The sequence below is a fragment of the Talpa europaea genome (assembly GCF_964194135.1).
Source record: "Talpa europaea genome assembly, chromosome: 2".
Lineage (NCBI taxonomy): Eukaryota > Metazoa > Chordata > Mammalia > Eulipotyphla > Talpidae > Talpa > Talpa europaea.
Genome location: NC_140068.1, coordinates 12,141,700 through 12,213,788, shown reverse-complemented (window position 1 = coordinate 12,213,788; position 72,089 = coordinate 12,141,700). Strand labels below are relative to the sequence as shown.

The following is a 72,089-nucleotide window of genomic DNA, read 5'->3' as shown; positions in this document are numbered from 1 at the left end:
TTTTACATTTATTTGTTGATGTGCTTGTTTTCCTCCACTGAAATATAAATTTCTTTGCATTTGAATGTAGATAGCTGATTTTATTAATTTTAATGTTTTTAGCCCTCAACAGTATAGAATAGGTAGAAGACTCTCAAATGTTTATTAAGCGAACTATACATAGCACATGTAAGAATACATTTAAAATAATACTTTAGAAAATAAATATCATTCTATGTATCAAAGTACTAAGTAGATGATCATCTTCATATATTTTTGCAATTTAGATTTCACATTTCATTAGAAAAATCTTTCTAGACTTATAAATAGGTATTGCAGAATGAGATTTCTGGTTCATTACTGAATTATACTATTAAAATATGTAGATTTTCTCTAAGGGTATCTAATTGTGCAGTTGTTAAATAGATTGATATATATATAATAAATTTGCTAAAATAGAAGTTTCTATATAGTTCTCAGATTATTCATGACCATCTAAAATAAAATTCATTTACCATGACTACATCAAAACTAACAGTCAACTACAGAGCAGTTTTACAGTATTAAGGTTTGAAAGATAGGCGCATGCTTAGCAACATATTTTCCTATAGAGTGGTAATGTTGTTTTGCCAATTTTCACAATGCTCATTTTGAATTTAATTGTAAGATTCAGAATACTATTATAGTAATAAATCTTGGTTTAAATATTTCCCTTGCATATAGGTTTTTATATATTTTCTTTGTTATGCTTATCCATATCTTGATTTACCACCATTGCCACATCACCAATCAAATGTATGTGTATAATTTTTTAATTGCCGTTTTAACTTTTTGTTAGTAATTAAAAACTTTAAGAGCATTTACAGTGTCTAACTTAATTGTCAGATTCTCAGTGTCATAACACACATACCTAGCAATTGGCCAGCAGTCTACCTGGGGAAAAGATAGTGGCACTGGAAGAAAATAAACATTTAAAGGACATTAGAAAGAAAGAAGATAGACAAAATTATATGAGATGAATAGGAAAAACAGGTGATATATTGAAACTGCTTAGAGATCAGTTGGTTATACTTCTCATAACTTTCTCTGAATCTTCATATTAAGATGCCATTTAAATTTTTTTTTACTTTACCACAGGCTTTTATTCATTTTGATTTTGTTTTGTTTGTTTGGGTTTTCACTGGGTTTTTCCCCTTATTATCATCCCTTATACTGCTTTGGCCTTTTCTCTCTTCCCCCAATCAAAAAAATTTCAATTAATGTTTTAACGAAATTACTTTAATTTTCACATTCCGTTAAGTTTATTGGTTTGTTCCAAATGTTCATGGTTTGATATAAGATGAAAACTAGTAAAGTGTTTTTATTTTATTTTCTCCTTTTTACCCCTTTGCCAATAAATAGGAACTTATTATCATACTTAGCTCCTGTTTTCTTTTAAATATGATATTTATGCACAGGGTGCATTTTCCAAAAATTACAGTACAAAGAGGCACTGAAAGGTAGTTCTGTTTCCGTCTTACAGCCCTACTGTATTGGAAAATAATGAGATATGAATTGGAAAATATACACAAGGTAGTTATATAATATGTTTTGATGAATTATAACAATTCAGTCTCAGATTTATTGCACTTTTCTTGATCCTTAGAAAATGGTAGTACTCACCACAAACCACAACACATAAATTGCCAAGTGCGACTGACTTGCACATTCCTTTTAGAAGAACTTGTAAGATTTTTAACCATAAGAAATGGTCAGCATTCATGGACTTGAGGCAATGAATTAAAAAGAAAAACTGGGGAGTTTTCTTTTTAAGAAGAGGTAGTGTAGATTATTATGTTACTTAGTATGAATATTTTTCTTCAGATAGGAAATTCTTATAGGCTTGTAAAATTGAAATATCCATTTTCTGATAACATAGTCCTTTACTCCCTTCAGGCTTTTAAATAACAACAGATCTGGACGAGATAGCTAACTTTAAAGTAAGTAGCATGTAGATAATTGATTTTAAAATGTTTGTTATTTATACAAGTAACTATGTGTAAAATGATTGAATATTACAGCTAAAGCTACATGCTAACATTTAGGCTAATAACAGATCAGAGTTACCTTGTTTTTCTCTTAAATGATGATAGTGTTTAAATTTTAGATTTTTTAATTACATAGCTGTGATTCTTAAATTAGTTCTTTCAAAAATAACTTGACCTCATAGTTTGGGGTGGGACAGTTGCTTGCCTTAATAGTTGTAACATGCTTCAAGAAATATAATTTCAATAATATGCTATTAAGAAATAATTTTGAAGTGTTTCGTGTTAAATAAATGACATTTGTAAGTTATTTTAAAATTAATCTCTACATCTTTGAAGGTTTGAAAGAACTCACTAGTGAAACTGCATAGTCTTGGGGTTTTGTTTGTTCATTTATTTGTTTTAAGAGACTTTTGTTTACTGTTTCAATACCCTGACTTGTAATTGGTCTGTTAAGGTTTTCTATTCTTCAGTATTGGAAGGTTGTATATTTAAGAATTTCTCCATTTCTTCTCAGTTACTCAATTTAATGACTTTAGATGTTTTTAGTAATCATTTATAAACCGTTGTATTTCTGAGATGTCATAACTTCTCTTTCATTTCTGATTGTACTTGTTAGACTTCTCTTCCTTTTTTTTCTTTCTGAACCTAGATAGAGGTTTGTCTATTTTGTTTATTTTTTCAAAGAACCAGCTTTTAGTTTCATTGCTCTTTTGGACTCTGTTTTTGATTTCTATTTTATTTCTAGTCTAATTTTTATTAATTCCTTCATTTTTTATTATTTCCAACCCTTCAAAGATATTCTAACACCTGTCCTTCTCAAGCTTTTCCAAAAAATTAAGAAAGAGGGAATGGGCCTCCCTGGTGGCACAGGCAGTTGAGTGTCGCACTGTGAAGCTGTTCACAGCCTCTGCAGCACGGGTTCAATCTTGGCTGGCCAGCAGGAATCCCACATGGCTCAGCAGACCTCTCCTGTCTCGCCTGCTGCTCCCCTCAGCAGTGTATTTCAGTCAGTCTGCCTGTTCTGTTCCCTGCTCTGTCTCTGGTGAATCCTCTCACCCTCCCGCAAATCTGGCCTGTGCCCCGGTTCTTGCATAAATAAAGCAATCTTTTAAAAAAAGAAAGAAAGAAAGAGGGAATGCTTCCAAACACATTTGATAAGATCAATATTACTCTGATACCAAAAGTAAACAAGAACATCACCAAAAAAAGAAAAAAGAAAGAAAGAAAATTACAGACCAAAGTCCCTAGTAAATATAGATGCAAAAATCTCAACAAAATCTTGGAAAATCATATTTTGAGATTTTTACATCTTGAGCAATTGGGATTTATTCCAGCAGCAAAAGAATGGCTCAGCATCCATAAATAAATAAATGTAATTCACCACACCAGCAAAAGGAAAGAAAAAATTCATGTGGCCATACCAATAGATGCAGAGAAAGCATTTGATTGGCTAACCTACCCATTGTACAGATTCAGTGCACTCCCTATTAAAGTTTCAATGAGATTCTTAAAAGAAGTAGAACAAATATTACTGAAATTTGTATGCAATCACAAAAGACCCTGAATAGGCTTCACATTGTACTACAAAGCTATAGTAATCAAAACAGTAGGATATCACATTAAAAAGAGACCAATGGAATAGAATTTAGAGCCCAGAAATAAACATATATGTACACACACACACACATACAGTTAATCTGTAACAGGTGCCAAGAGTATACATTGGAGAATGAAAAGACTCTTCAATTAATGGTAATGGGGAAACTGGACAGCCAAGTGCAACAAAAGAAAAACTAGACCACTATCTCATACCATATACAAAAGTTAACACAAAATGAATTAAAGACTTGAGTGTAACACCAGAAACCATAAAATACCTAGAATAAAATATGGGACTTGAGTCCAGTAGCAAGGGAAGCAAAAGCAAAAATAAACAGATTGGACTGCAAACCAAAAAGCAAAGCAGAGAAACTCTCAGTAAAACAAAAAGATACCCCACTGAAAGTGAAAAGTATTGAACGTCATACATCTAACAAGGACTAATATCCAAGATCTACAAAGAATTCATACAACTCAACAACAAAACCCCAGCCAAACAATGGGCAGAAGAGTTAAATAAAATCTTCTCCACAGAAGACACACAGATGACCAGTCGGCACATGAGAAAAATACTCATCATCACCTGTTGTCAGGGAAATGCAAATCAAAGCCACAATGAAAAACTATTTCACATCCGAGTATGGCCCATATCAGAAAGACCAGAAACAACTAGTGTTGCCAAGGTGTGGCAAAAAAGAAACCCTCATACACTTGTTGGGAATGTAGACTGGTCTAGCCCTTATGGAAAACAATTTAATATTCTCAAAATAATAAAAGTAGACTACCGTGTGATACAGCAATACCATCGCTAGGCATCAAAGAATGCAAAAACACTAATTCAAAGTGATATATGTACTCATAGGTTCATGCAGCACTGTTTACAATAGCCATGTTATGGGAACAACCTAAGTGGCCAGTGACAGATGAATTGATTAAGGTAATATGGTGTATGTATATACACGATGAAATATTACTCAACTATATAAAAAAATCGACTTGCCATTTGCAACAACATAGATGGAACTGGAGGGATAATGCTAAATGAAGTAAGTTAGAAGAACGAAAAATACCGATAGCTTCACTTATGGGTGGAATAGAGAAAACAGAATCAAAGAAAACCAAACAAAAAACAAACCCTAGAAATCTGACTGTAATATTGAGGCTACCGAAGGGGAAGGAAGTGTGGAAAAAGCAAAGTTGGGGGGGTGGGGGTGGGCAGACTATGGTTGCCTTGGTGGTGGGCTGGGTGTGGTAATAGACATCTGAAGAAGTATGATTCTATACCCTGCAGTAATCCACAGTGTTATAAATGAATGTTACTTCAATTAAAAAAAATACAAGCTCAAAAATAGTGACCACGTGAGCTACATCAACTACTACCTCAGCTGAGATACATAATTCATCTATAATGTAAAAGAAACTTAAAGTTTCAGATGGTATTATCAGAGCTCTCTAATTACACCTTTGTCTCAAATACATGGAAAAGAAACACCTACCTCAAAGGTTCAACCAGCTCCTTCAGTATTTCTGCAGCTCGTAGAGCATGCAGAACCAAAATAAGGTTTTGTTTCTTTGTATTTTGTGGAAAGCATGATATTCAAAAACAAATAGCTATGACTATCATTGAAATTATAGAAATTATAGTATTAATGGATACCATTTGTTTACACAAGCTGTTTTACTTACGTTTTTACTATATGCTCTTTTTTTTTTTTTTTTTTTGCTATCTTATGTCTAGTTCTCATTTAATTCTCATAATGAAAAGGAGAAAATCCAAGGAAAAGGGGATGACCTTGTTGGTGGGTCCTCACCCTCACACTTAAGAATGCCGAACACAGCTCAAAAGCAGACACTTAGAAGCAACAATGACAGGATTTATTACACAGCAACTGAGAAAAGAGATAGCTAAGAGAATTCATAGACCAACACATAGCCAGATGCTGTCTGTCCTACCCCAGACAGTGTGTGCTGAGCAGAGACTGAGATCCAAGCTGAAACCGCATGTGGCAAACTTGCTTCTCCACAGATACCCCTCCTTGTGAGCAGCTTAACTGCCAAAGCCACAGGGATTTTAATTGCCCAAACCCCAGCTTCAAGTGTCATGGGTAGACTCTGAAAAGCTCCACCTTCTACCATCAAGTTGACTAGGAGTGCCTTCTCCTGGGAAGCAGGTCCCCAGTGTTCCTCTTACAATAGCAATCACCAAGTGGCTAGTACTCAATTATTACCATTTTATAGGTGAAGAAGCTGAGGTACAGAAGTTAAAACTATTTGCCCAGGAAGAAGCTGCAAGTAAGCGGCAGATTACATTTCATAAATAAATGAGCACAAATTATAGTTCTAGGTTTTATACTTATGCAGACACTACCTTGTGTCAAATACTGCGTACTTTCTATACATTGTCTCATTAAATGGAACTATCTACTAATATTAGAAATGTTAGAATATTAGAAATCTTAGAATATAGAAAATTAGAAAAATAGAAATATAGAAAAAATAGAAATATAGAAAAAATAGAAATATTAGCAATGTTAGGTTATCTCTGTTTTTAACTAGTATTCTTTTACCAGAAAACTTTAGAAACACTTGGCTATTTAGAATACTATTTCTTTAAATTCTACTAGGGAAATTCTTTAAGAAAGTTTAGTGTAGCATTTAATTTATTTGTTGATTTTTTTAATAAGACTTTTTAAAGCCTGTATTTTGACTATAAACAATTTAAATTATGTATCTGTAAGTAGTTTACACAAGGTACATTACCAGTTATTTATTTTAAAAGTTGAATCTCTTTTCTCCATTTATTTATGGTACCTCCAAGGTAAGGAGCATTCAACCGCAGTCTTGGACAGACTTTACCGTATCTCTGTAGTTATTGTTTTGGGTCGTTGATTGTTTTTTTAATATCTCATCAAGGCAATTTTGCTAGAAAGTAATACTTCCATCTAAATCTTTAATTTCAGTGGTAGATAGTAGTGTCTCCCTCCCCTCCCTTCCCTTTTCTCCTCATTTCCCCTGGGGTTAGAGAGTTTTGTTGTTTTATTGGACTTGATGGGAAGCCAGCTTTTGGTCACTATGATTAATATCCTATAGTTTTGTTTTTTTTTTAATTAAGAACACAGAGTTTATGTCAGTTGCACCTCAGGTTTAAAAAAAAAAAAAAAATACAGTCTTCTTCCCAGAATGCTAATGTGGGAAAAGACCTTGGAGAAAGTACATCTCTCATACAAGATAAGTGGCTACACTAACAGTATTTACAGGGGAAAAAAAAAAACAAAACAGGAATACTGGATATGGATTTAAGTAAAAATTGTGAGGTGAGCATACAGACACAGGAGTGGGAAAGCATTATATATATAATGTTTATATAATTTATGTATGATAACTCAGGAACTGAGTTAAAAAGCTAAGTCTTCAATTTCCATAGTAGGAAATCTATAGATAATGTGTAAAATTGGAAAAATCAAGACTAACCTTACAATCACCTTGTATAGGAATGTGGAGAAACAGCCGTGTTGACAGAGGGTACCTCTAGAGAACAGCTAAAAGAATAGAGACTCGAGGCAGGGAAATTACTGGTTTCCCTAATAAACTCGGTAGTGCCATTTGGCTTTTTAAACTGTGTGTTTTCTTCAAAAATTTATTGTAAGTTTTCATTATAGAATATCAGGATTTTTCCTGAGCATATTTTAAGATCAATTTTTAGATATACTGTTTAGTTTGGGCAGCTGGAAGGAAGGTTGACCTTTAGGGACAAAATTAGTAATGACTGTATAATGTTTTCTATGTAATATAGCCAAGAATATATTTCTTGAAATGCTCTTAGGTTATATAGTAGGACTGTCTTATCTACACTCAGGTTATAATTAATGTCAGTACCAAAGATGTCTTCAAATGTTCATCTACAGCCCAGATCTCTCCTGAGCTCCAGACTCACACGTCCCCAACTCCCTCTATGGTATCTCTGTTTTGATGTTTTAAAGGTACTCAGATTAAGCATGGTCAAAACCAAACCTTTAATATACCCCTTTGTACCTGAGATCTCTTCCATTGTTCCATGTTCATAGATGAAATTGCCATCCAGTTGAGTAAAATCAACCTTGACGCCTCCTCCTTTACCCTAAAATCCATCACCAAATTATTTTACTTTTTTCTTTCTAAATATCCATGTTTTTCCTTCTATTCAGTCTCCATTGTTACCTCTGCAGTTGCAAGCTACAGTATTACCATTGCCTGGCTACACTAAGCAGTAATTTTCTAACTTGTCTTCTCATATGTTCTTTGCCTTTCCATACTGCAGCTGTTCTCATATATACATGATTCTTGATCTTGTCACTTTCCCCATCTGTGACCTTAAATACTTCAGTGGTCTATTACTCTGAAGCTTAAACCTCCAAATTTCAGTGTCCTGTGTGGTGCTTGAGCATGTGGGCTCTGCTTTTTTCTTCATCTCAGCTCTACAGTTTTTACTTATCTGCAATAGGTACCATGTTTCCTTCCAATCTGTTTTTGAGTAATGTGGAAGAGATGGAAAAAATGATGAGATGCCAGGTAGCAGATTTGGTAGCAGACAGAGGCAAACAAGTTAGAATAGTTATTTTAATTATGAATTCATATTGATGTGCCTTTTCTTTAAGTTGTGCTATTTTTAATGTAGTGACATTGGTTTACTTTAACACTCTGTGGTTTGGGTTCACACCTTTTTAGATGTGTGATGCCACACCCTCTTAATGTGCCTTTAATCCCAGAATTTCTGTGATTTGCATGACTGATACTTGTATCCCCAGTTTATTACCTGTTGCATACTAGGCATTCCATAAATGCTAGGGTGGTGGATAAATGAAGGTAGTCCAATTTTGAATACTCTTATCTAGTTGCCTCATAAATGCCCACATTTTGATCAAGTATATAAATCTGTTGCTTTTCTTTGTTGTTTTTAATCTGGAAACCATGGTCTTTTCTGTTAGTGCAGTTAAATAGTTGTGTTACATTCTCATGGTCCTGGGAAAAAAATTCACCATAATTAATGATGATGAATATGAAGACTTGCTAACTAGCATAGCTTAAAGTCTAAGTTGATACTTAGTATTCTGCCTTCTAATACTTACTGAGAGGTCAGAAATAATTGTTTGTATACTCTTTAAGAAAGGAAGAAGTGCGCCTCCCCAGTGGCACAACGGGTTGAGCCCGCGCTGTGAAGCTGTCTGCAGCGTCCACAGCACCGGTTCAAGTCCTGGCCAGCCAGGGAGAATCCCACATGGCGAGGCAGACCTCTCCTGTCTCACCCGCTGCTCCCCTCAGCAGTGTATTTCAGTCAGTCTGGCTGTTCTGTTTCCCCACTATGTCTCTGGTGAATCCTCTCACCCTCCCGCGACTCTGGCCTGTACCCCGGTTCTTGTATTATTTAAAAAAAAAAAAAGGAAGGAAGGAAGAAGTATAGCACATTTAGAAACCTCTCCAGTATATTTACTAATAGATTCTGTGGTATTACATGTACTCTATTTAGAAACCTTGAGGAATGAATGCTTCTACATTATTTAGCTGGTGACACCTAATGCTAGAACCATTTCTATAAGGTATGATTTCTTTATTATTCTTAGAAGAACAGTCATTTTTGCAGCTTACCATAGAAAATATGTTCACATATTTATTAGAAATAATTTTTAGATTGCTATAAAGTATTTTTGAAATTAAATGACTCCCTTTCAGTAATGTAATTAATTATAAAACTTACAACCAAAAAAAGGCATTTTAAAAGTTATTTTTCCTTGTCCTTAAAGTTTACTTTTGCTGGATATAGAATGATTTGGTTGTTTTCCCTTTTGAGCACTTAATGTCATTTCAGTATCTTCTGGCCATCATTGTTTGTGATGAGAAGTCAGCATTCATTCAAATTGTTGTTCTCTTCTATATAATGCTTTTGAGTTTTTTTTCTTTTTCTTTGGTTTTCAGCAGTTTTACTATTGCCTTCATAGGGTGGTTTGACTTTTCCTAGTTTAGCTTTGCTCATTTTTCCTGATCAAGATCTTGTCTTTGTTGTTTATAGAACAAACTTTACCCCATTTTCTTAAAGAAAAACGTATTGTTTACCTTTCAGTAGTCTGTTCTGACATGCTTCTAATGACATCAGAATCACCTGGACCGGTGACAGCATAGCGCCTTCTCTTCAGCACGCTCAACACACTGCGCCCAATTCACTGTGCTTGCCACGTAAAATGGACCCAGTTTTGGCCACGTGACATAGTACTCCATTTCAGATTTCCTCAACACCGGCCAGTTGTTGGATGACCAGTTTTGCTTGTCTGATCATTTTCAGCTCATACTTTCCACCTTTCATAAGGAGTTGGAGCTTATAGTTGATCAACTCCAGTGACTTTTTCATCTTCTTTGCATCTACATCTTCCTTTCCTGACTCAGCCAACCGCAGCTGCCAAGATGGCCAGGGAGCTGATCAAGATGGTCTTGATCTGTGGAAATTTTTAGCCATTATTTTTTTCATATATTTTTTTCTGTTCTACTCTTTTTCCCTTTTCCTTCTGGATATCCAGTTACAGTTATATTAGAGCATATTCTCCTACAGGTCCCGAGATTCTGTTCCTGTGCCCCAGTCTTTTATTCTCCATCCTTCAGATTAGAATTTATTGTCTTCAGTTTCACTGACTCATTCTATCATTTCCAATCTACAGTTAAGTCAATTCAGTAAATTTTGCTATTTGAGACATTTTGTTTTTCACTTCCTCATTTTGCATTTGGTTCTTTTTTATGTAGTTTCTTTTTTTTTCCTTTGATGAGAAATCCAAACATGCTTGTCTCAACATCCTTGAAAATGGTTAAACTCACTGCTTTTAAATCTTTAAAATCTTCCAGAAAACTTTTATATGCTAATTTAATAATATCTGGGTCATCTTGGACTTGGTCTCCCTTCATTGCCTTTTTCTCTGGCATGTAGGCCAGTTTATCCTGTTTCTTATGTATAATAATTTTGGATTGTATCTTAGACATTCTAAATGACATGTGACAGAGCCCAAATTCTGTTGTGTTCCTCCAGAAAGTACTGATGTTTGGTTGATTGGGTTTTTTTTGTTTTTTTTTTTTTTTTTTTTGCGAGTTTGCTTGTTTTTTTGTTGACTGAACTCAAAATGATAAACTCTGAAATGTCACTTCAGTTATTTTAGCCTTGACTAACTGCTTGGACTCTCACATATGTGTAGAAGCATGCACCGTATAAGAATGTTTTGGTCAGTGATTAACTACATGTGTAATGACAAGTAGAGCCTAGGTTTGTGTCCGTGTACTCGTGATACTTGCATAATGACAAAATAGCCTCACAATGTATTTCTTAGAATGTATCCCCATTGTGTGTACACTCAAACTACACTTGAGTGTAGTTTGGGAATCAGAGATGTGTGCAGATTTATTCATAGAATTTGAGGCGTTTCTCCTGTGAATTTGTCCCTTTGTTTTCAGCTGTTGTGGTTATGCCAAATCTGTCCTTTGTTTCATTAAACAAGTAAGGCTACAGGTTTTCTACCTGAGTTTTAGCTACACAAAACAGACTGGGGTCTGCTCTCTGGCTAAACACTTAAATGGAAATTTACCCAGCATTGTTCCCTTCTTCTGAGAGCTAGCTCCCTTCTCTTCCCCAACCCAGGCACACACACACCTGTTGCTGTTTCTGCCTTCAGATAGTTTTTTATATTTTGCCTTCTGTTGATAGTTGTTATTTTGAGGTCGTTTGTCCAAGAACTACTCAGCCATCTACAGGAAGTACCCCCCTAAAATACAATTGCTTGAACAATTTTCTTACTTGTGTACCTGATAGTCTTATTTTTCCACTTTAGCAGTTTTTAGTGAAAGTTGTATATTTAAACAAGATTATTTTATTCATGCATCATCTCTTTTTTTCTTATGTTTCCCCATTTCCTACTTGGTAAGATCTGGCATTGGGTTCAAGGACATTTTTGCAGTATTTGTCTAGTTCAGTCTGGCAGTAATTACCTTGCTTTCCACCACATGGAAAGCTGTGCCATTTGCCTTCTCCCATGGTGCTTAGTGGAGATATTTCTTCCTGTCAGCCTGACTACTTTGCTAATTTGCTGTTCTTTGTTAGTGTCCTTCCACGACCTCAACTTCAACACCCTTTCAGATGGGCATGGATTAGCCCTTGAGCCCCGGTTTTCAGCTGTTAGGAAAGAAAGGAAGACAGAATTTTCATGTGATGATAGGAGGGCCTGTAGAATTGCCCTGTACAGTTCTTGCGCCAATCAAAAGTCATAGAAAGGGAGTGAACTTCATTTTGCTGCTGGCACTTTAATGATAACCACAAAATGGACGCACACTTGACGGTCTTTACTAGAACAAGCTAGTGTGATGAGACTCTTTCAAAGAACTTTAGAAACTTCTGTATCTGTATGTGTTTTAATAATTAGTTGAAGATTATTTTCACAGTTCATTCTCTTTTATAATATAAAGATGGTCCTGAATTAGACTGAAAATCTTATTTGTCTCACCCTCAAATTGTGTATAGTTAATTTTTTTCCCAGCTCTCAATCATTTGAAATACGTTTTAGAAGCAAAGTAATCTGAAGGAACCGTACGGTAAAGCCTTCATTTTATTCAACAAATATTGCATCTTTGACCTAGATCCTGGTCAAAGGATACATTAGTGAACTTCAAAGTCCTTGATCCTATGGAGATAAAATAAATATGTCAGATATTAATAAAAGCAATGAAGAAAAAGCAGAGTATAAGGATGTGATGGGATTGGGGCAGGACAGAAGTGTGACATCATTTTAGCTAGAGAACTTGGTCAAGGGACGCTCTTTCTGAAGCAGTATATTTGACCAGAGGTCTTAACAAAAAAGTAAGAGAAAGGAGCCCCATATCTGGAGGGAAGGTGTTCTAGCAGACGCATCAGCCAATCTAAAACCCTAAGGGAGCAATGAGATGGGCTTCTTATAGCCAGAACTGAGGGAACAAGGAGATTGGTGTGATGGAAGTTAGAAGGATGGATGGTGGTTAACCAGCCAGGAGCCTTGTGTTGTAGGATTTTGAGCAGCGAATGATTGCTCTGACTGCAGAGAAAAGTCACTCTGCTTGTTGGAGTAGAAGCGGGGGGGGGGGGGGGGGGGCAGGGAGTGAAAGCAGTTGGGAGATTTTGGTAATACTAAGTAGTATGAGTACGTTATCACGGACTTGGATAAAAGCAGTAATGGGAGGGCAGGGACATAGTGATCAGATTCACAATTTTTATGCAGATTCAGCCAATAAGACTCTTATGAATTAGAAACAGATGGAAGAGAAGTTTCAGCTAATAATGGTACCAGTAAGATGGAAAGACTGGGTAGGGGTTGTTTTGGATAGACATACATAGTACTTCCATTGGATGGAGGTGAATTTTAGCTTCCAGAATGATGTCTTACAGACTGATGGCTATATTAATCTGGAACTCAAGGGATAGAGTTCCCTCAGGATTGGAAACATGAAGTTACAAGCCTCTGTTTAAGTGTGTTTCGGTGAGATTACCATGAAAAGGTATAAGCCCTCGATCTGAATTCCATAGCCCACCCAGCATTTAGATGTCCATAAAAGGAAGAGAAACTACAAGGAAAAATTGAGGAGGGGCCACCAGGGGAGAAAACCAAGAGTTCTGTCTCAGAAATCAAGTGAAGAAACAGTTTAAAGAATGAGAGAGTGGTTTACTGCTTATAAACTGCAGAGATACCTACCTGTTCAGGTCAGGGCTAACTAAGGGCTAACTGTAGGTTTAACTCATTGAAGGTCTGTCACAGCTTTGAGGCTCTGATAAGTATAGGCAGTGGAGAAAAATTATGACGGTCTGGATTGGTGTCAGTTTAAAAGAGATTAGGAAGGAGGAAATGAAGACACTTAAGTATAAATAGCCCTTTTAAGGAGTTTTTGCCCAAGAGAGGGAAGGGGGCTAGCACTAAGCCGATAGCTGGAATGAGGTCGCGTTTTTCTCAAAACAGGCAGTATTGTAGCGTGTTTATCCTCCCTTCAATAGCATTTTACTAATTTCCATTACTTTCCTCCCTAAATCTATTTATGAAAGGACTATTTTAAGTGCTAAAATTTTATATGTGTATGTGTTTTACGTAGAAAGAGATTTGGGAAATCTATAATGCAAATAACTTATCAGGTAGGTAAATAACTTGGTTTGGCAGTATTTTTTACCTGTGAGGTGTAACTAAGCTGAAGTCATGTTGACAAAAGAGTCAGGTAAAATTTAATGAAATGATAGTAAGCTGAAAGGTGTGATATATAAAGAAACTTATATTGAGGAATCAGTTCTGTCAAATATTTCAATATCTGCTATTAAGCTGAAAACTACAAATCACGGGGTACAGAATGAAAACAAGAGATCTAATTCTTTGTGGACTTTCAGAAACATTTTTTAAGCTTATGTTAGTGCAGTTAAAAGAAATAGTACAGATACTTGTTTCAAAGACATTTTCTTGTTTAGTTTATCATGAATGTATTTTAAGTATTAAGCAAATGGCAAGATTTTTTAATGTTTTAATGTTATTTAGGTTTGATATACTTATGTTGTTTATGTCACAAAGAGGCTTTTAAGATGAACATGATTTGTGTTAGAAATATTAGAAATAAAAATAAAGTGTAAGTAGTTCTCAACTTTGGCCACACATTGGATTTTAACAATCTAGGCTGCTCCTGACCAATTAAGTCAGAACTGTGAGGACTGGGACCAAGCATTAGTATTTTTAAATACTTTAATAGGAACAGCGGAAATAAGCCCCTGAGAATGAAGTGGTTCTCCATTTAAAGATTACATGTATCTGAGAAGTAAGGCAGAAATATCAGACTTCATGTGTATTGTATTGCTAGATCATTTTTAGACAAAGCATGCAATTTGTAGAGCTAAACTTTTTAGGATCCAAACCTTAAGAATTTTAAGTAGAATATAAACTGTTACTCACTTCACACTGTCATCTAATCATTAAGGAAAAAAAAATCAGTAATGTTACTCATTTTTACCTTTTAAAAAAATGAGGGAGGAGACCGTCACAAAAATTTAATTGAATGCTCTCTAGCATAGCTACTGTAAAGCATACAAACACATAGGAGTTAGACAAATCTAAAAGTTTACCATTGGGAGTTAGAAACTGAAAAGGCAGTATAACTATATGGAAAGCATTATAGGAGTAAATAATAGTTTATTTTAATAGTTTATTCTAAATGTTAGGTACTGATAGACACTCTTACCAACATTTTAAATACACAATAATAGTCATTCTATAATTCTCATTAAAACTTTTTTCTTTCTTTCACAGAAAATGCTTGGACAGAAGAGATGAGTACTATTTCTGCTAAGGCCTAGAATTGCCTGCTGTACAAATAGTCCTGTTCAGGCAATATACGAATGGCCCAAGGAAGCCACCAAATTGATTTTCAGGTTTTACATGACCTGCGACAAAAATTCCCCGAAGTACCTGAAGTTGTTGTATCCAGGTGCATGTTACAGGTCAGTGTTCGATGATTTCTGAATTTTATTAATACAAGCCTCTTTTTTAACATTAGAAGAAAACTCCTCTTGTTGGCATTAGTGTGCTGTGATGAAGAGAAATGAGTTTTGGTGTCGGGTAGTCTTGTGGCCTCTGACAAATTATTTAGGTACTGTACTCCATCTGTATGTGGTTAATACCTACTTTATAAAGTAGATGTGAGGATTAATGAGATCTCAATTGAAAGCACTGATACATGGTCCATACCTACAACTTCCTTCACTTTTCCACCTCTTACTTGGCTAGGAGAGCATATTTAAATTTCAGGTCTTCATATGAAAGTAAGAAAATCATTGTTAAGTGAGGAACATGGATTCTTACCTACATGGTCACCTCAAGCATAGGTGCAAGTTAAATACCTTCTTAGTACTTACTAATAGCTGTGCCTTCTTATTTGATTAAATTGAAAATCTTTATCAAAAACTATTTTTTAGCTTGCTAAAACATAAAATAATTTGGGCTAACACATTTCTTCTTAACAGATGATTTTTAAAGTTTGAAATTTCTAAGAGACTCACTATCTGTACTTTATCTGAAGTGAATACATTTTGTTCACACCCTTATCACATTTTATCTTGGTCTATCTGCCATTAGTCTAAGCCAGCTTTGGTCCCTCCAATCTGCCAAAGTGTCTTTCTAAATAAAAATTGTCTTTCTAAATACAATTTTTATTATATATTTATCTTCTTAAAAAACCTCATGATTGTTCCCCACGCCTTTCAGAATAAAGCTCATAAATAACTAGGGTCCCTTCTGCAGCCTGACCTATTGCTTGTCCTTCCCCTCATACCCCGTGCTGTTGTAGTCATCCTCACTCAACTGGAATTCCCTAAACATTTTCTTTCTGTAGTGTAGTGCTTAAGAGCATATGTTTTGAGTTAATAATTCTGTATTGTATACTGAAATATGCTGAAAGAGTAGATATTACGTGTTCTTACCACCAAAAAAAAAAGTTGACTTATGTGAGGTGGTGGATGTGTTAACTAACTTGAATTGCAGTAGTCATTTCATAATATATAAAAATATAAATCACCAACTTGTACACCTTAAAAAAATCACATTGTACATATTTTATGTACAATTCTTATTTGTCAGTTGTACCTCAGTAAAAAATGGGGCAGTAAATATAAAATTTTTATACAATGCATAAATAGCATATGTTTTAGTGATAGTCATGTGTTCAAGTTTTGAGAGCTACTAGGAGTAATTTAACTTCTCTCACCCTCATTTCTTAACCTTCCTTTTCCTCACCTAATACAATAGGAATAAAAATAACCTCACAGAGAATTAAATAGAATAATAGAGGTAAAGCAACTAGTAGAATAACTGATGCATAATCAGTACTCAATAAACATTATTAGGGCCTCCCTGGTGGCGCAGCGGTTGAGCGCTGGGTTGCGAAGCTGCCCGCAGCCTCTGCAGAGCCAGTTCGATTCCCAGCTGCTCCCGGCCACCAGAGGAGGGTCCCACATGGCGCGCAGACCTCTCCTGCTGCCCGCTGCTCCCCTCAGCAGTGTACTTCGGTCCTTCTGCCTGCTCTGCTCCCCGCTCTGGCTCTGGTGAATTCTCTCACCCTCCCGCGCTTCTGACTGTACCCAGTGCATGTATAAACAAAAACAAATGAACAAACAAACAAACAAATAAATAAATAAAACATGCCTCTATTTAAAAAAATAAATAAATAAAAATAAACATTATTAGTAGCCAGTACTAATAACAGTAATAATACTAGAAGACCCATAATAAATATTTGGTAAATGAATCTGTTGTGCACATTTGCCACTATAGAATGCGAAAGGAAAAAATGAAAAAAGAGTTAGAGGTTAAAGAAAGTGTGGGGAGGGTAAGGGTAGTGGAAGTGGGTGTCTTTTCCTATAACCAGGTACTTCCTAACTTCAAATGGAATCTTGTGATAAGATTATACCCAGAATGTTCAGTGAACCATTGAGAAATAGAAAAGTACTGCAGGTTCCTCAGTAAAATGCTATAGGACCAACTGATTAAAAAATCTGTCCAGAATACTTAGTATCAGTAGCACTGCTCCAGAGGTTTTGTTTTTTTTTTTTTTTTTTTTTTTTTTTTTTTTTTTTTTTTTTTTTTTTTTTTTTTTTTTTTTTTTTTTTTTTTTTTTATAGAGGCATGCTTTATTTATTTGTTTGCTGGTTTGTTTTGTTTTGTTTTTTTTTTTTTTGTTTATACATGCACTGGGTACAGTCAGAAGCGCGGGAGGGTGAGAGAATTCACCAGAGCCAGAGCGGGGAGCAGAGCAGGCAGAAGGACTGAAGTACACTGCTGAGGGGAGCAGCGGGCGGCAGGAGAAGTCTGCACGCCATGTGGGACCCTCCTCTGGTGGCCGGGGAGCAGCCGGGGATCGAACCGGCGCCGCAGAGGCCGCGCGCAGTCTCGCAACCCAGCGCTCAACCGCTGCGCCACCGGGGAGGCCCTGCTCCAGAGGTTTTGAAGTACCTTAATTAGGAGCAAATCATAGAATGTTTTGTAGAATTACTGAAAAAATTTTCAAAAAAAAATTAAGAACTTTACGTATTTTTATAGTATGATAACCAGATTGTATTAAGAAAACAAAATGCAGAGCAGTGCACATAGATGAGGGTGGGAAATAAATATGCACACATACGTGTGTTTGCCCTTATTTGCATAAAGGATCAAAAACAAAATTTATAAATAGTGGTTACCCCACAGTGGACAAGAGGGAACAGCCAGGTAGGGACTAAAATAAGTAAACTTCTTAGCCACTGTCTTTTTGTCTCATTTTGATTTGTGTAGATAAGTTACCAAATTTTTTAAAAAGTAAAATAATTAAGCATTTCAACATTACCAAAAAAAATAGAAGATAGGTGTTTTTTAATTTCCTTTAGGCATTTGTAATAGCATCCTCACTATGTTATTCTGGTTTTACAAAACCAAACTCCTACATGCTTCACAACACCTAGTGATAAGTAAAATAAAATCTGTTTTGCTGCAAATTACCTGTAAGGCAGACCATACTCTTTTAAACTGAATTAATAGTATTTCTGGGCATCCAGATAATATGCTTCTTAGCTCATATAATAAGGAATGTGACCAAAAAGGAATGGAGGGCCTCCCCGGTGGCGCAGCGGTTGAGCACTAGGTTGCGAAGCTGCCCGCAGCCTCTGAGGCGCTGGTCTGATCCCCGGCTGCTCCCTGGCCACCGGAGGAGGGTCCAACATGGCGCGCAGACCTCTCCTGCCGCCCGCTGCTCCCCTCAGCAGTGTACTTCAGTCCTTCTGCCTGCTCTGCTCCCCGCTCTGGCTCTGGTGAATTCTCTCAACCTCCCACGCTTCCGACTGTACCCAGTGCTTGTATAAATATAAATAAATAAACAAATAAATAAAAAATATTTAAAAAAAGAAAAAGAAAAAGAAAGGAATGGAATGGTGTGGGGAGGAGGGGGAGGCCAGGCTGGAGAGAGAGAGAAGAAAGGTAAAATGGGAAAAACAGTTCAAAATACTAACTTCCAACTATAAAATAAGTAAACCATGAGATGTAATATACATCCAGATGGGTAAAGTTAATAATACTGTAAGTTGCTAAGGCATTAGACCTTAAAAAGTTATCACAAGGAAAAAATATGTGACTATAAATGATATTAACTAGACTTAATGCAGTGATCATTTCATATAGTATACACAGATGCCAAATTATAACTGAAACTAGTGTTTCATGTCATTCATATCAAAATTTAAGAATCATAAAAATAAGAATGGAATAGAAAATAGAAAAAGGAAGCTCCTTTGGGGATACAGCTGGGATATAAGTCTTTCCAAACTTGGGGAAAGAGTTTTTAAGCTATAAAATAAGCTACCTCTAAATGTAATATAAACATCTGCTACTTGGTAATAGTCTATTTTTTGGGTGCGGGTCTTGCTCAATTCAGTAGATTTCTGCCCTTTCTCTAGAAAGAGCCTCCTATAATATACAGTTTCATAACTTCTCTAATTGAAAAGACAAGAGTATACAAAATATGAGAAGTCAGCATTTAAAGGTTCATGCCATGCTGTTGCTTTGTATACATGTCCTTCTTGAACATTTTGCTTCTTGGGAAAACAAAAGTATTGATCTTTCTCTAAGAAAGATTCATTCAGTCTTTGTTTTTGTTGTTGTTGTTGTTTTAGAAGAACTGGGGTATAGACCAGAGGTGCAGGGATGGGAGAGCAAAACAGGCAGATTTACTGAAATACACTGCTGAGGGGAGCACCAGGGGAGACAGGAGTAGTCTGCTGCACCACGTGGGTCAGCTCCCCTGCCAAGGATCAGACTCAGACCTTAGCAGTGATCACACTGAGACTTAACCCCTAGACCACCAGGGAGGCCCCTCATTCAGCCTTAGTATTTGAGTACCATCCCCTTAGTTGAATGAAGACTTCTCCCATGACCTTCACTCATAATCTTTATCCCTATTTCTACTAAGACACCTAGCATTCCGCCTAAGGTGCATTTGTGTACACATTCACTTTCTCCACTAGATTGTAAGATTCTTAAGACCAGCAGTGTATCCCTTTTCTCCCTGCCTATTGGATGCTCATTAAATATCTGTTGAAAAAAATCAGTGAATCAGTTTGATGCTGTCTATAATCTCTGTGCAGTAAAGTGGGGAAAATATGAAAGAGGAACTGAAAGTAAGCATTCAGACTCTTTTGTAGCTTTAAAGAAGGTAGATTTGAATATATACTCTTTTAAAAACTCGTCCCACCCCTTTTGACCCACTTAAAGGGAACCACTAGTTTCCCACTAGAAGCAATCAGCGCTTCTTTGAGAAATAATTGGTTCCAGGTCTGGATAGGAAATGATTTTAGACATCATACCACATCCAAAAACAAGGGAAAAAATTAAGAAGAACTATCAGATTCATGTCATATGTACACAGGAACCAACTTGACACTGTCCCCACCCAGCCTAAAGATAGGATATAATGATCACAATCAATTGATATATTAAAATGTTACAGTAACTTATAATCATACTGAAAATGAATCTTAGTCACCTTTGGAGGTTGCCAGGACAACAATTCATTATTCCAAAAATCAGTAAAGAGAAACTATTTATCCTGCCTTTTCTGTGCCAAGATTAACCAAATAGTTGAAGAGAGCAAGTTCTTTGAGGAAGAGTTCCAGCTAATACATGAACAAGGACTTTTATAATTGAGATATAACCAATATCACCATTCTGCAACCCTTAATGAAATAAAGATTCAATACAATATTCATTGGTAGTTGCTAAAAATCAGTAGCTACATCAAGTTGACAATATCAGAATCCACTAATCAGCTTTAAGATCACAAAAAGACAGACAGACTTTGTCCTTCTTATGTGATGCAGTAAGAAATATACCCTGTAAATGTTCTTACTAAGAATTCGTGCATGAAGCTGCCCATGCACAATATAGATATAACTTACTAGTTTACAGTACAACACAAGAGGATGGTAATACCAGAGTGTACTCTGCCAGCCAAGATGGGAAATTCTACAGGGAAATGATCAGGTGTTTCAATGGACAAATAACTTGAAAATTTTTTTAAAAAGAGGGTAGGATTAATTATTTTAAGAAACCTTAGAGTCATATCCACCAAATGAAATATGTAGATTTTGTTTAGATCCTGGTTTAAATTAACTAAAAAGATGTTTACGATATAATCAAGGGACTTTTAACACTATATTAGGTGATACTAAGGTATTGATTATTTTAAGGTATGATAGTGACATTTTTAAGTCCCTATTTATTTAAATTACATTATCTAAGTATTTATAGATAAAAACAAAATAATTTCTGCGATATGACCTAGTTTGGCTGAGATGTAGCTAGGACATGCTTCGGATGAAAAATGATTTGCCATATATTGATATTATTACAGGTGGGCAATGAATATAGGGGAGTTTATCATATTTACTCTCTATTTTTGTATGTTTAAAGTGTTCTAAAATAAACTTTACTAAAAAATAAATTTCCTTTTATCCTATTGTAGTCTTATAAGGCATAAGTTCTAGGGCCTCCCCGGTGGCGCAGCGGTTGAGCGCTGGGTTGCGAAGCTGCCCGCAGCCTCTGCGGCGCCGGTTCGATCCCCGGCTGCTCCCCGGCCACCGGCGGAGGATCCCACATGGCGCGCAGACCTCTCCTGCCGCCCGCTGCTCCCCTCAGCAGTGTACTTCGGTCCTTCTGCCTGCTCTGCTCCCCGCTCTGGCTCTGGTGAATTCTCTCACCCTCCCGCGCTTCTGACTGTACCCAGTGCATGTATAAACAAAACAAACAAACAAACAAAATAAATAAATAAAACATGCCTCTATAAAAAAAAAATTAATAAGGCATAAGTTCTTTTATGTTTTACTAATAAAAAGTGATGTCTGCAGAGGCTATATAATCTGAGGATGTGGATTATGGCAGAGGTGAGACTACAACATTAATCAGATTATGAAGGAATGGGGGGGTTTTGAGAGCTCTAGAAAATTAGGCAGGAATATTTGTAAATGTGACTACCACCTTTTAGAAAGGAAGATATGTGTTTGGATTTGGTAGGGAATAGATATTTTGAGAACATTCACAGAGAGAAGATGAGACAATGGGTTCTTTGTGAGCTTGACATAGAAAGGAAGAATTTAGCAGGGATAGCAATAGAGTTGGTTTGAAGCAAAGAGCATCAACTAGGTTTGACAAAAGATCTTAACTATAATACAGAATAATGAATTGATAGAGATTATGGTGAATTCCGAAATTTTAATTAGAAAACCAGTATTTTTTTCCCAGATGTATGAGAAGGATAAAAGGATGAGACATTTGAACTCTTGGCTTGGGGAGGCGAGAAATGTCAGGCTTTTGTGCATTAACCTTTTGTATTACCTGGACTGTCATTTCTTTTTCTTTTTTTTAAATCATTTTTATTGAGGTAGCTTTGGTATACAACAGTGGCTTAGGGTTATAGGTTCACATCTCTTCAGATGTATGTTACCACAGCAGGCTTACTGCCAAAGCCCCAGTAATCCTCCACCCTAGAGTCCATTGCTACCCTCACCCCAGTCCCCAACTCCCATCAATCTCCCTGAGCAGCATTTCTGCAGTCAGATTTCTAGGGTTTGGTTTCAGTTAGTTCCGTCTATTCCTTTATTTTGTTTCTTTAGAGTTCACATATAAGCGAAGTCATCAGTATTTGTCTTTCTCCTTCTGACTTCTCTTAGCATCATAATCCCCTTCAGTTCCTTTTGTGTATATGGTGTCACAAATGGCTATTATCTTTTAACCAGACTTCAAGATGCCTTTTCAGTTGTTTTCTCGGATAAGCTTTTATCTAATATCAAGTCACCTTTAGTTGATATTTTTACTTGGTTTTTCATCTTTTCTGTGTCTAAAATTGTCCCCTATCAGGCTACTAATATTCCAGTCCGCTTTTTAATTCTTGTTCTTTTTATGCAGCAAATTGTATTGACTAATGATTTGTAGACTTTCCTAATTTGTTTCCACTATCATGGAATCATTATTGCTTGTCTTCTAACTGGTCTTTTTTTTTTTTTTGATTTATTTTATTTCATTCATTCATTCATTCGTTTGTTTGTTTGTTTATACAAGCACTGGGTACAGTCAGAAGCGCGGGAGGGTAAGAGAATTCACCAGAGACAGAGCGGGGAGCAGAGCAGGCAGAAGGACAGAAGCACACTGCTGAGGGGAGCAGCGGGAGGCAGGAGAGGTCTGCACGCCATGTGAGACCCTCCTCCGGTGGCCGGGGAGCAGCAGGGGATCGAACCAGCGCCTCAGAGGCTGCGGGCAGCTTCGCAACCCAGCGCTCAACCGCTGTGCCACCAGGAGGCCCCTAATTGGTCTTGAGAAAAAGAATTCCCTATTTAAGTATCAATAGATTTATCTTCTGAAAACACCCTTTGTGTCTTCATTTCTGTTCACTTATGTTCAGTGACTCTCCCCATTGCTTATAATAAGATCCAAGCTCTAGTGTGACTTTATTGTTCACATTTGTCAATACTGAGATTATCCCAGTCTGCTTTTCTAACAATTTGTTCTACAAAATTCCTAATACAAACCTTTCACTCCAGACAAATCTGTTCCGATCACCTTATTTAGAACATGTTTTTACATGTTGTCACATATCTGTCTGCTTACCAGAATTTTGTCCTATCCAAATCCTCCATGTATGCTCTATGAAACCCATCAGGTCATAGCATACCTCTCTCATTAACACAGTCCATTCTACACTTGTCTACAATATTAATTCTCTATTGAACTTTAATCACTTATTAGTTGGCATCTATTTATTACTTGACACATACTCTTGCTTTAGTAATATTACCCTTCTAAAAGTCCTAATTGAATTTTAGTCTCCTCTAGGGAAGGTTTGATTGACTTTATGTGTCACTGTCTTCCACAGTTGCAAACAGAGTGCTGTGTATATTGTCAGCATTTAGGAAATGTTTTTATTGATGATTTATGAGTGGTGGCTAGTTAGTCTCTTTCAAGGATTCTTTAGAAACAATCTGGTTGGTTTTATGTTTTTGTTTTTTTAATTTTTCAGGAGTAGATTTGTATGGTGTTTTTATATTGAAAGGCAGAGTATGGAGGTTACCTTGAGCTTATATTTCATATATAATATATATGTGTCTCTTTAATACAAGTGAATATAAAGCATGTAAGGAATTGAAATGGCATTGTTATGAATTTTAGGACTGTTTTAATTTAAATATTCAGAATTTTTTAAAGGTCTTTGGTTTGATAGAATCTGCTTAACAGTTGGATATGCAGAATATTTTTTGCAGTAATATAATTGACCTTTCATATCTGAGGGTTCATCTGCAGTTTCATCTGTGGATGAATCTGTACTATGTAGTTAAGCTGCAATGGTTGAATCTATACTGAACATGTACACTTTTTTCCCTTGCCATTATGCCCTAAACATTTCAGTGTAACAACTATTTACATAGTATTTATATTAGATATTATGAATAATCTAATTTAAATATTTAAATGTTTAAAATATACTGGAGGATCTTGGTAGGTTATGTGTAATACTATTTCATAATAAGGAGCCTGAGCATCAGTGGAATTTGGTATCCTGGCAGAAACGATGTCCTGTAACCAGTCCTTCACAGATAGCAAGAGATGGTTGTATATGCTTAATATGAGTGGTTACATTTTGCCCAACATTCAGACTGCTCTTTATTAATCAAACTGCTTTTTTTATTAATTTGTTTTCTTAATGAAATTTTCTTACATCTTTGTTAATTTTTGACAGTATAGTATTTCTCTCCACAGGTGCAGTGACCATAGTTCTCCCACCACCAAAGCACTATAGTCCATTACCACAGTCTCCTCTGCTGTTCTCCCCACCATGTTTTCACCCCTTCCACTCTCTTTTCCTGTCTCTCTCCCTCTGCCTCTCCCTTTTCCTCTCTCTCCCCTACTAGGGAGAGATCTATGATCTCAGATCTGTGATCAGCTTTCAAGGTTTGTCTTCAACCATTTGTCAAACTGCATTTTTAATTAAATTGTAATTTACTGTATCTGCATGAATTCATCTTACTATAAAATAGCTCCTAAACAGAATAATGACTTGGTTTACTTTTAGCTATTGATTATTACAGAACTATTCTATTACCTTAGTACTATAAACCTTTAATTCAACCATTTGCATAAAAAATAGTTCTCAAATGAAAGGGTTCAAATATATTTTGTTAAAATTAGATTAATCACATAATTTTTTTTTCCTACATCATTTTTCATTTTTGTGCAATATTTGCTTTCTCCCCTCAGGTATAGTCCCCATAATTCATCTACCACCACAGCACTATTGAACCATCACCATAATTCCTTGTGTTCTTCCCTCCCTGTTTTGACCCCTTTCTCTCCTCCCACTCCTCCTCCTCTACTGTATGTGTCAGATCTATGATTTGCCTATAAATTTTTTCTTTGTCCTGACCCTTTGTTAAGTTTCCCTATATTCCACCTATAAGTGAAACCATCCGGTATTTTTCTTTTTCCTTCTGACTTCACTTAGCATAATCCCTTCCAGTGCAATCCATGTTACTGCAAATGGCATGAGTTTGCCTTTCTTGATTGCTGAGTAGTATTCCATTGTGTATTTATAACACATCTTCTTGATCCATTCATCTGTTTGGGGACATTTAGGTTGTTTCCATATCTTCACTATTGTTAATAGTGCTGCGGTAAACATAGGAGTGCAGCTTTCCTTTGGAATTAGTGTTTTTGTGTCCTTTGGATAGATTCCTGGGAGTGGAATCGCTGGGTCATGTGGTAGATCTATAGTTAGTATTTTGAGGGTCCTCTATACAGCTTTCCATAGCGGTTGGACCAGTCTGCATTCCCACCAGCAGTATAAGAGGGTTCCTTTCTCTCCTTTTCTCCTCACCAGCATTTGTTGTTGCTGTTTTTTTAAATATGGACCATTCTCACCAGTATGAGGTGGTATCTCATTGTGGTTTTCATTGGCATTTCCTTGATTATAAAGCATCACATAATATTTTAATAGTGATAAGAGTATAAACATCGGCTTCTGGCTATTAACATCAACCTGCTGTTATTTTGTTTTATAGAATAATAATAACCTGGATGCCTGCTGTGCAGTTCTCTCTCAGGAGAGTACAAGGTATCTTTATGGTGAAGGAGACTTGAATTTTTCAGATGATTCTGGAATTTCTGGTCTACGCAATCACATGACTTCTCTCAACTTGGACTTGCAGTCACAGAATGTTTACCACCATGGAAGAGAAGGAAATAGAATGAATGGAAGTAGGACTTTGACGCACAGCATTAGCGATGGACAACTTCAAGGTGGTCAGTCTAGTAATGAACTGTTTCAGCAGGAGCCACAGACAGCACCAGCTCAAGTTCCTCAAGGCTTTAATGTTTTTGGAATGTCCAGTACATCTGGTGCTTCAAATTCAACACCACACCTTGGATTTCACTTAGGCAGCAAAGGAACATCCAACCTTTCTCAAACTCCCAGGTTTAATCCCATTATGGTAACGTTAGCCCCAAATATCCAGACTGGTCGTAATACTCCTACATCTTTGCACATACATGGTGTACCTCCACCTGTACTTAACAGTCCACAGGGAAATTCTATCTATATTAGGCCTTATATTACAACTCCTAGTGGTACAACTCGACAGACACAGCAACATTCTGGCTGGGTATCTCAGTTTAACCCCATGAACCCTCAGCAAGTCTATCAACCTTCACAGCCTGGTCCCTGGACTACTTACCCTGCATCTAATCCTCTGTCACATACCTCAGCCCAGCAGCCAAATCAGCAAGGCCATCAGACCTCTCATGTCTACATGCCCATCAGTTCACCTACTACCCCACAACCACCAACAATTCATTCATCTGGTAGCTCACAGTCTTCTGCCCATAGCCAATACAACATTCAGAATATTTCAACAGGACCTCGAAAAAACCAGATTGAAATCAAACTTGAACCCCCACAAAGAAACAGTTCTTCAAAATTGCGTTCTTCTGGACCTCGAACCTCCAGCAGTTCCTCTTCAGTCAACAGCCAGACCTTAAATAGAAATCAGCCCACTGTTTACATAGCTGCCAGTCCCCCAAATACCGATGAGGTGCTGTCCCGTAGTCAACCTAAGGTCTATATTTCAGCTAACACCTCCACGGATGAGCAGGTCATGCGGAATCAGCCTACCCTCTTCATTTCCACAAACTCTGGAGCTTCTGCTGCCTCCAGGAATATGTCTGGGCAAGTGAGCATGGGTCCTGCCTTTATTCATCACCACCCGCCCAAAAGTCGAGCTATAGGCAATAACTCTGCAACTTCTCCTCGAGTGGTGGTCACACAACCCAATACAAAATATACTTTCAAAATTACAGTTTCTCCCAATAAACCCCCTGCAGTTTCACCAGGAGTGGTGTCCCCTACCTTTGAACTTACAAATCTTCTAAACCATCCTGATCATTATGTAGAAACAGAGAATATTCAGCACCTCACGGACCCTACTTTAGCACATGTGGATAGAATAAGTGAAGCACGGAAGTTGAGTATGGGATCTGATGATGCTGCGTATACACAAGGTAATATTAATGAAAGTGGGGTCATTTTCCATGCTGGGCTTTTTGATGTCCACTTAATTTCACAGGAGAAATGGATATCAGCGTTATTATTTCATCTTTTAATGCTATCTTAACCTCTGAGAGTCTTCATATAAATTTTGAATTTCAATTTTATATTCCTGTAACTTAAAGAATTTTGTTTTTAATTGTTTATTGAGGTAATGTTGATTTTACAACACTGTATTAGTCTATAGGTTTACACCTCTACAAATGTATGTTACCACATACTACGCTCACCACCAAAGCGTCAATATTCCTCCACCATAATGCATCCAGCGCCCTTCCCACTTGGCTCTCATCCCCTCACTCTCCTTTGTGGTAGCCTCAGTTCTGCAGAGTTAACTTACAGTGTGAGTGACAGTTACCAGATCTTCAGAAGAATCAACTCTGGTTGGTTGGTTGGTTGGTCTTAATATTTGTAACACTTTCTTTTCAGTTATTGTCTTTCCTGTGGTGATAGTGACTTTCTGCACATAAAAATTCATTGAGACACAATTTAATAAGAGGTTAGATGGTTAATATAGTAAACCTACCTTCTTTGACCAGAATTATTCTCTATTTGAAAAATAGAGCTTTCTCTTAATTTTTATAATGTATTCTTAGTCTTATTTTATATCGAAGTCTAAATTGCTGAGTTCTAGAATAATTTAACTCAGAGAAATTTGAATCCTGTTCCTAATATTTGTCTATTTTCTTATTTCAAATTGGTAATGTTAGCTTTAAATTGATTTCACTTGATTATACAGTCCAGAAATAGATGGAGCTACATCTGTTAATTCAAATGGAGCCAGTTTGTTATATATTTTATCCAACTCCTTAAGCTACTTACTCACTAAGAAACTGTTGAATTCATTCAAATAAGAAAGTAGAGGAGAAATGTTTACACTCTTGACTACCAACATAGGTCTGTAAGTTAACTGTAAATCCTATGGAATAATGACATATCTTAGTCATCTTTGTATCCCCAATGAATTGTTCAAGTACTGTAGACTGGAAAACGCTTTACCTTCACTGTCAGGCAGCATGCAGGCCTTACTACCACTACTACCACCTGACCTTTTGAAAATTTTGGAAAATAGTGATTTTACTTAAGCACTTTTTATAGAGTCCTGATAGTTTTGGCTAATTTAGTTTTGAACAGTTACATTCTAGTGATTCTGAACCCATGCTGAGCTGTGGTACCTTCAAATTCTATAATCATCTAGTGGAGCTTTCAAAAAATAGAAGTGTCCAGAAGTCAGCCCATACTAAATCTGTTAGAGTCTCTGAATAGTGAACGCTGATGCCCTCTTTTTCATCTTTGCTAGTTCTGTCCTCTCACCTGTCCTTTATTCGGAGAAGTGAGATCAGAGACTTCAAGCTCAGTTCTCAGATCTCTTTGCTATCTGTACTACTCCTTAGATAATTTAATTCAGCCTCATGACTTTAAATATTATTTTATATGCTATTAACTCCCAAATTTGTAACTCTAACCTGAACTTAGTCACTGAATTTGAAGGCGGATCTTTTAACTAGCTATCTCACATCTCCACTGAATTGTTTGAATAGGCATGTGTAATTTATTATGTCTGAAATAGCTTCTGATACCTCTCCCCCACCCCAGCCCTGCAGTATATTCTTCCTGTGAGAGATGGGATATTGATCCCATTGCAAGTAATGACAACTTAATTGTTAAAGTGATTAGACTAGTAACTTAGAAACACCTTTGGCTCCTTCCTTCTTTCATATTTCACTTCTAATTTTACAATAAATTCTGTCAACTCTAACCTTAACCATATATCAGACATTCTCTTCTTACCATCCCCCTTTGTCACCACTCTGGTCTGAGCCACCATCATCTCTTAAATGGGTGATTCCGGTAGCTTACCTGCTTTCACCCTCGCCTCTTTGTGGTCTTCTTTCGGCTTAACTACCAGAGAGATGCTGTTTTAAAACAACAGTCAGATCATAATATATAAATACAATCACAAATATCTTGAAACAATGAAGTCATAATCTGGATTAGGTATAGGGAACACCTTCTAAAGGCACCTGAATATTTAAAAAAAAAAATTGCTGCTGAATGAAGGCTCTGGTTTGAGAGCCTTCCAAAGCCTAGCAAGAAAGCAGGGCTCCCCAGAACCTGCCACTCAGATTACTTCTCTGACAACTTTCAGGTGGCATTAATAGCCATGACTGCTTTCTTTAAACATACCTACATACGTATTAGATGTCATAAAATTCATGAGGTGATGTACCCTTGTTTTTATTCTATGTTTGCTTACTGTATAATATGCGCTGAGCTCTGTTTCTACCACCTTTCATCTCATTTCTGTGTTTACTATGGAGCTGGTATTGACCCAAGTTTAAGTACCATCCTATGACAAAATCTTGATCTAGTGCTTCTTTTGACTTGTTTTAGTCAAATCAAAGAACTGTTCTTGTCTGGAAAATGTATCTTTTATGATGTTGACTCGTGTGTGATGCTTTACACACCATACTTGATGGAGTAGTAACCGAGGTGACCCAGATAATACTGATATTTAATCAGGAATCTTTCTGAACTTTATTTTGTAGAGTATGGGTAAGAAAGAGAAAAGAAATAGTTGTCTCCTACAGTGAAACATCTTTCTCTTGGAACATACTGTTTCAGAGTAGGAAAATAAATGGAACCAGCTATTAGAATTACAGGAAAATGTTTTTCTCAAATTGAAGAAGGAACATTCATAAATAAATTTGGTGACCAAAATGTGGGGGGTTTTGTTTATATTTTATGTAACATTTAACATCTAAAAATACAATAAAAATTTTCAAAAACGAGAATTTGTTTATATAGCCTTCTGCTGTAGCAGGGTCAGAAGAAAAAGAGGTATATTAATGAAACTTCTGCCAGGACCCTGCTCATCTCAACACCACGCCTACCACCACCACACTTAAAGGAAATAAATGAAACCAAGTCCTTGAAGTACTACAGGAATCAGAAACAAAAATGATTACCCAAAAAAATGAAGTTAGGTTAGAGAGAAATTCCATTTTAAAGTGTATTAGATATGAAAAAGTCTTTTACCCTTACCTGCCAGGAAGAGGAAATATTGATGTAAAAATTGGTTATGCCAGTAGGAAGATTACTGGCCAGGTAACATTTTCCTCCTTGCGTCATACCCTTGACTAGCTTCTGAAAAGTAACATAAATATTTTATCCATTATTTTGAGACTTTTTGGTATTCCCTTCCCATTCATAGAAGTGTGTTTTTTTTGTAACACTGGTAACTTTTATAGGTAAGAACAAAATACTTCACTCATTCAAATCAGTTTTCATCATGGAAAGGAAAAAAGGGCTGCTGTCTGTATTTTATCATAATGGTAGATGTGCTTACCAAATTAACTTTGCTACCAAAAATGAATTCTCATTCTTCATTGTCTCTACAGAAATCTATCTGTAATATTGATGTGACTGCTAAACTGCCTTTTTTAAATAGTATACATGTGAAGTCATAAAAGTTTTTAATAAAACTTTATTTTTCCCCCAGTTATATTTATGTTACTGTCATATTTTAAACAGACGCCTTGACTTTTGAACCTAAAATAGAAATAAGAAAAATTATGAGATGAAAATTAGCTTGAGACTTTGTATTTCTTTTTCCTTGTCATTTTTTTCAGTTATGCTTCTTTCCAAATTAGACGACTTTTCTAGTTAACAAAATTTAATAAAAATGCTAATGGTGACCAAAATTGAGTGGGCTAGGTATTCTTTTCAAAAGGAATTACAATTTAAATTAGTTCAATTCTTTCAATTTGCACCTTGACTTTATTTTGTGCATCTGCAGATTGAAAATGCCTTTTTTAGAACATTGAAAATCACATTAAGTAAGATTAATTGACATCAACCATTTAAACAATTTTTTTCAAATCAAGTCACTTGCCATAGGTTCTTCTCACTAGTGAGACTAACTAGCTTTTTAATTTGAAATATATCTCATGGCTGGAAGATGTTAAAGATCATCCAGAGGTTATCCCTAGACATTATCTAGTCCACTTATCCATCCAACACTTGGTCCTGCAGGACCTTGGAAAATGTAAAATCTATCCTATACTTGAATACATTGTGAGAAACAAGATGCCTCCTGAAGTAGAACATTCCATTTTTGAAGAACTCTGATTACTAGAAAGTTATTTCCTATATTAAGCCGGTCTCTTTAAAAAGTATTATGGAAATATTACAAGCATGTGGTAAAAGGAACTCTACCCAAAATAAACAATTAAAATGTACCTCCTTTCAACCCCCTAATCTTCCCTCCTGCCCTCCTAGTACTTAATTAATGTCCATTAGCAGTCTTTATCCTCCTCTATATAGTCACATATATACACAGTTTATTTGGTACATGGGATTATATAATATATATGATCTCTACAATAGAAATAACAAGTGTGTGTGTGTATATGTATATATACACATATATTTTGTTTATGGTCATTGTTTTTCAGCATGGGCAGATCTATTTCAGTATTTTAAAAAATTAGTTACCATTTAACAGCTTTATTGAGATAGTTAACATTTTAATCAAGTCACTCATTTGCAGCGTACAAGTCAGTGATTTTATAGTCACATGTGTGGCTATCACAACCAATATCAGAACATTTTCATCACTTTAAAAAGAAGTCTCATACATAAAAAGAAGCATTTAGGTATCACTTCCCCACTCCATCTACCTACTTTCTGTCTTTGTAGATTTTTACATATTTTAAACTCATCATATAAATGTAATTACATAATATATAGTCAATTTTGTGATTGGCTTTTTTCACTTAAATGTTTTAAAAATGCATCTTTGTTGTAGCATATTTTGCTACATTCCTTTTTATAGCCAAATAATATGCCACTGTAAATTATATATACATATTGTATATGGAGTAGGTACACATATATAATATTTATAATGTATATGTAATACACATTTTGTTCATCAGTTGATATTCAGATTGTTTCATTTTTAGCTATTATGAATAATGCAGCTATAAACATTCACATGTGTTTTTATGTGGATCTTTCTTTTTATTTTACTTGACTACATACCTAGAAGAGGAATATGACAATTCTATATTTAACCATTGAGGAGCTGGCAGATTGTTTTTCAAATAAGTGTACCTTCCTGCATTCCTACCAGCAGTGTATGAGGGTTTTGATATCTTTATGTACTCACTATTGTCTGATTTTGATTCTTGCTATCCTCCTAGGTTATGAAGTGGTATCTCATTGTGGGTTTTATCTGCATATTTCTCTGATGGCTAATGATATCTAGGATCATTACATGTGATTATTGACCATTTGTATATTTGAAGAAATGCCTATTTGTATCCTTGCCCTTTTTTTGCTTAAATCGGATTTTTTTTTTATTGAGTTACATCAGTTCTTTATATATCCTAGATTTTAATGCCTTGGCAATTAGTTTCTTCTAGACTGAGTTACATTTTATTGATACTGTCCTTTGAAACTCAAAAAAGTTTTTCCTATTGCTGAAGTGTTTTCCTTTTGTTGCTTTTTTTCTTATTTTTATTTTTTTGGTGTTATATCTGTGAATCACTTGCCAAATCCAAGGTCATGAGGATTTACCCCTGTGTTTTCTCCTATGAGTTTTATACCTTTAGTGCTTATGTGTGTTGCAGGATATGGTTTCAGACTGTCCTTGAAATCTCAAAACATTTGAAAAACACAGGATGCTTTATTTTAAAGAGTAATTGCTGTTACATTTCCCTTGTGACTCAGTCTTCAAATAAGTGACTATTATTTTTCAGGGTCTTAAAACAGATATCACCGCTTGTTAGTAGTTACAGTCTAGAAAAAAATCTTAATTTATTTTAGAAGCTGACATTGTACTTTCTAAGGTAAAATTACTTAGGCAGGTACCTGACTTAGACATATAAATTGTCATGGTAGACAAAAACTTAAAAGGTACTAGAAATAAGTACCTGTATTATATTTTCCATGGCCAGATTTCTTCTTTTAAAAACTAAAATCTTTGTATCCATAAATACCTGGTAAATTTTCCAATAGCAAAGACTTAATTTTACTGTAGTAGACCTAAACTTAGTATAACTAACACCATCTGGAAATTCAAATGTTTTTCTATTACAAATAAAGTTAAGTAAGAAATTGTCTCTTTTATTCATTGGAAGCTGGCAAAGGTTGGATAAAAACTAAGTTTCAAAAAATGCTGTATAAAACATCTAGAATCCTTCCAAGAGTGGTTTAAGAGCTGTATTTAAATTCACTAGTAGTTACTTTAGTAACCACAAGAGGGAGTTGCATGCTTAAATTACTTTTACCATTAAAATTTAATTTTAACCGAAACAGAACTTAAAAGGTATTGATTTTTTTTTAAAAAAAGGAACTGATTATTATCTCTACCAATTATTCCTCCTTTTCTGTTTTTAAGAGAACAAGCTAGGTACGTTTAGAAAGCTAAAGAAGTCAATTTATGATCAAGATGCTGAATTCATCACTTAATTTTATTTCCTCAGTAAATCTAGTTTATAATAAAGACACCTATCTGCAATGTCAGCAGCCTAACATGTAAATCTTCCTAAGTGAAAAACAGTAAACCTCAACCTCAAGTTTTTTGTTTTATCAGTATTTCTGTGTCTTGGACTTAAAATTAGCATTTTACTTTATTATTCATATTAAGTAACTGTTGTCGTTTTACATTTACCAAGAGGCTATGGTTTCCATGATTTAATACTAGATACCAGGTGATACAAACTAAAATTCAGTTTTGACCCTCAGGAATCTTGAGGTTTAATTTAGATGTGAACTGAACAATGAAAAATCTAAAATGCTGAATTTTTCCATCTGTAATACAACAAAAAAAGGTTCCCCTTTTGGATGATAATGATGTATAATTACATGTTAGTTACATGTGAAATTAATTGTATGCAAACTCTTGGTATATGTACTCTTTGAATAATACGTAAGTTCCCTTAACTTTATTCCTTTCCTTCACGCTTCACTCATGGTACTCATTTATTTATTCCCCTTTGAACAGGAGGTATAGAAAAAATGAACTTAAGTTCAATTATTTTTGAAATTATCTTGAATTCCAGTAATAAAATTTTAATTATGATTTTTGGCTTAATAACTAACATTTCAATACAATCATATATACACTGTAGCATAGTCTTTACCTGTGGCATATTATGAGCTACTTACTTGTATATGATTGGGAATATTTTAATGTTATCAAAGTACATATATGTATACATGTTCATATATGTTCTGTCCTATTATATTGCTTCCATATATAGACATAATGATATGTCTGGTATAGGGTTTTTTATAATCATCTTTGTTCTACATTCAGTGGGCCCCATCATTTTTATCAGCTGAAATACTGATTTTAAAAAATGGTTTATTTTAAAGTCTCCTTGAATGTTCGGATTGAATATTTTTCATTGCAACTTATGTTATTTAGCTACTCATCCTGGACCAGCCTTTTATTTCTCATCATATCCTTGGTATATTCCACCCCTTTGTCTTTATATTCTGCTGTGTAAGAGAGCTCCTTAAATTTTTGTCTGTACTCATGAATGAAATTCTCATTTCAACAGTGATGTTTTTAATTTCTAAGAACTATTTCTTCAATTCCTTCTTCGTAGCGGATTATTGTTTTATGAGTATACTGTTGGTCTCAGCTTAATGACATCAATTAGAATTTAAGTTCTCATCTCTTTTCTGAATTATCTCTACTGAATCTAGGTTTAGTCTTTGATTATCTAGATCTGTTTGTTTTTCACATGTCAGATGTGCCTGAAATGTTTGGTGATCCTTGCCTTTTGGCTCCTATTTAAGAATGAAGGACTGTGAAGGCTCACTGAAAGTACTTTATAAGGAAGCAACACTTGTCACTTGGTAAACTCTGCTTTGTGATGAGTAAGTGAGGAGCCAGCTGCTGCGACACACCACCCCTACCACCTATCTTTCTTTCTTATTGGGGACCATCTTGAAAATGTGTATTTAGAGAGACCTTAACAATGAACAAACAGCTGCCCTTGTACAGGAGGGACAGAAGTTGACTGTACCATTAGCAGATATCCAGTTAGTCTTTTGTTTCCTGGCCCTTTCCTCACTTCTGCCTCGTCTTATGTCTGCATTCTCCAGTGTCTGGAAACTCTTTAGTTTCTAGAGGGCAACCTGGCTGCCTTACTGTCTTCAGTGCCTTCCTGGTCTAAGAAACTATTTTCTTCACCCTTCTTAATACAGTGTAAGCCATTTCATCAGCTGTCAGTCTTTCAGAAACTTGTTGAAATCGCTTCCCCATTAAGTGTCTTCTTCCTGTTCATCCTTGCTAGATTATACCAGTTCTGTTCATCTGTCATTTTCATGGAGTTTCAGGAAACAAGACTTTATAGTATAAATTCAGTGCTCAGTCAGCCATTTTTAAATTGGTTCTCGAGGTTGGCTCTTTACTTCCACATTAGTCTATATATAAATAACAGGAATGAAGGGAATTTTCCCCCTTCAGCTTACCCACTGAAATCTGTGTAACAAGTTATCCCTCCTCCTGTATTAACACCTAAGACTATATTGTGCATAAGCCTAATTCTTCTGTGTATGTGGTGGTATGATTTTTCTTATAATAGTTTCTTCATATAACAAAACAAAACATAAAAAAACAGTATGAGGGATTTCGCCTCTATTAAAATTATTTCAGTAGCAGAAATAACATTTCCAGCCGCCCATACAGTTACAGACCACATTTCATAACCTGGACCTGTGATTGTCATGTTTCTTTTTCTCTAGTCGCCAGCCAACTCTTTCTCGTTTAGTGGAGGCTTATCTGAGCAAAATTATTTTTATAGATAAGCATATTTATCCTTCTTTATGATTCTAATAATATTTCCTAATGGATATGTGTGATTGTGTGATTTTTTTTTTATAGTTAAGATACAGGCAACAACCAAAACGACCAAAAAAATTAGAATTTTATAGTAATTTTTATAAATTCATTTTGACACCCATTTTCTTTGTATCTTATCTTTCTCAGATTCCTACCCGAAAAAATCCTAAGCCACAAATGAGAAGTGAATTAGGCACATAAAAATCCAGGCTCTTAGAAGAAAAACCTAAGAAATAAAGATCATATCTCTTTCCTACTATATTCTGAGTATTTGTTAAGCTTGTTTATAAATAATAACTGTAAGAGATCCTGATAGTCTACAGACTAAGTTTGTCATTGCTATGAAATATGGTCTAGTCTTAGATTTTGTTTTCACTGGAAAGAGATGTCTTTAATTCTAAGACTGTGGAATCACAGTATTTTTTTACTTAAATTTCAGAAACATCCCCACACCAATACCTTCAGCACCTGTGATTCCTCATTTCTCCTAAATCCTTTTTGAATCAGATTTCTGCCTGTTGTTGCTATGTGGCTCTTAACTATGGTTTACTTCTCTATTTTGATGGAAACATTAAGAAGTACCACAAAGGAGATTCCTAAGGGAGCTAGCTCTGACTGTCAAGCACTGTGTTGGAATGTGTGTTCTGAGATGCATTAGTTGGACAATAAAGTAGAATATCCTTTCTAACTTGAAAGTTATATACTAACGTCTCATAAAGTCAGTTTTTTTCTAAAATGATTATTGTTACTTGGGCTTTATGTCAGTGGTATATTTGCCTGGTATATCAATGTCAAAATTTCTGTAGCTCCCTTCAAGTTTTTCTTTATCTTTGGATTTCAGCAATTTGATAATGATGTGCCTGGGTGTTTTAATACTGCTCATAGATCTCTTGGATATGTGGTTTGTCTTACTACTTTTGTAAAATATTTACTATTATCTCCTCAGATATCTCTGCCATGTTTCTCTTTCCCTTCATCAATATAGCTATGTTAAACTCTTAGATACTGTCCCACACCTCTCGGATGCTTTTTTCTTTTTTCCACTTTTTTCTGTGTTTTCATGAGGTAATTCTCTCTTTCAAGCTCCTTGACTCTTTTCTATCAGTATGCCGAGAAGTCTGTTAATGGAATTTTTCATTTCTGCTGCCATATTTCTAGCATTTCCCTTTTTAAAATTTATGTCTCTTACATTATCCGCCAAGTTCCTGCATGTTGTCCACCTTATTAACTAGATTCTTTAACATGTTAACCATGTTTTTACATTCTTGTCAGTTAACTTTAACATCTGGGTCGTCTTGGAGAGGGTTCTGTTGATTGTTTCATCACTTAATGATGATGGCTTGGATTTTTGTCTTGCTTTTGTATGTGTCTCATACTTTGTAATGAATGCTAAATATTGTGTGCAATTAAGAAAAACAAAAACAGGAGAGACTGAGATAAATAGTATTTACACCCAGAAATAAGAACACCTCTTTCTGGCAGGTTAGTGCGAGAGATTGAGTTAGTTTCTTCAGGAGTGGTACTGGGTTTGGTTTTTGTTTGTTGCCTTTAGCACATCTGTCTTCAAATATCTCCAGCACTTGATTGCTCTTACTTTATGTGTCTTAGAATGGAGCCTGAATATAAGGTAATTCTTTTACTTTAAACTTTTCTGTGCTGTGATGAGTCCCCACATACTCAGCATCCTTAATAATGGTCCACATGATCTGATAAAAGGGCCAAATAGTAAATTAGAATTTGTAAATGACATGGTTTCTGTTGTAAGTATTCAACTCTGATATCATAACAAAAACAGCCTTAGAAAGCAAATGAGTATGGCTGTACACTAGTAAAATGTTCTTCACAAAGTAGACATGAGGCCAGATTTGCTTGACCCCTCTTTTAGAGCCTTGTTCTTGCACCACCACCATCTCTCCTATACCCCTGTAATCCAAGCTTCAAGGGTCAGGAATTTTTGGAGGCTCCATATATTAAAAGAACGGATTAGTGAGTTATGTTTTAAGTGTTTCTAATAAACAGCATACAGCTGAATTTTTTAAATACAATCTGCTGATCTCTTCTATCTGAACAGATACATTTAGATAGTAATTATTGTAATTGTTTTCAATTTCCCTTTTTCCTCCTTTCCCACCATTTAAATTTAATGAATTTCTCTTTATTTCTCCTTTTGTTCTCTCAATTTAGAAACTGCCTTCTATTTAGCTTTTTCTAGTGGTGAACCCTAAATATTTATGTATACTTGCTTCAGCAACATTTAAGAGTATTCTTTCTAAACACTTTCAAGACCTCTTATGATCTTTGTCATTCCAATATCCTGTTATCCTTTTCTTTATTGAGGTAACGTTGGTTTACAGCACTGTCTAGGATCACACCTCTTCAGATCCAGTTATCACACTACACCCACCATCAAGGCAACCATGGTCCGTTGGATCCACTCTCCACTTTGCGGTCAATCTTCCTTTTCCACCCTCTTGTAGCCTCAATTTTACAGTCAAATTTCTAAGTTTTGTTTTTGGTTTGTTCATTTTTTTTGGACCTTTGTTTCTCTATATCCCGATTGTGAGTGAAATCATCAAGTATTTGCCTTTCTCCTGACTTACTTCATATAATGCCATCCATGTCCATTCATGTTGTTGCAAATGGCAAGAGTCCATTTTTTTTTTTTATAACTAAGTAGTATTCAATTGTGTCTATGTAACACATCTTAATACACTCATCTGTCATTGGCCACTTAGGTTGTTCCCATAACTTGGCTATTGTAAATAGTGCTACAGTGAACACTGGAACACATATATCCTCATTAGTGTCTTTGTATTCTTTGGGCAGATGCATAGGAGTCGAATTGCTGGATCATATGGTAGATCTATTTTTAATATTTTAAGAAACCTACATTGTATGAGGGTTTCTTTTTCTCCATATCTTCACCATTTGCTTCTGGGATTTTTTGATATCGGCCATTCTCACAAGTGTAGTGTGTCTCATTGTGGTTTTGATTTCCATTTCCCTATAAATGATGATGAGCATTTTTTCATGTGCCTCTAAGCCATCTGTATGTCTTCCTCGGGGAAGTGTCAGTTTAACTCTTCTGCCCATTTGTTATTCTTTTCTAATATTTTACTTTGTCTTAAATAGTCTGTGCTATCGCACCCACTGGCATGTTCTTGTTTCATAATTAAAACCTTTTAGATTTATTCAACTTACTCTTCTTCTGTATTCATTTCCTTTCTTAATCAAAATCACAACTTTAGTACTTTCATCAGTGGTCTGTGATTGGTAAATTTACCTAAACTTTGTCTGAAAATGTCTTTATCCATACTCTTGATAATTAGGTGAACAAATTATTTCATTATCTCTGGATAATGTTATCTCACCTTTTCTTCAGTTTGGGATAATTATCAGTAAGTATACCTCTCAAATTTGGCCTGTCCTTCATACTATTCTCTCCTTCTTAAACTTATATGAGATCTTTTAACCCCTTGCATGTTTTCTATCACTTTATATACTTTCTGGGTAATAATTTAGATTTATTTTTTCAGGTACCTTTGACTGTATCTAATCTGCTGTTTAATCTACTTGACTTTTTCATTTCAGTGACTCTTTCATCTCTCAGGTTATTTATGGTACCTTTCCAAATCTGGTCGATCAGTTTCTTTTTTGGTCATACTTTACTGTTAAGAGTTTCTCTTCATAAAGGATTTTTCCTATATGGATCCCATAGTTGCAGCTCCCTGGAAATGGGTTGCTGGAAAAGTTGGCACTAACTTCTGCCAGACAGCCCAAGGAGAGGTCACCAGCCTGCGGCTAACTAATATAACTTCTCTTTTGGGGGTCTCTACATCCTTCGGTTATAATAAAAATTTTGACCTACCCCAGTGTGGAATCGATTTGGTTTCATAGCCTAGCCTTTTCCTTGTTTTTTAGCTTCACAAAAATTTGAATGTAGCTAAAAAAAAAAAAAAAAAAGTATTGTATTAATCTAATCTGTTTGATCTATTTGACTCTCACATTTTAATTACTATTTTTCATTTTTAGAAGCTGTTGTTTATTTACAAATCTGCCTGAATTGTAGTAGAATCATCCCAAGATGCCTTTTTATAGGAGTAAATTTCATGTACCTTCACTTCCATTCCAGTATCTTAAAGACTGAGACTCACATTGTCCAGGGATGGATCCCAAGAACATACACCAATTTTTATGGCTTCATTAAGTTTCTCAAGCAGTTCATCATTTGTGCTACAAGTCTGATTTCTTGTTTTCTTTCTCTCAAATCTTGAGAAATATTTTTCACAAATGTAATCTAAATGTAAGGGTTTGATTTCTCTAAATGGTACCATTTTTACTTTGAAATTTTTAATGTTAAAATTCTTAGGGATTGAAATCAATAGATTTAACTTAGCCCACATTTCCTATCTAAAATTTCTGTAAAATGATCAATAATTTATGCATAGTACAATGTTAGACTTTTTGGAGTAGAATGACATCCTTTCAGAGAGTCAGATGTGAATTCAATAGTAGTGATTAGTTAATTGACCAGATCAGAGCCTTTAAAGAGAGGTAATACGCCAAAAATGCTGTCTTCAGCCATAAAGTGGGTTTATTCAAACCCTTAAAAACAATTATTTGAGTGACATTGTGTGCTTAAATAATTATTTTGGAATTTTAAAAGTTTAAACTCACCATCTTTTGTTTTAATGTATCTTTGGGATTGTTGTCAGAAAAATACTGATTTGTTTGTCCAAGATTGTTTGAACGTTAATTGATTAAAGTGGGTAGGTCCTCATTTTTACTCATATGTATTGCAGCTCTCTTGGTACACCAGAAGGCCAGAATGGAACGACTTCAAAGAGAACTTGAGATTCAAAAGAAAAAGCTGGATAAACTAAAATCTGAGGTCAATGAAATGGAAAATAATCTAACTCGAAGGCGTCTGAAGAGATCTAATTCCATATCTCAAATACCTTCAGTAAGTTTTACCTTTGTAAATCTCTGTGCTTAAACATGAAGACTAGGCAATTCCCATTCATAAGCATAAGAACTTGACCTAGCCTTATGAAAATTCCTTCCTAATTTCTACTTGCTTTTCTGTCCTTACTTTCCTCTGCCAAACTCCACTCTTTTCTAACTAATGACACAAGAATTCAATGTAGATTCTTCTCATATGGAACTATTTTTCAGCTCGAAGAAATGCAGCAGTTGAGAAGTTGTAATAGACAACTCCAGATTGACATTGACTGCTTAACCAAAGAAATTGATCTTTTTCAAGCCCGAGGTAAAGTTCAGTGCATACTCAGCTAAACTTAATTGTATTTATTTACCAATTCTTTTTCTGTGACTGAAAACAGTCTTATATATCTTATTGTCTCAGATTTGACTTTGTAACCAGGTAGTGCTAAGGAATTACTGGCTTTTTATTTTCTCTTCCTACCCCCCCCTCCAAAATTTATATATATATTTATATATACATATATACACACACACACATATATACTTGGTTGATACGTTTTATATCCTTCATATCTGCTTTTGTTGAGTATAAAGGAAAGACAGTAATTAATGTCTAGCTATATTGCCAAAATCATTGCTTGTATGCATAAGGAGAATCTGTTACAGTAATAATTAGTAAGACTAAAATATATGTAATCGTAACTTTTTTCCTGTTTCCCTTTTTCCTTTTACCTTTTGAGAATCATGCTTTTAAGAACATAATTTTAAAAGCACCCTCACCCTGTGGCACTGTATTTATTGGTAAAACAGAGAAGAGAATAAAGATAAGACTTAGATTTTTTAGGACAATGTTAGTTTATTATTTATACTTGAGCTTTTTAGTGACACGCAATATTTGCTTATTGTAGTAAAAAAATGTTTACAATTTAATTCAGCTCCATGGACAACTGAAAGAAAGTTTTATAACTAAAAACTAATTTTGATATTAGGGAAATAATAAAAATATTTAAAATAGAAAAGACAGGAAAGGGATGGAAGCCAACAAAAAGAAGTTATTAATTACACTTTGAGTGTATGCCAGAATCCATTAAACTGAAAGATGATTTGTTTTATTTTCTTTTAAAATAATAGTTGTTAATCTTGAAACATTTGTAGAAAATGTTACACTTTAACTTTGGAGAGGAATAAAAAGTTGGTGCTAGTCTAGAAACTATAATTTTCAAACTTGTTCCTTATGTCTAAAATCTGAGCCATTATATTACATTAATACAAGGTTTACATATTTAATTGGGGCCAAGCTATTTACTTAAGACCCTGTGTTTGACGATTTTTTTTTAATTAAATTTTAAGTTATTTTAACTTGTCACATAGAACAACGGTCTAGTTATTCTGTTACTGTAAAAACCTTTACTTCTTCCCCAGTTTACCACTTAGACCTCTATTATGAATACTATACCTACCTGAGATGTTTTGAAATCCTTACATACAATTTGAGATTAAAGGTACAAAATAAATGAAAGACATTTTCTCCTATTTTTACTGTGATAGTTTTTAGAAAGAAAATATTTGCTTTTTAAAAAAATAGGTATTTTTGAGCTATAAACATTGATATATTTACTTTTTATATATTTCAGGACCACATTTTAATCCCAGCGCTATTCATAACTTTTATGACAATATTGGATTTGTAGGTCCTGTACCACCAAAACCCAAAGGTTAGTGTGTCCATTAAATGTGAAAACTGTTATATTTTGAAAAGCAAGATTTTTTAAAATTTTGGTTTTTGCAACCTTCCACTCTAGAAGTGGTTCAAACTTTGGCATTCTTGGTTGGATTTATTAGAAAGATACTTGTTTGTTTTCACTTGCATGCTGGGGATTGGAGAGGATGCAAAAGTGTAATGTACTTAGCTCTAACAATAATGTGTACTTAAGATTCATGATATGCTCCTAAAATATCAAGTCTTGGCCAAAAAAAGTCATGCAAAAGCTGTCTTTCTTTAAAATTTTAGACAAATGATGAGGAAAACACATTAGGGAAGTTTATTTTTCATGAGTATCCCCCTTTTTTTTAATTATATATATTTCTATAGATTCAAAATACTCTGAATTCCAGATGAATGGCTTTTAAAAATTATTGCCTATAATTTTGCATTATTGATATTCGTAGACTATGTACATACCAAGCTAAGATGTCAGAATACATGTGTAAGTTTTTTACTCTAGTCATTAAAATATATGTAGAAATGGCAACAAGAAAGAACAAGTTTTGTTACTAGTTCTTTGGTATATTACAAGAATTTTCATATTCTTATTCAGTATCCTGTTCTCTCCACTCCCTTTTGTTTAATTTAATTATGCCTAGCTGTATATTCATAAATTATTTTAATTTAAATGTTTATGGGACATAGCTGCAGTGTAATCAGGTATTTCTACAGAGGAACTAAAGTGAGATTAGGGTTTAGTTGGCACAATAAGCAAGTGTTTAGACACTGGATAATATTTGCATGTTACTGGAATAAAAGAAAACTGGCAAAAAATTAACTCAAGTTTCATACTCAAATGAGTTGCCCTAATGTAATCTTTTCATTGTCTTTCAAAACTACAATTTTTCTTATAAAAAAAGATTCCTCTTTTGCATCAAATAATCACTACTGATGTATTGACTATGGAGGGAGGTAGGCTATGGATGAATAAAATTGATCTTAATAACAGGATAAGCATGTGAGGATTTGTTTCACTATTCTTTAATATACTCTTATAAGGGACCTCCCCAGTGGCGCATAGGGTTAAGCACCGCACTATGAAGATAATCCGCAGCCACTGCAGCAAGAGTTCAGTCCCCACCAGGGAGCTACCCACATGGCGCAGCAGACCTCTCCTGTCTCGCCCGCTGCTCCCCTCAGCAGCGTATTTCAGTCAGTTTGGCTGTTCTGTTCCCCACTCTGTCTCTGGTGAATCCTCTCATGCCTGCACCCCAGCTCTTGTAAGCATAAATAAATAGATGTTTAAAATATATATATATATATATACTTTTATATGTTTGAAATTTTCCATGATAAAAAGAAAGAAAAAAAAGCATAATTTTAAAACTTTTTCACAACAGATAGATGTTTGTATGGTATAATCATTTTTGCCTTAAAGCTAACACAGGGAGTTACTAATTTCGCCTATGGGCGTTTATTTAGTTCTTAAATATAGCTGTTTAAAAATAACTGCATTGTGAAGCTGATTTTAAGTATGGAAATCACAAATTATCCATTGCTATCTTAACTTCCTCTTTTACCAGTTTCGGTTGTTAGTTTCCAAATAGCTCTAATGAAAAGATTCATAATTCTAAGTGCTAGATGAGATTTATACAGATGTAAGAAAACCACTGATTTTTTTATTGAAAAAAAATTGTAAGTCCCCTATATGATTGCCTTCAATATTACTTAAATAATAAAGAATATGCTGGCAGTTGACACTAAATTAAATGTCTGTATAAATTCAGTAGTTCCCCTTCCTAAAAAAATCCTCTGTAGTTAAACAAAAAGGATAGTTTTACCAAAAAAAAAAAAAAAAATACCCAAAGAGAATGTTTCTTAATAGCCAAGAGAGACCAGAATTCTAATAAGTAGGATGGATTCCCCAAGTTAAACCAGTCATTCTGTGTTTCCCAGGTTTGAAGTTTGAAATAATTCTAGATGACAAAAAGTCATGCTTTTTAAACTGTATTTATTTTAATGTATTTTGGGGGATACTAACTAGAATTGTCAGGCTCTTGACTTCAGATAGTTTTACTTAGGTATTTGGTCTTACTCTATTTTTTTTTTTTTTAAGATTTATTTATTTATTTCTACAAGCATTGGGTACAGTCAGAAGCGCGGGAGGGTGAGAGAATTCACCAAAGCCAGAGCAAGGAGCAGAACAGGCAGAGTGACAAAATACACTGCTGAGGGGAGCAGTGAGCGCAGCAGGAGAGGTCTGTCGCACCATGCGGGACCCTCACCGGCGGCCCGGGATGGAACCGGCGCTGAAGAGACTGCGGGCAGCTTCTCAGCCAAGCGCTCAACCACTGTGCCACCAGGGGAGGCCCTCTTACTCAATTTAAAGAAAATTACTATATAAATAATCTCACATTGCTCATGCATACTGCAAAAATTGTGATGCCTTCGAATTGTGACCCATGCCTGATGTAGGAAATTTGGTAATACATTATTCTTTGAAACTAGTCAGTAAATAAAGGGCTGCTAAAAAGGTAGAAAACCGAAATATAAATACTACCTCAGTGAGAAATGAAACTGTAATGTCACAAATTCAGTTAGTGAATGCATTCTAGTAGGACTTTACAATCTTAGGTTGACATTACAAGGACCTTTCCTATTACTTAATGAATTGACTTCACTTTTGTGCTACAAGTTGCAGAAAATGATGTTCTTTTCCCCTTTAAAGAGCTGTTGAAATGGTGAGTGAGGAAGCACCAGTTTGGTAAAGGTTGATGAGCATCAAGCCTGTGTGTCAGTTTCAGCTGGATGCCTCATTTGATTAACAGGCTGCGTCAAATAGTGTTTAACGTTGCCAATGATTTTTTTGTCACTTTTGCTTCTAAAATAATCCTTTTTCTTCCTTACAGATCAAAGGTCCACCATCAAAACACCAAAGACTCAAGACACAGAAGATGATGAGGGCGCTCAGTGGAATTGTACTGCTTGTACTTTTTTGAACCATCCAGCCTTAATCCGCTGTGAACAGTGTGAGATGCCAAGGCATTTCTGAGCCAGTGGCCCTGTACCTTCCCTGAGGCCACATTTGAAGTTCAAGAAACTAATCTGTCATCAGGAGAAAAGTTTCACTGCTCCATAGGATTTTGTCAAATGGAAGATGTGACAAGATGGTGGTGTGCTAATGTTAAATGTCAGCCCGCAGAGCTAATAATACCTCAGTCTAATGTCATGGGCAGTTGAAATTCATCACATGAAAGGGAATCTGCTGAAAGACTTGGTTGCCCGCTGCCTGACCATGTACAGTATTACAGTAGCCATTATGGATAATTCTCAACATGTTAATGCCTAGGTGTTCCCAGTACCTTTTCCCCCTCATGTCACTACTGAATTTTGACAGGAGGAAGGAATAGAATGATGGCTTTTTTTTTTTTTTTTTAAGCTTTCGGTGAAACACTACAAACATGAAGAAAAAAATAAGATGTATCTATTTAAATACTGTTTGCTGCCGCATAGTGCCAATGGATAGGGGAAGAACTTCACACCTCTGTGGTACTCTTGGCCTTATCTTTGTCTTCCCTGAAAACGTCTCCACTCTGTGAAGCCAGCATCTAGGTTCTGAAGATGAAAAGGAAAGCAGCATGCATTGTCTGTGCAAACATGCAGTGAAATACCCAAAGCTTTTCCTACTGTACAGATTTCTCAAGTCTGCTTTAAGTGATTTCTCTTCTTCTTTATTATTTTCTTATATTTCTATATGTATAGAGTAATAGTCTTTTGTTAACTAATTTTCTTTTTTCCTTTTAGTAATTAAGCACGGCCATGTCCCTTTTAAGCCTTATCTGAGAGAAGCAGTGCCTTAAGATAAAAAAGCATTAATGAAATGAAACTATGCACAAGATAACTTAGATCTATATATCCTGTACTTTGCCCTCATGAGTGCCAATGTTCTGTGAAGACATACAGATGCTGCCCAGTGAATTGCAGAAAATATTAAAAGACCTGTGTCTGTGGGTCACTATATCCCGACTTTCACAGTGGGTGACACAGTAGTGTTTCATCCTCCACAAAGAAGCTTAAAACAAAAGATATTTTTAACCCGCTGACAGAGCAACAGGTCAGGTTTGCTTCATCTGCCTGGTGTCCCACAGAACTTTCAAGAGATTACAGCTGGAAAAGTACAGTTTCAAAACCAGCAACAGCAGCAGCACCTGCAGCCCTGTTTTTGGGAGAGAAGCTTAAATGCTGTGCTGTGAGGCAGTCCATTTGTAAACCTGACTTGGTGGCCGTGTCGTGTGTATTTATGAAGCGAGGCTCATACTTAGGACAACTGAAGAAAAGCTGGAAACAGAAAAACAAGCAGACTTGAACACTGAAGCAACCTCAAGCATCTCTTTATTTTGATGATATATTTTTATAAGGAAAATAAATGTTCATATGATCAGGAATGTATATAACTAAATGAAATCAAGAAAAAGAAACCATGGTATACATTTAAAAAGACAGAATTATGAAATTATGATCAGTGCTTAAAATGGGGCCAAAGAGAGTGCGGAAATGTAGCAAAAGCGAGGAGGTAATGTGGACTGTCACCCACTGTAAATGTTTGCAAGTGGATGTTTTTAAATAAACAGGATTATTACAGGTGATCAGATGAACATCAAAGCCTTGACTTCCAGGCTTTGCACTTTGTATATGGGAAGAAATAACGACAATCATAGTTACTTAGATAATAGACCCAAAGCCCTTACATTTGATGCATTTGTTTTTAAAATAGGCCTTGTTTTTCAGCTTCATCTGCAGTTCTATGTGAAGATTGATAAATCAGTTTTTACTTGTTTTATTAATAAAACGTAATTTGGATATCTTGAGTTGATGGTTTTCTGATTTAGCTGGGTAAACTATCTTTGTAACAGATAAGTTATTTATAAAAATTAAAAACTTATATTCTAATGTGGATTTTGTGACTTATTTTTAAAATTTGTGGGAGAGGAGATAATTGATAGCCCAACAGAACATTTGATAGTTCACTGAAGTCAGAGAAAACTCATTCTCTGGAATTTTCTCCTGGCTTCTTGGCATTCAACTGCATTTCTTATTTTATCAGTTGCCCCAGACTTCTTTCAACCAATGAAAGAAAACAACCAGCAACCATGTTCCAACTGAGCCGGAAAAATGAGTGTTGCTGTTTTTTGTTTGTTTTGTTTTATAGTTTTTCCTTTCTTTTTGGGTTTGTGAAGTTTTCCATTGTTGAGAACCTGATTACATTTAGTCTGAGTTGCCATTTGGTTAGTATTTGCTCTACCCCGTCCTGTGTAGTTGCTGAGGATGATGGTGCTTCTCATGGAGGCAAATTTTAAGACTTTTTTTCTTAAAAAAAAAAAAAAAATTGACTCAGTTTTTCTGAGCTTCAAAAAAACACAGTAGAACTTACTGGTCTCTTGTGACCTAACTGTAGAAAGCCCTGCCTCAATTGGCCTTTTCTAACTAGTGGACAGAAATATTCTTTGTCAGGGAATGTGAGGCCTCATTATGGTCGTCTGGAGACCACCTTTAGGAGTTACCAGGAATTATCTAGAACAACTAGATACTAAGACCCTCAGATGGAAAGATGGGCTGCTCTTTGCCATCACTGTGGTGCAGATGTTCTCCATATTGAACCGGGAGGTATATTAGCACTTTGTGTAAACTGGACTCTGCAGGAAAACTTTTATACTAACAAAATGTGGTTAGGATCTACTCTCATCACTGAACTTTATACAAAACACATGTATTGCAGATTTCGGTGAAAAGTAACATTTTTTTAAATTTCCATTTACGGGGCCTCCCTGGTGGCACAAGGGGTTAAGCACAGCACTGAAGCTATCCGCAGCCTCGATCCCCAGCTGGCCAGGGAGCTACCCACATGGCGCAGCTGACCTCTCCTGTCCCTCCCACCGCTCCCCTCAGCAGTGTCTTTCAGTCAATCTGCCTGTTCTGCTCCCCACTATGTCTCTGGTGAATCCTCTCACCCTGGCACCTATGGCCTGTACTCCAGTTCCTGTATGCATAAAATAAACAAATCTTAAAAAAATATCTATTTTTTTTAAATGATTAATCTGGGCCAATATAGTATTAAGTGACTTTATACTGGGCAATTGAAATTGTGCAGAAAACATATCCCTAGATAGTGTAAAACTCAGTAAACTTTAAACTTACGTTTTAATCATTTATAAATAGCAAAATAACCGAAATTCCAACTGTATTCTCTATCCCCATGTAATGTTGATGGGAAATTTTAGTGAACAGTGATAGGTTTAGAAAGTGAATATTGGGCCTCCCTAGTGGCACAAGGGGTTAAGCACCGCACTGTGAAGCAATCCACAGCCTCTGCAGCACGAGTTCGATCCCCAGCCGGCCAGGGAGCAACCCACATGGCGAGACAGACCTCTCCTGACTCGCCCGCTGCTCCCCTCAGCAGTGTATTTCATCAGTCTGCCTGTTCTGTTCCCCACCCTGTCTCTGGTGAGTCCTCTCTCCCCCTGCATCTCTGGCCTGTGCCCCAGCTCTTGTATGCATAAATGAATAAATCTTTAAAAAAAAAAAAAAGTGACTAGTGAAGATAGAATAGTAAGCCCCTGAGTAATTGAAGTTGACTGTAGGCCACTGAAGTGGCATGAAAGGCCTTCCCAGGTGTGACGCGTGCATGCTGGGTGTAAGCAGTTTCCCATCTGATGCCACAAAACACTGCTCTGTGACCAGTGAACATGATGTGGGCTCTAGTTTTTCAGAAGCTACAGCTACATCCATTTTACTTGAAGGTAAAATGATTCAGGGTTCTTTTGATTTTTATTGCTTTCTTCTGGAAATGTAATTAGGAAATAGACCTCATCTAATGAGAACTCAAATTTCCTAGCTTCATATTTGTTAAATTGGCTTTTCGTCTCAGTATGTAGTAGGTGGTTGGGGTATTTTTTTTAAAAAAAAAAAAAAAACCAGCTTCCATATGATCCAGCAATTCCACTCCTAGGTATTTACCCAAAGGACACAGAAACATCAATTCCAAAGAGCACCTGCACCCCTATGTTTATAGCAGCACTGTTTACAAAAGCTAAGCTTTGGAAACAACCCAAATGCCCAAAAATGGATGACTGGATCAAGAAGATATGGTACATATACACCATGGAATATTACTCAGCATTCAAAAAAGATAAACACATGCAATTTGCAGCAACATGGATGGAACTGGAAGGGATCATGCTCAGCGAAATAAGCCAGAAAGAAAAAGAAAAATACCAGATGGTCTCATAGCAGGAATCTAGAAAACTTAAATAAGGGACCAGGAAAATGAATAACTATAAGAAAGTGAAAATCAGAATCAACAAAAAACTATGAAACAGAGACACTTTTGGGGGGGTGGGGGGCGGGAGGGGAGGGATTGGGATCAGAAAGGGGGGGTTGCAATTGTATGGGGAATATAAAATTTATTACTTAAAAATAAATAAATAAATTCAATGTAAAAGGAAAAAAAAAAAACAGGATATGAAAATGCTTGGTGATGCATTGTCTTCACAACTACCAATTTCCTATGTTACAGGTTCAGAGAATTGTCATGTGGTGTGATGTTCCTAGTTCTTTAAAAAGCTTATGGACATAGCTGTGTTATCACTATGGCATTTTGTTCCCTCAATAGACCCTCAAACCTTAAAAGAGGACAGTTGGGGTCCAAAGCTGGCATCTGCCCAGATTTACTTTAAGCCTGGAATAGTCCCTTGCTTTTATTTCCCCTTAAGATAATTACTTGACTGTTAAACCTGTCTCATGGGGGTAGTTAGGGGATAGTGTGAAACAACCAAATCTTCACCAGGAGCCGCATTATCCTGAAACTGGATGATGTACTTGCATAAGTGGGTTTTGAGGCATTTTTCTCAAGTTTTAACAAACAGAACAATGATAAGTTTGCTATTTCTCTGAATTGGTGTAGGGACACCCTAGTGGATCAGTATTAGGGGTTTCAGTCACTGTAATTAAATTCTTCTCCCCTTTGAATGTCAAAGGAAATGAAATGCTGGTTGCTTTGCACAGATATTACCAAAGACTGACTGAAGATCAAGTGTGCATATTTCTGTTGCATGTCCAGCTCCCTAAAGAATGCACATTAAAATAAAAATTAAAAAGAATGCACATTTTATGACAGACTTTAACAAATTACTTCTCCAGGAAGACAAACCCTTCTGCACAGGACTTACTCCAGCACATCCACATATCTGTTTTTTGTTTTTTGTTTTTTTTAAAGGCATGTTTTATTTATTTATTTTATTTGTTTGTTTTGTTTATACATGCACTGGGTACAGTCAGAAGTGCCGGAGGGTGAGAGAATTCACCAGAGCCAGAGTGGGGAGCAGAGCAGGCAGAAGGACCGAAGTACACTGCTGAGGGGAGCAGCGGGCGGCAGGAGAGGTCTGCGCGCCATGCGGGACCCTCCTCCGGTGGCCGGGGAGCAGCGGGGGATCGAACCGGCGCCACAGAGGCCGTGGGCAGCTTCACAACCCAGCGCTCAACCACTGTGCCACCGGGGAGGCCCCACATATCTGTTTGAAGCCCAAAATTAGCCTAAGGGATGCTTCTTTCTAACCTGCCTCTTTACAGATCCGCCTCTGCACTTTTTACATCCTTGACTGCGGGCAGGGCTCCTCCTTCCTCTGACCCCAGCTACATGAGAGAGCCTGACAACTTACTGTCATTCCAACATATTTACTGACCCTCGGCACAGAAAACAAGTCCTATAGCACCTTCACCACAAAAATGCTTTCCAGAGCTGTTAAGAACTCATGTCTACCTCAGCCCACTCATCGGTTCTTCATAGGCTTGCGCCTGTTCCAGTTGCCTCTTCTCCTTCCAGCTTGTGCACATTGAACAGGTTATAGAGAGGACGCCATGTCCACAGCCCTGCTCAGAAATCTGTTTCTCCGTTGCTCCCTGGGCTTGTAGATGCTGTCATCTCCCTTAGCAGAACTCTTAGGCCTCGTCTGGTGTCATCGCTTTCTTCAACAGGTTGCACACTTCCCCACCAATGTGCTTCCCAGCCCATTGCCCCTGTCCACTTAAATTTAACCTTTCACGGATCCACTCAGAATTAGAAGGCCTTTCCCAGCCATACCTTTTCTTAGCACATGCTTACTGCCTCCCACCTGGCATTCATTGATGCTTTGACCTCACCACTGAGCATCCTGACAAGGTAGATCTTATGATACACCCCCTTATTCCCACAGTAAATACCCCTAGTTAGAAGGAATTGATAGTGATGGCATTCTTGAGCCAAGTTAATTTCTAACCACTAATTCCAACTTGAACTTGAAATACAAATTTCCCAGAGCACTAGTATTAGCGATAGCTTCCTGGGCCAGTCCACTGAAATTAGACACAGTGCCTGCGGGTTATATCACTATCACAGTGAAATTCACCAAGGTTTAAGTTGTCCTGGAAGAGAGTGGGGCAGTTAGACACCTCTGTGGATATTCTGGATTCAGAAAACTGGCAGCTGACAGGTGGGGATCCTAACCACTATATACCCGCAAGGAGTCAACAGAAATTGGCATTTGAAATCAGGACTCCTTGGTTCTGCTACATATGGTTTTATATCAAAGCTTAAATTTTGCCTTTTCTTGGGTGGTGTTTTGAGTGGACACTTGTTTAGACATGATGAGAGAGAGAAAAAGAAGTAGAAACTTCTGATAGTTGTTTGGAATTTGCCAGATAGCACACAGTGCTATATATAGTGAGTGTGACCAGAAACTGCTTTCATATAAGGGAATTCCTAGAATTAAACATTTTAATGAAAGGGCACTCAAACCGGGAGCACCAGAGAGGTTCTCCCTACGGCACATACGTGTTGCTGTAGAAGTTGACGTGGCCTGCAGACCAGAGGCCGTCTCCCCCGCACAGCTGTCCCAGGGATGGAGTCTGTTTCAGGCACTTAGATTCACTAGAGGCCACGTGGGAGTGTGGGCACTGCCAGAACAGGCAGCTCTTCCTCCCAAGAACATCCTTTGGAAGGCCCAGAAGACCCAAAGGACCAGCAGGGCCCTGACCTTGGTATCCACAGGGACAAGGCACTCCCCAGTGCACAACTCTGCCCTGGGCTGCTTTGCCACTGAGCTCCAGAGAGGCAAAGGAGACACCATGTTCCCAAGCACATGCCTCAGCAGTCAGCTTTGTTAGTGCTGAGTGTGGTGCAGCGTGACGAAGACTGAGCCGACATGTGGACCTCCAGACAGAGTGGTGATGCCCCAGAGGGGAATCGCACAGGCTGCCAACACAGAGTTGCAAATAACACACAAGTGAGCACTGGAAATTCTCCAGTTGGATGAAGTCTGTGTGTCTCCGGCCTTAGATAGGGCCAGCCTGTCCTCACTGCCTGATTACTATGGAGGGAGCATCTGGCTGGTAACTGGATCCACGTCTCTGCTTTTCCCCTTATTTGCCTGTCACATGGGTGTTTATCAGGATGAGAAAAAGGACTGAAACATTAAATATTTCCTCTCTGAAAGCTTCCAAAGCACATTTACTACTTCAATTTACATACAACTAAGCACACTCATAAATTGCATGATTTTATATAGTAAAATGCATCCGTTTTTAAATGCATTTTGACAAATGGATACACACATGTGACCTTGTCACAATCAAGATATAGGACACGTCATAACGCAAGAGGGTGCCCTGTGTTCCTTTTCAATCCTATCCTACCACTCTCTACCTTCTATTCCTGTAGAATTGATTTGCCTTTTCTGAATTTCATGTAAATGAAATCATACAGAATGTACTTCTATGTCTGGCTTCTTTCACTCAGAAAAAAAGCTTTTGAGAACCGTCTATATTGGATAAATACAACTTGGATGAAAGGGGAGTGTATACAGGCCGAGAAGACTTGGCAGGAAAGGTCATTTGAACCAGTCTGTGGAGGATGATTTGAGAGTGTACTCAATAAAAGAGGACACCCAAATGCCCATCAGTATCTGTTCCTTTAAATGCCAAGTGGCCGTGCGATGTATAGACCATCTGTTTATCCTTCACTTACTGATGGGCATTTGGGTTGTTCCCAGCTTGGGCTACTATGAGTAAAGCAAGAGTTGGTTCATGAAATTATCTTGGCACTTGCTGAATTATTTTCATGACTCACTTTTGTCTATTTTGTTGAGTACACTCTCAAATCATGCCCCACAGACTGGTTCAAATGACATTTCCTGGGCCTCCCTGGTGGCGCAAGGGGTTCAGGCGCAACCTATGAAGCTATTTGTAGCCACTGCAGCACGAGTTCAATCCCTGGCCAGGGAGCTGAACTGACCCACATGGCGAGGCAGACCTCTCCTGATTCTCCCACTGCTCCCCTCAGCAGTGTACTTCAGTCAATCCGCCTGTTCTGCTCCCCACCCTGTCTCTGGTGAATCCTCTCACCTCCCACACCTCTGGCCTGTACCCCAACTCTCGTATGCATAAATAAATCTTTTTAAAAATAAAACAGCAAAACCACAATGAAAAAGACAAGGCTGTAAAACCATGACACCATAACTGACTGCAAGGACACGCGTTACAGCGGGAGGGCTGAAACCAGCAGCAGAGGGGCCACCTTTTCTGACCAGAGGGAATGTGCCTCTACCGGTGACCACCACAGTGCGCGGCCAAGTCAGACCTCATGGAATCGACACTCTGCAAACAGCAACTCATATAATCTTCACGACCACCTGAAGCGGTAGATGATAGCTTGGCTTGTCACACAGAAGAGGAACTGAGGCCTAGAGCAGCTAAGTCGCTCCCCAGGGTCACACAGTGAATAGGCTGCAGGGTCAGAGTTCAACGCCCAGTTGTCTGCCCCAGTGTGCTTTTAACATTTGCATTTTTATTTCCCTTTTGTAAACCCTAAGGTGGTAACTTTTTCTCCCATGTTATCAAACACACTGCCTGGCCTGTGTGTGTGGGGGGTGGGGGGTGGGGGAGAATATAACAGAAAAAGTCACACTAGGTCACCAAGTTTTTAACTTACAATTGGTTGTGTGCCAACCACAGGGGCCCACACCCAGGCCGCTGGCTGGGAGCAAGGTCCCCACCAGAACAAAGTAAAAGACCCTGTCCTCACACACAGAACTTCAGGAAACCAGCAAAGGGGGAAGTAGCAAAAGTCAAGATGTAAGACTTCTGCTCAAATGTACAGATGATTCTAGAGACTGAGAGCTGATAACTTCGAGTACAGTTACCTTGCAATAAACAGGAATAACAATCAATTTGTAGCCCCTCAAGGGGGCCTGAGGGTGGTACCTCCTAGTGCTTAAAATCACTAGATCAGACAGCTCCGTACTGAACTCTGACCCTGCAGCCTATTTGCTGTGTGACCCTCGGTGAGTGACTTCACCTCTCTTGGCTGCAGTTCCTCTTCTGTAAAACAGGGCAAACTCTCATCTGCCCCTTCAGGTTGTCATGAAGATTATACGAGTTGATATCTGCAAAATGCCTAACACAGGAAACACGTGTCAATCATACTTAAAACGTCACAGAGCATCAAACCTTGTCTGCTTTTGAGGAAAACGTGTAAGTGGAAAGTGAGGTAGTTACCCCTAGTTATTCCTCCGTCCTCCTGACTATCAAGCTGGGAAGAGGCCATCTTGGCCGCTGACGGACAGTCCCGGGCGGACTCTGCTGGTCCCGCGATCAAGAGCCAGCACCACTGTCTGACTCTGACTCAGGGGGTGACACACAAACCTACTGAGAAAATGCTCAAATATGTGGAGGCTTTGGGGTGAATTGTTAAGACTGAAAGAGAGAGTAAGGTTTCATCTAAAACTTTAGACAAAAGGATTCTACAAAAATTGCAAAGTCAATAGCCTCAAAGTAAAAGCATCAACAAATTTAAAAAACAAAAGCAAAACAGAGTGACTGGACAGCACGATGGCAAGGGCAGCTGGGGCCACGAAGTCACCTTGGAAGAGCCCGGACGAGCTCTGTGCTGAACCACACCCCCCCAGGCTGCCCCTCAATGTGCCGAAGCACAAGACACCAAATGCCAGAAAACCAGCATTAAGCCCATTTTTCTGAACAGACAGGATGCCAGAGGCCCTGTGTCCCGTCATAATTCAGAGGAAGCAGAGTCCTAAGGAAAGGAAGGAATTGTATGAAGAAAGACAGAGGTAGTTATTCTGTCTAGAGAAAGCTGAAGTGTTACTAACTTGCGTTCTTGAAAATGAAAGGGAACTTCAATATCATGTGTAGAAACTGAGAAAATAATCAATGAGACTCGTGACAGTAGGAAGACCCTTTCACTTGTGGATGGGGATTACATTCAACTGCCGGGAATACGGAGGACTCATGCAACTCTCCGGGCTCTCAAGATCTCTGTCCTGCGGCAAGTGGAGATGCCAGAGCACATCTGCTAGGGACGACAGTTGGCCTATGGTTTCGTGAGTCCTGTTTGACCTCGCTTGTCTTTGAATGTGGGGGCCATTTGTCCCATGTAACGCGAAGCCAGTGCGCTTAACTGTAGACGATTAATGGCATGAATGGCAGAAAAGAATAATATTGTGGCGAATACAGAGGAATACAGGTGACAAGTTTCAAAAATTTTGCTATTTTTGCCATTTGATATTAAATATAATTATGCTTTGGGAGTTACTTTATAATCATAACAAAAATAAGGTATTCTCATTCATTGGAATGAAACTGCACATACTGCTTCTCATTCATTAGCTTAGCAGAGCTTAGCTGCACAATTATAATTGTGAAATAATTTCATTAATAACCAAAAGGTAGTAAGACTTCAAGCCATCTCGTGTAAGACTTCAAGCCATCTCATGTAATCCTGCCTTGTTTCACAGGCAGGATCCTGGATCCACTTCTCCAAACCACACATAGGCAAATAGCCCCTGTTCTCTGCTATTGTCCCTTCAGTCAGGAAGACTTTCTGCCTCTTTCTTGGGGCGAAGAGGGTTATTACACACTTGCATCCAATTTTCTTCACCTTATTCTTGATCAATTTTCTCAGGAAAAAATATTCACCCATGTCCATCTCTGCTTCAATTTGTAAAAATATAGATGTATATTTTGTAAATATATATGTAATGAATATATAAAAATCTAAATGTATATATATATATATTTATTTATATATTTGCATCATACAAATGATACCAAAACTAACTTTTCACTACTTCAGAACTGGCTGCGATAGTTGTGCTGTGGAGGCAGGAGACAAACACTTTGGTGACACAGCTCCAAAAGGCAATGACTTGTGCTCTAGATGCAGCACTAGCTACATCTTCCGTGTGTGGCATGCTTACGGCATCTGACTTGCCTTAAGTTGGGTCAGTTCCTAATTCTAAGATCATTGTTTTTTCCTCACTGCCTTTCTTGAAACATTCTAATAAGGAAAGAAGGTCAGAGTCTCAGAGGATGATTCCTTCCCATCTGAGACTATGCTGGGGAGGAAACAAACAGGAGGTCCTTGGGCCCCATGCTTCTCTCTGAGCACACAGTGAGGAATTCTCTTCAGCCCAACCCAGCGTGACCCGCGTGACTGGGCTCCTCACTCTGAATGGACGGGAAGGAAGTCAAGCAAAACAGACGCACAATCACACAAAGGCGCATTCCCAGGCAACAGTTTGAAGTTAAGAGCATGGCTCGCCCAGAAAAGAACTTGACAGAGAAAAGTTTCAGCTCTTTTCAGTTTTCCCTTCAGAAATGCTTTTTTACAGAGCTTACACTTCCATAATTCCACAGAAACTATTCAAACTGAGGATTAAAATTTTGGTCAATTCCAAAAGTCAGAGCAAAGGGGCTTCAAAGCCTTGAGATAAATCCTAGGAAATGCACACCCAGCAAGGAGGAAGCAGCAAGCCCTCTGGGGGATCCTGGGGCCAGAAAAGCTGGCTCCTCCAGCCCCCCCCCCCACCTCTGTTGCCTCTCAGCACCACTCAGAAGAGACCGGTTGAACGACCATGTGAAGACACCACCTCGGCCTCGTGAGAGCAAAGGCCTCCTGCAAAGCCATTCTCCACCCACCTCTGCAGGCTGCATCAGGACCTGCAGGCATGAGCCAGGGCACCTCTGCCCACCGCCACAAAACACTAACAGGAAGATCTGTGGTAACTGCCATGAGGAAGCACCACTGCATGCAGGGTCTCCCCCAGAGGAGCACCACTGTGCTGGGGCCAGGGCCCCACCGGGCTCCCAAATGCCATTCTGGAAACTATTCCCGACCCATCGGAGTTCTTCAGCCATCAGTAGCAAGATAAGAAAAACAAGAACAAAGCTGAGGGTTCACAACACTGAACTGATGTCATTTTACAGGCTGCCTTTTGTTACCACTTAAAAAACTTCTTTCTAGGCCTTCACTCCCTTGAAAAGTAGCCAAAGAGCAGAACTTTTAAATACCAAGAGCATCTCTGTGCATTCACACCCTCCAAGAAACAGACACTGAGGCCACTCAGAGGCAGGCAGGGGAGAGTCTACTGAGCACCCCGAGGGGCTGACCCCTGGGCAAGGGGAGGGGGCAAACTGGGCTACTCATAGCACAGGCCTCAGGAGGCTCAGCAGAGCCAGGGGGAGCGCACGTCCCCCAGCCCGCACTGCTGGAAGTAGCTGCAGGAACAAACCATGCTGGTGGCTCTGTAGAGGCGGCGGCCAGGCCTCGTCACCACAGGACGGTGTCCCGGCTCTCACCAGCCAGCATTGCCCTTCACCCACCTTTAGCTGTCCGCAGGTCCAGGGAGCAGCTCCTCTGTGGTTCCCGCAGGCCGCTGCCCAAGGAGCCAGGCTGGAGGGCAAAGGATGACCCCTGTCTCTCTCATCGCCATTGTCTTCTGCACTGCTTTCCAAATCCAGAGAACTCGGAAAGCTTGACCAGAATGGCTGAAGCCAGAGCCCACCGCAACCTAAGCTGCAGGAGCCCTTGGAAATGCAGGCCCAGCCAGAAGCTGCTGCCTGTGGGCAGCTCCTCCTCCGGGAGCCAGCTGGGTTTGAGCACAGAGCCAGAGTGGGAGTTTCCCAATGCCTGCCCCGAGCACTGGCCCCTGGCAGCACCCAGGCCACCCTGCGGCAGAAGGCTGCAGGAAGGCTACGTGAGGCCTGGGCGGTTGGGCTTGCTGACCAGCAGGCTCTAGTCTTTTATATATGGCACCTGGATCATTAGAATGGACCAATGAGGTGCAAGCAAAATGAACCAATCATGTTCCTCAGCTCATTAGTCAATCATTCCGAGCCAAAGGGCTGATTGCTCCTAAATGGTCCAGCTGGTCACTTCGAATTGAAAATAGTCCAATCAGGTTGATTAACAACTAGGTGGGGAACTCTGAAAGAGGCTATAACCCCAGGCAGGAGCCAGCTTAGGACTCATATTTTGTTCCTGGCCCCCAAAGAAGAAAGAAGAAGGATAGCCGAAGAAAGAAGAGGAGCTAAAGAGCTCCACCGAGACCGGGCCATGGCACCTGCTCTCGTGACTTCCTTCCTGGTCTGGGACCTGCAACCCTGCAGCACCCACAGGCAGAAGCAGACGCACAGGCCCCCATGGGTCACTAGCACTCAAGCAAAAGGGGCCGCTTCTGTCCTGCTCTTGTTTCCTAACCTGGGGCCCACTTTCTGGGGACACAGAACCACAGGGAGAGTTCTGACTCCAGGCCTGAGGTGACTCTGGCAGGAGGTCATTGCGTTCTTCTCCAACATCAGCTGTGCCTTTAGAGAGTGCCCAGTGCTCTAAGGAGCCTGCTGCCTTAAAAAAAACTAAAAAATGTTGGGGGGGGCCTCCATGGTGGCACAAAGGGATAAGTGTCAGCACTATGAAGTTATCAGCAGCCATTGCAGCATAAGTTCAATCCCCGGCTGGCCAGGGAGCAGCCTGCGTGGCACAGCAGACTTCTGTCTCACCCGCTGCTCCCCTCAGCAGTGTATCTCAGTAGATCCACCTGTTCTGCTCCCCACTCTGTCTCTTGTGAATCCTCTCGCCTCTGAGCATCTCTGGCCTACACCCCAGCTCTTGTGTGCATAAATAAATAAAACTTAAAAAAAAAACTTAAAAATGGGAATACCATATGATCCAGCAATTCCACTTTGGGGTATTTATATGAAAAATACAAAATCATCAACTCAAAAAATTATATGTTCCACAATGTTTGCTGCAGAATTACTTGTAATAGATAGGGTATGGAAGTAACCTAAGTACCCACTAACAGAGAATTGAGGAAGATGAGGTACATCCAAAAAATGGAATACTATTCAGCTGTATGGAAAGATAAAATGCTACCATTTATAGCAAAATGGAGGGAATGTGGGGGAGTCATCCAAAGCAAAGTCAGAAAGATAAACACAAATATTGGACGATTTCACATACAAAGGTAATGTAAGGGGAAAAAGCAGATATACTAACAAATCAAAATAATTACGAACTCTGTTGGACATGCTGAGGTTTCTGAGGTTAAGAGGGAGGGAGAAAGACCAAGGGGAAATAAGGGATGTTGGTGGGAGGAAAAAGAAAAGACTCACTCTAAAGCTGTAATAATTGAGAGGCTGTGGTGTGGGCACAGGCACAGATGAACAAATAAAGCTCCCAAAACAGAAACTTGACACAGGGTGAGGGTTGATAGAGGAAAAGGATGTCCACTGGGAGAAAAAAATTCTCAACACACAGAAAAAACAATTATAGGTGAACTCAAGACCTACAGTGAAATAGAAAACTTTAAAATGTTTATAAGACAATATAGAAAAAAATCTTGATGACTTTGACATAGGGAAATATTCCTTGTAAGACATAACAAACACAAATCATTCAGAAATTACTGATAAATTTAACTAAATAAAAATGTACAGCTTCTACTCAGTAGAAGTCCCTAGAGTTTAAATAAATCACAGACTGGGAGAAGCTATTTAGAAAGCATAGCACTGAAAAGGGATTATTCTCCAGTGTCTGTAAGGAACTACTACAAATCAATCAGAAAAAGACAATACATCAGTTGACAAGCAAAAAATGGGAATAGGTGAGGCCCAGAGGAAGCAGCTCAAGAAGTCAACAAACACCAAGACAGAAATTAGGGAAATGCAAATCAAAGCAATATGTTTAATTATACAAATCAGATTAGCAAGGAAATGAACAGAATTATAGAAAAGGATATAGGAAATGTTTCACTACTGTGGTCAAAGAAGTCGTCCACACACCACTGGTAAAAGCACAAATGGAGGAAGCACAATGAGCAAAATTTGAGAATTGAAATATGCATGCCTGTGGCCTTCAAAATTCCACTCTTAAGTGGAGAAAAACTCTTTTCATGAGCACAAAGACACATGTGTCAGAACAGTCATCACACAGAAAGTAGCTTAGCAGTTGCCTGGACCAGCTGGCACTGGGACTCCATCCTAAATGCAGCCTGAGCTCCAAGTGGAATAATACAAAGGTTTGAAAACTGGATTGTGACAATGTGACACAACTTGGTGTGTTTGCTAAATGGCCTGGATTTGCATACTTAAAGAGAGTAAGGGTATGGATGTAAGCTGTACCTGAATAAAGTTACTTTAAAATGATCATTGTAGTCTTACTGTTGTAGAGCAACCCCGATACAAAATGGGGTGCCTGACTGGGGGTCCTCACCCACGCGCTTAAAAGGACTTATCAATGCTCTACTGCAGGCACACGCGAAAGGTTCATAAAAGGTTTATTTACAAGGGAAGGGCAAATGAGGAAATGGACAGCTCAGGGAGAAAAGTGGGAGACAAAGTTTTAAATGAGTCCTACCCGATCCGCCGATCAGGAATCCCAAAATGGCGCTCTGAGAGCTGCCCGCCAGCAGGAGCCGTGAAGCCAGGAGGCGAGGGACAGCGAGCCACCCCAAGGCCCACGTGTTTGGTTTTTATACCCAACCTGGCTGCCCAACTCCACCCTCAGGTCCCAGCCACCTTCCCTTTGGTGGTGACGGGATTTGTCTTTCCCAATGTCTTGATGGCTTTGGTCTGGAGTGGGGGTGGGGTCCACAAAGCCTGTATGGGATCAGCTCAGGACATCCTTTCCCCCTAACATTACCTGTAATGATATGAAACTGGAGACATCCAATAATTTATAAATTGATTGTTGTAGAGATTCGCTTGACTCCAATAGTGGTTCCAACATCTAAACCAGAGCTTCTTAAATCAACGCGAATATACCTCCAAAGTGAAAATTAATGACAGCGTGAAAGCAACTGGCAAAAAAATACCCATCATGTAAATAGAAACATTTCCCTAAAGCTTGAAAGCATGCAAAAAATGCCTTATGATGTTTACAAATACCAGCACATCGCACACAGATGTGAACAGCAATGCTAGACACCAAATTCAAGATGGCGAGAAGGAAGGAGAGACAATGACAGCCATGGTGTCTGGAACTGTTGTAGAGCAACCCCGATACAAAACGGGGTGCCTGACTGTGGGTCCTCACCCGCGCGCTTAAAAGGACTTATCAATGCTCTACTGCAGGCACACGTGAAAGGTTAATAAAAGGTTTATTTACAAGGGAAGGGGAAATGAGGAAATATACAGCTCTGGGAGAAAAGCGGGAGACAAAGTTTTAAATGAGTCCTACCCGATCCGCTGATCAGGAACCCCAAAATGGCGCTCTGAGAGCTGGCCGCCAGCCAGGAGCGGTGAAGCCGGGAGGCGAGCGATCGCGAGCCAGAGAGAGCCCTAGGCCCACGTGTTTGGTTTTTTATATCCAACCTGGCTGCCCAACTCCACCCTCAGGTCCCAGCCACCCTCCCCTTGGTGGTGATGGGATTTGTCTTCCCCAATGTCCTGATGGTTTTAGTCTGGAGTGGGGGTGGGGTCCACAAAGCCTGTATGGGATTAACTCAGGACATCACTTCCCCCTAACAGAACGAGTCATTTCTTTAAAACAAACCACTGAAGCAAACATAGCAAACCATCAACAGTCAATGCGGGCGCTTGTCATCATAGTCTCTGTGATTTTCTGTGTGTTTGAATAGTTTATCATGAATTTAAGAAGACAACAAAAATATTTTTATTTGCCTTTCGGGTTGCTGGCGGCATCTTCCATCACAGGAGCTGTAGCTGGCAGGGCGCACGTGGGGGTGTTTTCTTTATAGCTTATAACCAAGGCCGACTGGGTCCCGCTTATTGGCCTCAGGCTGGGGGCCGCTAGCCTTTTGGGGACCCCGGAGGGTGGCGCAGCGCCGCCAGGCGCGGGGAGCCCGGCTCAGGGCCAGCTGGGAGCGACAGCGGCGCCCCCTGGTCCTCGCGCGCACTGACGCGCTCCGGGGTGCGCAGGGCTGGGGGCGCGCGGGTGGGGCTCGCCTCCCCGCGCCCCTTCCATGGAGAAGAACTAGGGGTTCTCCTGGAGAGCGGGTTGTAGTTGAAAACTCCTCGGTGTGCAGCGAGAGCACAGGAGCACCCCCTGGAAGAGCTAAATTCCTCCGGGGAATTTCCACTGCGCCTCTCCCCCGGGACTGAGGGGCGCCCAGCCCCCCGCCCTCAGCCCGCACTCGACGCGGGGCTCGAGGGGAGGAACTATTTGGCAGTCCTGTATTTTGTAGTTTGGTGAGAAAGTGCCGCGGGGGACCCGCCCGGCCCCCTCCCCGCGCAGGGTGGCGAGGCCGCAGCAGCGCGGGGCTCGGGGCATCCACAGACGCGGGCGCCGCGCGTCCGGGGCTCAGGGTCGGCTCCCGCGAGCCACGGCGTCTTGCCGGGTCCGAGCGTGGACTTGCGACTCGGAACACCCCGGCCACGCTCCCACTCCCAGCAGCACGCACGGGGGGGCGCGCGGCACCCCGCCACCCCCACCCCACCCCCGGGCGCACGCGGGAGACAGGCGGGCGGCGTCTGGCACAGCCTCGCAGTCTCTAAACCCGCGCGCCAGCGAGTCACTGATTTGCTCGGACATGGAAATCCTTGGCAGCCTGGGCCTTCCAGAGTTACGTCCTTTGAAGGTTGTTCAGTTAGGAGTGCAGGTGCAGGTGAGTTCATCAGTGTGCTGGGACTGCTCAGACATTGTTATGTTTATAACGGGGGGTGGGGGGGAGAGGGGGAGAGGAGTAAAGAAAGGAGAGAGAGAACAGGCCCTGCCTGCGCCGGGCGGGGTTTGTGGTGATGGACGCGGGCAAATCCCAGGCAAATCCCAGCGTGTGAGGCTGAGTCAGCAGCTGGAGACCCAGGAGAGCTGAGGTTTCGGGGAAGGGCTCTCCCTGGGAAGGGTCGGCTGTTTTGTTCTTTATAGGTCTCCCACTGGTCAGACGAGGCACACCCACATGAGGGAGGGCGTCGGCTTTCCTCAGTCTACTGATTGCAAACACAGACACACCAGAATAATATTTGGCCAAATATCTGCATAGCTATGGCTCAGTCAAGTGGGCACATAAAATTAACCATCACAACCAGGGGTAGTTAAATCCCTCAAGGGGGAGAATTAGTGCTGAAGGAGGCAAATTCTGAGTCTGGGCAGGTGTCCACTGGCCCCTGGGTGGCCGTGTGCTGTAGACCCTTCCCAGAGGCCTTCGAGGGGCCACACTGCCCTGGCCAAGGCCCTGTGTCCCGCAGTCCAGCTTCTTGTTTTTGCTGCTGTCACATGGCTTGCCACGCTTGTATCAAGAGTCTTTCCCCTGCCTTCTCCAGGAGCTGCCTCTGTCGCTGTGGAGATTGGAGGGGGAGGAGGAGGAAGCCATTTCTGGTAGCATTTTAGGAGTCTTTGGGCCTGGCCATTTGCCTCGGGGATCAGGGACTTGCGATGAATTGGGTGACCAGCTGTCCCATTTGCCCAGCACTACTGAGTGTCCCAGGGACGTGGGGCTTAAAGTGCCAAAACTGGGACAGTCCTGAGCAGCCTTCATGGCTGTCACGCAAGTCTCCCCGTCCTGCCTGACTGGCTTCAAGTGGTTGCGAGTTCTTTCTCCCTCTGTTTATATGCTCCTCCGCCCTGGACCCACAAGTGTGCAATGGCCTGGTGACCAAATGGCTCTAAAGCTGGACTCAGCTGCATCTCTGGCCCCCAGATGTTTTCTCAGTGGTGCAATAATGAGAGATGTTTGGCGGCTGCTCTGGGTCGCTGCTTTTGCTGTCTTTGATGTGGCAACAGCACTGTCACGGGGCATGACACTCGGGATGGACCCGGAGCCCCATCCACAGCCCACAGCCACACTCGGATTATTTCCAACAAAGTGCCCCCTTCCCCTCCCAGTCTCACTGTCACTGCTGCGTAGCTCGCGGCACCTGGTTCCCTCCTCCCTCACTCATGCAACTTTAACAAGAGCCCTAAGAGGTCAGAACTGGAAGGGACCAGGGCTCCTGTAGCCGAGTTGTAACAGCTCCACCATTCTGAGTGTCCAATTCATGGTTTTTAATACCTTTACAGAGCTGGACAAGCAACACCTCCATCACATTTAAAACAGTTTCATCAGCCCAGAAAGTCAGGCCTCTAGTCATGCTTCCTGCTCCTGCCGCTCCCTGGGCGACTGCTAACCTACTCTCCGCCTCTGTAGAAACAGCTTCACCCTTGTCTGTAAGTACCATTGCGCTGTGCTCCTCTCAGGTAGTGCCGGGGAAATCTTGGGTAGCTTATGTGCAAAACTTTTTTTTTTTTTAAAGATTTATTTATTTATACAAGCACTGGGTACAGTCAGAAGCGCGGGTGAGAGAATTCACCAGAGCCAGAGCGGGGAGCAGAGCAGGCAGAAGGACCGAAGTACACTGCTGAGGGGAGCAGCGGGCGGCAGGAGAGGTCTGCGCGCCATGTGGGACCCTCCTCCGGTGGCCGGGGAGCAGCCGGGGATTGAACCGGTGCCACAGAGGCTGTGGGCAGCTTCGCAACCCAGCGCTCAACCGCTGCGCCACCGGGGAGGCCCTTATGTACAAAACTTTTTATATTATGTTGAAACATTACTTCTTGGGGATGGGGTACGGTGATGACCCCTTCTGGCTGTGAGACCTCTAAGTCAGTAGGTGGCAGAGCCCTGCGCCACCAAGTCGGCTTGGAAACAACCCAAATGCCAAAAAAAATTGATGACAGGGTCAAGAAGATGTGGCAGATACACACAATGGAATACTATTCAGCAATCAAAAGAGATAAACTCATGCCATTCACAGCAACGTGGATGGAGCTAGAAGGAATGATGCTCAGTGACATAAGCCAGAAGGAAAAAGAAAAATACCAGATGGTTTCACTTAAAAAGCAGGAATATAGTGGAACCAAGTAAGACATTGGGGGGGGGGGGAATAATAACAGTACAAACACAGCAAAACAAAACAAAAGCAAGCAGACAATTATAAACCAGAGACCTCCTGCAGGGGAGGAGGAGGGAGAGGGATCAGAGGGAGGGAGGGAGGAGCCCAGGGGACTGAGGTGATGGAGCACCGGTGCATTGGTGAAGGAAACTCTATGGGGACTACAACTGGGGGTTGGGGGAAGCAAACATTGTTTAAAAATGAAAAATGGGGCCTCCCTGGTGGCACAAGGGGTTAAGCACAGCGCTGTGAGGCAATCTGCAGCCTCTGCAGCAGGAGCTCAATCTTGGGCAGCCAGGCACAGCATGGCACAGCAGACCTCTCCTGACTCGCCCACTGCTCCCCTCAGCAGTGTATTTCAGTCAGTCTGCCTGTTCTGTTCCCCACTCTCTCTGGTGAATCCACTCACCTGTACCCCAGCTCTTGTATGCATAATATCTTTAAAAAAAAAAAAAAAAAACAGTTGCTTAAAATAAATAAATAAAAATGAACAATGATGTAAAAAATATATAAATTAAAAAATAGAAATGGATTGCTCCCCAGGAGCGCTTTGATACTTTGCTGGAGAGTGGGTTGGTCTCTGGCACCTATTATTCAGGCCCCATCAAGCTCTCCCCAACCTGCACCCCTCCTTTGCCTGCAGCCCCACTGCCTGGGTGAGTTGCTGGCTTCAGTAAGTTGCAGCAGCTCACCGTATAGGGCTCCCTAAGATGCTCCCTCCAGCCCTTTAGCAGCTTCAGCCCCCTCCCTAAGGCACCCCACTTCCCCAGAGGCCCCAACTGACAGTCAGGCTGTCTGCTTCACAAAGAGAACTGTCCTAAAGTCCTTATACTTCCTGGGGCTCTCCCCGCCCCCCTCACTCTGAACCTTCCTAACTGGACCTAGTTGGTCCCCGTTGCCTGTTGCACACAGGAAATCAAACTCTGTGACAACTTTTTACAGCAGGAAAAAATCTTCTTAGGTGACAAGTCAAGTAGGGAGATAGAAGGCTCGTCCGTCCCCTCCACGTACCCACTGAATGCCAGACCTGAGCTTCCAGGGGTGAGCGGGAGGTGGGGGAAGATGGGATTGGTCAGGGAACGGTGTGAAGCTCCCAATATGCAGGCCTAGGAGCTATTTATGACTCTCCATGGGTGGCACCTTCGTGTTTTTCAAAGAGGTTTAATATGTGCTGGGGGGCGGGTTGGGGGGGTAGGGGGGAGTGGCTGGAGGGCTCCACTCCACAAGGTTCTTTTTGGTCCATTTTTCAGGGGATAGAATGTCCACCTTGGAACTCAACCTATGGTGCTCAGTCTAAACTGCCCAACCAGTTATTTCCCTCTGGTCACACTGAGTGACTCTGTGACAACAGCCTCAAAGAGAACAGGAGGCCGGGATGACTCGGGGTCTAGGGCACCACTGCCTGTGCACCCAGATTCTGAAATGAGGCTGACCCGTCAGAATCAGTCACAGCCACTTATCTGGCTCTGCCTCGGCCCCTCAGCCAGGGAGGAACAGGAGGCCTAAAGCAGGGGAGGCCAGAACTGGCTGCAATGACTCAAGGCAGGGGAGTTCCCTGAGAGCTTCTTGAACAGAGTCAGAAGCCAGAGAACAGGAGTGACTGGGCCAGGGGGAGCCCAGAGGGCAAGTAGCTGAGAGGTCAGGTCCAGGGTAGGAGAAATAGGGAGATCTTCTTGGCCCTGCGGTTCCTCTATCCTTCTGGGTAAACAAGCAAAGGAAAACCTCCCAGGCCCCAGGCAGCGCTTCACCAGGAAGTGAAGGTCAGCAAAACCACAAATCGATGGCATCACACCAAACAGATCGTGAAGAGTTATTATGAAAATTACTTGACCCCCCCCCCCCAAAAAAAAATGTCCTGGAGCTGAATCAACTCAGTGAGCGCAGAGAGTAGGGAAATGTCCCTGTTCCTCCTAGCCCAGGCCTGCGGCCCTGTGCGGCCTGTGTCCTCTCGTTTACAAGATCATGATCCCAAGAGTATGTGCTTATGGCCGGCGGGACAGCCCTGAGCAGCGGAGGGCAAATGTGGAGCTTTGGGGAGGGGCCTCCCAGGGCCCATCACCTCCCCAGGAGTTGGAGCCCACACAGTTACTGGCAGTAGGACCTTGGGCCTCAGGTTACTCGGAAAAGGGTCTAGAGAGTGTCACAAGTTCAGAACCTCTCACGGGTTCTGGGTCCAGCTACCCGCTGTCAAAAATGCAAACAAAAGGGCCTTCAGTGCAGCAAAGAAAAGAAGGGCAATATGGTTGATTTTAACCAACAGGGCAGAGGAAGAGGAAGAAGGCCCCATTACCAACCAATGATGCGAGGAAGAGTTGCAGCTGCCGGGGCTGGCCCTGCTGTCTCTGCTACTGCTAAACTCTAAACCCTGGGGTTCCCCCTACTGGGAGGACGAGTTGGGAGAAGAGCCACCACCCAGCAGCCAGCGGGGAGGTGCTTTCCACAGCAGCTCTGAGGGAAAAAAAGGGAACGCCTCCTTTCATTGCTCCCTAGCAAAAGCTCCCAAGTGGCCCCTCAGCTGGGCCCCCTCCCCAGCAGGCCTCTGCTCAGTTCCTCAGGGGAGAATTCAGACCAAGGCACAGAACTGCAGGCGTTGGCATCCCCTCCTGCTTCGGCTGTATGCAGACATGGTGGGGAGTTCTGCACCAGGCAACTGTCCACTCACCTGCGCCGCAAACACTGATGTCATCTGGCGCTACCCAGGCCACGGCCTGTCAGGATGCTCTTCAATTAAATATGCACATTGGGAAGAGGTTTGGAAAGACCCACACCTGATGTTGTCCAGTATCAGTGTAACATGTCTGCATTTTTTATAATGAATGTGTTTTTTGTTACTATCTAAAGGCAACATTGTTATACAGGATTTTTTGTTTCTTTTTACCAAAGTTATTAGCTGTGGAAGATTTAGAAAAGCAGAGACCAGAAGGGGGAGGGGTCACCCATAATCATAATCCCCACCACCCAGACATAATCTCTTGATATTTGAGTGAATTTCTTTTGGTTCTTTTCTATAAATATAATATGCACTTTTTAATTAAAAAAATCATATGATACATTTTGTTAAACAATTTTTCTACTTCATAATATACGCTCAACATTTTCTGTCATTAGCATCTTCCTCACAATCAAGTCAGTGGCTTACAGTATTTCATTAGAGGGATGGACCAGGCCTCTCTCAACTCATTCCTCCCTCTCAGATTTTCAATCAATAAATATTTCACTTTAGTCCTCTACAAGCAAATTGCCCTAGTGCCATTCGCCAAATATGCCTATCACACGCAGACATGGGGGTGTACTTCCTGGTTACCAGTCTGGTGGGGCTAGGTACTTATTTTCATCAATGAACTCTGAGCTGCAATGACCTTTGGGTAGAAGCTTTAAGCACCAGTGCACATTTAAGAATGTTCTTTTCCAAGCCCCCTTGGTGGCACAAGGGGTTAAGCACCACACTATGAAGCAATCCACAGCCTCTGCAGCACGAATTCGATCCCCGGCCAGCCAGGGAGCAGCCCACATGGCACAGCAGACCTCTCCTGTCTCTCCCACTGCTCCCCTCAGCAGTGTATTTCCATCAGTCTGCCTGTTCTGTTCCCCACTCTGTCTCTGGTGAATCCTCTCACCCCCACCCTCACCCCGCATCTCTGGCCTGTACCCCAGCTCTTGTATGCATAAATAAATCTTTAAAAAAAAAAAAGAATGTTCTTTTCCTCTCTCAACTGGAGACAGAGCTCCCTCGCCCTGCACACAGCCCCAGCTGACCAATACGAATGTAGCTCAGAGAGGAAACCAGCACTGTGGTCCCGGCCATGGGGACTATTTTGCTCCTGTGACATGACTTATCCTCTGCTCCTGACTGACCGACCTCAGAGCTGATGGGGAGAGGAGGGTAAAGATGGGCCCCAAACACCCAAGTGTGCATTGTCCTACCGGGGAAGTCCAGCCTAAATACAAGGAAAGAGTTCAATAACCAGCAACAAATAGCCATTCAGGGAAAAAACATATCAAAGGTGCCTTGAAATGGTCTGGGAATGTTCAGCCCCCGAAAGAACAGCAGGACAGCTCACAACAGACACCTGGGCGTGTCTGGGGATGACCAAGACAGATATAGTAGAGGACAGGGGTGAAGAGGGCTCCCAAGGTTGGGGTGACTTGAGGGAGGGGATGGGGGCAAGAGATTTGGAGGTCAGGAAAGCAAAGGAATTATAATCAAGCAAAACATGAGCCCAAAAAGCTACTGATTAGGTGATTCCATGAGAAGTAGGAGTTTTGAGACAATAAGAACTGGTGAGAGTGTCAGAGAAAGAAAAAGGACAGACTGAGGGAAATCACTGCTGCAAGGAGAGGAGCCTCACCCTTCCTGTGCCCTCGTCCTTCCTTTGGGGGCAAATGCCTCTGTGACTGACTCATGCAGGACTGGCCTTGCTAAACTGACCTTAGGAGATTCGATAGAGTTAGTTTTAATCATGCATGCACTAGTTCCAAGAGTAATCTTAACTTCAGATAAAATCAAAACTTTTATGGGCTGCTAATCCTATTTGAGTAACCAGCTGCCAGGGCTCACCACTCTTTGAACCTTGTCAGTCATCCAGTCAGTGTCCATCAGCATCGCTCAGTCATTATCAGTATCAGCTGATGTCAATGACTTTCTGTCAGTCATTATCAGTCAGGCGGGCAGTCAATCATTGTCAGCCAGTCGATGTCAGTCAAACATCAGGTCAGTCATTCAGGGAGTCAGTGTCAGTCACTCAGTGCCAGTGTGTCTCAGTCAATCATTATCAGTCAGTCAGTCATCAGTATCATCTTGGTATTGCTAGTGTCCAAGTACAGGGGCAGGAAGGACACTGAGCAGGTTTTCTAGGATCCAGCAGACCAGGTAAAGGAGAAGTCAGAGTCCTCAGTGGTTTTTGCAGGCTTTTTATTGGGATTTACCTGGTACATAGCAGGCAAGGATGCTGGGGGGGCCAGGAAGCTGGCAGGCCTCCCAGCCCCCAGCAGGTCTTCACTCTATCTGGGCTCTTAGGCCTTCTCTCTGCTTCTCTCTGCTCTTCTCATGGCTCTGCTTCTCTCTTGGCTTCTGCTGGTGTCCCCGTGACGCCGCCCTTAAAAGCCCAGTCCCAGCCCAGGTGAATCCCATCTACCTAGGCCCACACCCTAGTCCAGGTGCCCGCCATCAGGCATGCATTCAGGACCACAAGGATCCATCATCTATCCTGATGGCGGGAGGGCACAAAAGCCTGACATTTTTCCTTACCCTACACCAAGTGAGGAGAAACCAGGGGTACATGCTGTTAAGGGGTACATGCTGTAAAAGGAATTCTGCCATTACCATGCACAAAGGCAAAGAAAGCAGACTCTTAGTGTGAAAGATCTTTAATAGAATTGTTATACATAGAGAAGAAAGTTTCCCAATATAACTCCCAAAATTACCCATCCCCTCATGGGCAAATGCCCAGTCAGAGAAGCTTAACCCCAAGAGGGGCTGCTGAAGCCCAACAGTTTGCCACAAGTCTAAAGCATCTTGTGCAAGAAAGCACAAGAAAGCACAAGAGAGCTAGGACAGGAGATTCAAAACTCAAAATATACCATAAAATGCAACAAGAAGTCAAGATAATGGGTGCCATTGTATCTGCCATGTAAAAGGCCAGAAGCACCCCCTTACATGTCTCTCACCCACACATATTTTCCAAATATCTCTCCATGTCTCTCTTCCACGTCTCCTCCAAGTATATTTTCCCCTCATCCCACCTCCCTCTATATAACCACCTTGCTCCTTCTCAGCTGTTGCCCATTCAAAGTCCAGTTCATGGCATACTGGGATTTATAGTGGCTGCATATAAGTGGAAGTGGAGGGAATGGGGCTTCCCCTTTCACAGACAATGTCTGTGACAATGTCTGTCACACAGTCAGCTAGCCAGTGTCAAGCTTGACGAAGCAATCATTGTGTCAACCGGACAGTGTCAGTCAGTCATCATGTCAGTCAGCCAGCCAGTTAGTGTCAGTCAGTGTCCAACAGTCAATCAGCGAGGCTCTGACTGCTTCCACTCAATGGCTTATCACAGACACACTCTGGGTGTGGAGAACATTCTCTTGCTTGCCTCTG

At 39.6% G+C, this 72,089-nt stretch overlaps 1 protein-coding gene across 1 annotated transcript; it reads left to right on the top strand.

The window, feature by feature from the left end:
• Positions 1–15,003: 15,003 nt before the first annotated feature.
• On the top strand, positions 15,004–45,919 carry TAB2 (TGF-beta activated kinase 1 (MAP3K7) binding protein 2; the record flags this gene model as incomplete). The annotated part of the gene is made up of 6 exons (XM_084259560.1): positions 15,004–15,105; positions 25,729–27,223; positions 40,935–41,095; positions 41,308–41,401; positions 42,711–42,791; positions 45,691–45,919. The coding sequence occupies 6 exons, from the start codon at positions 15,004–15,006 to the stop codon at positions 45,831–45,833; spliced, it is 2,076 nt and encodes a 691-aa protein (XP_084115686.1). The 3' UTR covers positions 45,834–45,919.
• Positions 45,920–72,089: the final 26,170 nt, after the last annotated feature.